The following is a 72,089-nucleotide window of genomic DNA, read 5'->3' as shown; positions in this document are numbered from 1 at the left end:
GGGAAATTGCATGTGGAAAATACGTTTTGGGACCCCCCTTTTTTTTCAGCCCCCACTTGACGAATCACCACAAAACTTTCAAGATAGGAGCGGACCAGAGCTTGCCAAAAGTATGGAAAATTTCGCAAAGATTCGTCAACCGGCGCCAGACTTATTGAGAATAGAATGTTGCAGATTTCCTATGGAAAATAGGTCTTAATTATAACTACCTACTGGCGACCGCCAGTAGGTAATTATATATATATATAACCTACTGGCAGTCGCCAGTAGGTAAATATAGTTAGGACCTATTTTCCATAGGAAATCCGCAACATTCTATTTGGAATAACTTTGGCGCCGACTGACGAATCTTCGTGAAATTTTCTAAACTTTTGGCCAGGTCCGGTCCGCTCCTATCCTGAAAGTTTCACGGTGATTCGTGAAGCGGGGGCCGAGAAAAAAGGGGGGTCCCAAAACACGTTTTCCCCATATGTTTCCCATAGGAGCTTTAGCCGCAGCTACAGCCCGAACTGCTGAACGGAATTACACCAAATTTGGCAAAGAGGTAGTCCTTAGTTCAGAGTCGTGCCTTTTGCTTAAATGGTGTAAATCTGTTCAGTAGTTCCTGAGAAAATGACATTTAAAAGTACATATATATCTATGGCCTCGGAGGATCCGCACACCCTATACGTACCCAGTGCGCACCCTGCCGTGTACAAGCTGTATTCTAATTGTCTGTCAACACTCCAAATCAGGAAGTGTTGGCAGCCATCTTGTGCCTCGGTAGAACCGAGGCACAAGAAACCTAAGAAACAAACGCGCAAAACGTGAAAAGGGACAGGGTAGAAACACCCTGACCCCCTAGGCCTGCTCAGGGGGTCCCACAAGGACCCCCAGGGCCACAAAAAGCATTTTTTTTAAAGAATCGGCGAAATTCGCGCACCCAGCGTGAATTTCGGCCGAAAATAAAAAAAAATGAAGCGCGGGCTCCCACTCTTCTTTGGTAATTAGCCCCCAGGGGGGCCAAATCCTGGGGGCATTTTAAAAAAATAGTGTGGGGGGTCCCAATCCCCCCACACTGCCCCGGGTACCGCCACCCCCTGAGGCTTATTAATATTTGTTGGGGGGGCTCTCAGGCCCCCCCAGCCCCGGGGACCACCACCCCCGGTGCTACAAAAAATTGGGTGTGAGGGGGCTCTGAGGCCAGCCACCCCCGGGCTGCTAAAAGATGTGGGAGGGGGGCCACGCGGCCCCCCTCCTGGAGCCTTGTTGTGGCCCTGGGGACCGCCACCCCCCAGGGCCAGCTCCTGCAGTGTCCTGGGGTGCCCACCCCCGGGACACTGCTGTTTGCAATGGCAGGGTGGGAGCCTTGCGGCTCCCACTCTGCCATTGCAAAATGCTTTGCTTCATTGAAGCGAGAGCAGGGAAACCTGCTCTCGCTTCAGTGAAGCAAAGCAGATTGCTTTTCCATATGGGGAGCAGCATGTTAGCTGTTCCCCATGTGGAAAAGCAATGCCGGCTCCCGCAGGAGGCGGGGAGCCGGCTGGGACCTTAGGGGGATTGGGGACCCCCCCCATGGTCCCCAAAGAGAGGCCAGGCACCGGGGGATGGAGGCCATAAGTTGCCCGGGAGGAGGGCCACGCGGCTTCCCTCCCCCATTAACAAAAAAAATCAATGGACAGCCCCGGGGGATGGAGTCCCCGGGGCCTTAAGTGGCCAGAGGAGGGGGCTACGCAGCCCCCCTCCATAAAAATATTTTAAAAGTTTGCCATGCCCCGGGGATGGGGTCCCGAATTGGCCATGGGAGGGGGGCCACTCGCCCGTACATTTTTTAAATTTTTTTTTTAATTTGGGGGTGAGACCCTGGGGGATGGGGTCCCCAGGGCCACAAAATAGTAAAAGGAAGGGGGGCCACACAGCCCCCCTTTAAAAAAAAAAAAAAGACGCGATCGTCCCTAGGCCCCGCCCCCTCACAAGCACACTCTGCCCTGTGGCGCGTTTTAAATTGGGGAAATAATTCCCCTTCAATACTGGGGGTCCCTGGGGGCCAACTAGCCCACCAGGTACCTCCAGTAAGCGCCATAGGGCTGCGTCGCAGAGAAGTGCTCCAGGCCACGCCAATTTTTGCACCTCTCTGCAACGCAGCCTTTTGGCGCTTAATGGAGGTGCCTGGTGGGCTAGTTGGACCCCAGGGACCCTCAGGATTCAAAGGGACTTAATCCCCCAACTTAAAATGCGCCACGGGGCGCGTTTGCACAGTGGTGAAGGTAGGGGGCGGGGCCTGAGGTGATATGTGTGCAAACACGCCCTGTGACGCGTTTTAAGTTGGGGAATTAATTCCTCTTCAATCCTGAGGTCCCCTGGGGGCCAACTAGCCCACTAGGTACCTCCAGTAAGCGCCACGGAGCTGCGTTGCAGAGTGCTGTAAAAAGGGGCGTGGCCGATGAACACCTCTCTGCAACGCAGCTCCCTGGCGCATCCACTGCTGATGATGTCACATATTACATCATTCCTGACATGATCAGTGACATCACTGATGACATCTCAAATGACATCTCTGATGACATCATCCACGTGACAATCAGATACACCTCATCATACACTAGTATAACCTTTCATCACTCACTGTAAAATACAGAGTGCCAGATTTAAAACCATTGACACACCAATACAAGTTTCTAAACACCCACTCAGTGATTCCTAGATCTATACACACATCTAATCACCTACCTATAGATTCACTCATACATGCTGTCAATGATCAATAGAACACTATCACATATTCTTATACACTTATATCGACATTACACACCAGCACACATCCTAATCACTTATGGTCATCCTACTCACTTATGCAAACAATGGATCATACTTACTTTTACTTAGCTATACACTTATAAAAACACCACTTCATCTATTCATATAGATAATAACTCATACTTAGTGTGTTATAAAATCACTATTACAAGTATACAGTTATCCATACAGTCGCTCATACAGTCACTGAGTCTTATGTATACTTATTTATATACAAAAACTGACACATACACTGGCTTTTATTTTTCTAGTTTTTTGGACATGTACCATTGAGACATATATTTGCTCATCGCCACACCCATAAAGATATTCACTCACCCAAACAACTGTTATAACATGTAGTTTTAACTTCAGATACCTACTGAATCAACTATTCACACATCTTTGGGCAGTCACACACCCCCCACCGAACCACACACACATTCACTCTCCAATACAAATACTCAGTTAACTAATCAATAACTAATATAGACTTTCACATAGCTAGTAACCAACTGGAGAAGCAGTTTACACAACAATTGACAAAGTGATACAGATATTCACACAGTTTAGTCACTATCCAATATATTTAGTGAGACATTATAAATTAGTCAAGTAAACAGTCAATCACACTGCTACTAAATCCTCCATCCAGATATTTATATGTATATATCCACTCATTCTTCAATGCAAATTGCTATATATATAACACATATTTAAATAATGAACCAAACCACATTCCCTGGATGATGTCATCAGTGATGTCATTTGAGATGTCATCAGTGATGTCACTGACCATGTCATGAATGATGTAATATGTGACATCATCAGAAGTGGATTGCAGGCGCGCGAGATGTAGTTAGTACAACTAACTATATCGGAGGAATTTCAATGGTTTTGTTCGAGTGAAATGTCCAGCTAACTATAACACTCCTAAAACCTATGGTTTTTTCAGTGCATTTCTAAGGTTTTTTAAATGCTAATTCCTAACTATATCAGGCCTGAAACCTATGGTTTTTTCAGCCCCACTGGGGCGGGGTTTTGGTGAATATCAGGTGCTCCAGAAACGATGCCACGCTTGTTAGCATTTTTAGCCCATGAAGAAGTGCGGTCAAGCACAAAATGCGTAGGGCTTCTCGAATAACTGGTGAACTGCTTTGACATCTCATCTGTTGCTGTTTTCATTAAAGCGTCGAAAATTCATCCTCCTGTGTGTGACCTTTCTCGAGGGGATAACTCTTTGTGTTTTGGATTTGTAACGCCCGTCCTGCCGTGAGAAAGGCCCTGCTTCAGGGAATGGACCAGTGCTGATGCCGGCGGCATATGGCATGGATTGGACAGGAAGAAGGCAGAATTCAGCAGTAAGGCACAGTGAGTGTGATCAGGACATTGTCACCAACCCCACTTGGGATTTATTATGCATATTTTAAACAGCGCGGTCACAACTCACGTGAGAGAGATGGTTAGCAATACAAGAACCAGCGAACATTGCGACTGCTCACGCCCACTCGGACGGGGTTTTGGTGAATATCAGGTGCTCCAGAAATGATGCCACGCTTGTTAGCGTTTTTAGCCTTTGAAGAAGTGCGGTCAAGCACAAAACGCGTAGCGATTCTCGAATACCTGGTGAACTGCTTTGAGATCTCATCTGTTGCTGTTTTCATTAAAGCGTAGAAATTCATCCTCCTGTGTGTGGCCTTTCTCGAGGGGATAACTCTTTGTGTTTTGGAGATTATATATATATATATATATATATATATATATATATATATCACAGAAAAAACCATAGGTTTCGGGGGTGTTATAGTTAGCTGTCCATTTCACTCATACAAAACCATAGAAATTCCTCCGTTATAGTTAGTTCTGCTAACTATAACTCACGCACCCGCAATGCACTGCTGATGATGTCACATATTGCATCATTCCTGACATGGTCAGTGACATCACTGATGACATCACTGATGACATCTCAAATGACATCGCGGTTGCGGGTCCCGCGTGATATCATATACGTGGTGGGGCGCGCTGGGTGCGCGACTCCCGCAAAAAACATTTATGTTCCAAAATGATATGTATGTGTCTTTAATATACATATTAAGGCAAGAGATTATGTAAGATATTCATCAAAATAATATATTTGTACTTATAATAAATTTATATTATTTTTAAATATACTTTCGCGAAGTCGGGTGTGTACATCGTGAGTGCAGAAAACCAGGTCAGCAGAGCTGGTGTAGAGCCAGAGAACCAGGTCAGCAGAGCTGCTCTAGAGCCTAAGAACTAGGTCAGCAGAGCTGCTCTAGAGCTAGAGAACCAGGTCAGCAGAGCTGCTGTAGAGCCAGAGAAACCAGGTCACAGAGCTGCTTTAGAGGGAGAGAACCAGGTCAGCAGAGCTGCTTTAGAGGGAGAGAACCAGGTCAGCAGAGCTGCTCTAGAGCCAGAGAACCAGGTTAGCAGAGCTGCTTTAGAGCCAGAGAACCAGGTCAGCAGAGCTACTCTAGAGCCAGAGAACCAAATCAGCAGAGCTGCTTTAGAGCCATAGACCCAGGTCAGCAGAGTTGCTTTAGAGCCAGAGAACCAGGTCAGTAGAGCTGCTCTAGAGCCTAAGAACCAGGTCAACAGAGCTGCTCTAGAGCCAGAGAACCAGGTCTGCAGAGCTGCTGCAGAGCCAGAGAAACCAGGTCAGTAGAGCTGCTTTAGAGGGAGAGAACCAGGTCAGCAGAGCTGCTCTAGAGCCAGAGAACCATGTCAGCAGAACTGCTTCAGAGCCATAGAACTGGGTCAGCGGAGCTGCTTTAGAGCCAGAGAACCAGGTCAGCAGAGCTGTTGTAGAGCCAGAGAACTAGATCAGCAGAGCTGCTCTGTAGCATAAGAACTAGGTCAGCAGAGCTGCTCTAGAGCCAGAGAACCAGGTCAGCAGGCCTGCTGTAGAGCCAGAGAAACCAGGTCAGCAGAGCTGCTTTAGAGAGAGAGAACCAGGTCAGCAGAGCTGCTTTAGAGCCAGAGAACCAGGTCAGCAGAGCTGCTCTAGCTGACACTGACTGACTGACACTGACTGACTGACACTGACTGATTGACACTGACTGACACTGACACTGACTGACATTGATTGACTGACACTGACTGACTGACAGTGACTGACAGACTGACACTGACTGACACTGATTGACACTGACTGACACTGATTGACTGACACTGACTGACTGACTGACACTGATTGACTGACACTGACTGACACTGATTGCCTGACACTGACTGACTGACTGACTGACACTGACTGACTGACACTGACTGACTACTCTCTACTACTCTACTACTGACTCTCTACTACTCTCTACTGCTCTCTCTCTACTACTCACTCTCTACTACTCACTCTCTACTACTCTCTACTACTCACTCTCTACTACTCTACTACTCTCTACTTCTCTCTCTCTACTACTCACTCTCTACTACTCACTCTCTACTACTCTCTACTACTCACTCTCTACTACTCACTCTCTACTACTCTACTACTCTCTACTACTCACTCTCTACTACTCACTCTCAACTACTCACTCTCTACTACTCTACTACTCACTCTCTACTACTCACTCGCTACTACTCTCTACTACTCACTCTCTACTACTCACTCTCTACTACTCATGCTCTACTACTCTCTACTACACACTGTCTACTACTACTCTCTCTACTACTCACTCTCTACTACTCTCTACTATTCACTTTCTACTACTCACTCTCTACTACTCACTCTACTACTTTCTACTACTCTCTACCACTCTGCCTCTACTACTCTACTACTCACTCTCTACTACTCTCTACTCCTCACTCGCTACTACTCTCTACTACTCACTCTCTACTACACTCTCTACTACTCTCTCTCTCTACTACTCTCGACTACTCTCTACTATTCACTCTCTACTACTCACCCTCTACTACTCCCTACTACTCTCTGCTTCTCTCTACCACTCTCTCGCTCCTTCTCTACTACTCTCTCTCTACTACTCTCTCTCTACTACTCTCTCTCTACTACTCTCTACTACTCACTCTCTACTACTCACTCTACTACTCTCTACTACTCACTCTCTACTACTCTCTCTCTACTACTCACTCTCTACTATTCACTCTCTACTACTCACTCTCTACTACTCGCTCTCGACTACTCACTCTCCACAACTCACTCTCTACTACTCACCCTCTACTACTCCCTACTACTCTCTGCTGCTCTCTACCACTCTCTCTCTCCTTCTCTACTACTCTCTCTCTACTACTCTCTCTCTACTACTCTCTCTCTACTACTCTCTACTACTCACTCTCTGCTACTCACTCTCTGCTACTCACTCTACTACTCTCTACTACTCACTCTCTACTACTCTCTCTCTACTACTCACTCTCTACTATTCACTCTCTACTACTCACTCTCTACTACTCGCTCTCTACTACTCACTCTCCACTACTCACTCTCTACTACTCGCTCTCTACTACTCTCTACTACTCACTCTCTACTACTCACTCTCTACTACTCTCTACTACTCTCTCTGGTAGCAGACACTTTTTACTACTCACTCTCTACTACTGTACTACTCTCTACTACTCTCTCTACTACTCACTCTACTACTCACTCTCTACTACTCTACTACTCACTCTCTACTACTCGCTCTCTACTACTCACTCTCAACTACTCACTCTACTACTCTCTACTACTCACTCTCTACTACACTCTACTACTCACTCTGTACTACTCACTCTGTACTACTCACTCTCTACTACTCTCTACTGCTCACTCTCCACTACTCATTCTCTACTACTCGCTCTCAACTACTCTCTACTACTCTACAACTCTCTCTACTTCTCACTCTCTACTACTCTCTCTCTACTACTCACTCTCTACTACTCTCTACTACTCACTCTCTACTACACACTCTCTACTACTTGCTCTCTGCTACTCGCTCTCTACTAAACTCTAGTACTCACTCTACTACTCACTCTCTACTACTCTCTACTACTCACTCTCTACTACTCCACTACTCTCTACTACTCACTCTCTACTACTCACTCTCTACTACTCTACTACTCTCTACTACTCTCTCTCTACTACTCACTCTCTACTACTCACTCTCTACTACTCTCTACTACTCACTCTCTACTACTCTCTCTCTACTACTCTCTACTACACACTCTCTACTACTCTCTACTACTCACTCTCTATTACTCTCTCTCTACTACTCTCTACTACTCACTCTGCTACTCACTCTCTACTACTCTCTAATACTCTCTCTCTGCTACTCACTCTCTACTACTCTCTACTACTCACTCTCTACTATTCACTCTCTACTACTCTCTACTACTCACTCTCTACTACTCTCTACTACTCACTCTGCTACTCACTCTCTAATACTCTCTACTACTCACTCTACTACTAACTCTCTACTACTCTCTACTACTCACTCTCTAATACTCACTCTCTACTACTCACTCTCTGCTACTCAATCTACTACTCTCTACTACTCACTCTCTGATACTTTCTCTACTACTCTCTACTACTCACTCTCTACTCTCTATTACTTGCTCTCTACTCTCTACCTCTCTACCTCTCTCTACCTCTCTCTCTACTACTCTCTACCTCTCTACCTCTACCTCTACACCTCTACCTATACACCTCTACCTCTCTACCTCTCTGTATATGCACAAATATGCACATATATATATGCATATATATGCATATGCATTTATATATATGTATGTGTATATATATATATATATACATATATAAACATATAAATATAATCTGCATATCTATATAAATATAAATGCATGCAAACATATACATATACATATATGCATACATATGCATGGTATGTACATGAAAGTTTGAAAAACTCTAATACAAGCAAAGCTAAAAAGCCACCTAATTGCAAACAGAATTGCTTTAACTTAAACGAGGGCGAGACCTATTGCATTTTCAATGCTTGTTTACTTTGATTCCATCAAGATGGCATTCAGATGTGTCACACATTTTCCATAAATTCTGAATGGTAGCACTCTAGTTGCTCATTAGATCACTGTAGTAAAGCTACTGCTCACCAGGGAAGTCTGCTGCTGGTACTCAAAGTGCATGTTTCAGTCTGCATGTCAGAATTTGAAGAGGATTTGAGAAGTCAAAATGTGCCCTAATCTTTCTTTCTGCAGCACTAATCATAATTTCTATGGCAAAATGAACCCCCTCATTGTGTTCCTTTGCAAATTAAATGTTTTAAGTGTCACCACTTTATTCCAATTAAAATGGCATCAGGTGTGCCATACTTTTGTCATAAGTAAGACTGTTAGCGCTCTAGTTGTTCTTTAAAACACTCTGGGACATTCTGTCATTGGGCTATACTCGGGCTACATCTCGGTGATATTTGTGCTACATTTGGGCTCTTTTTTCTCTGGTGGCCATCTTGAGAGACTTATTTGTTTGAAGTTTCCTAATTTCCTCATGTACAACAGTCTCCTTTGTAGGAAATACTTTCAGGTTTTTTACTTTCATTCCATCAAGAAGGCATTCAGATTTATCACACATTTGCCATAAATTCGGAAGGTTAGCACTCTAGTTGCTTATTAGAACACTGTAGTAAAGCTACTGCTCACCAGGGAAGTCTGCTGCTGGTATTGAAAGTGCATGTTTCAGTCTGCATGTCAGAATTTTTTAATGAAATAGAAGAGGATTTGAGAAGTCACTCAAAATGTGCACTAATCATAATTTCTATGGCAAAATGAACCTCCTCATTGTGTTCCTTTTAAATTAAACTACTCACTCTCTACTACTCACTCGCTACTACTTTCTAATACTCACTCTCTACTACTCTCTCTCTACTACTCTCTACTACTCTCTACTACTACTCTCTACTACTCACTCTCTACTACTCCCTACTACTCACTCTACTGCTCTCTACTACTCTCTACCACTCACTCTCTACTACTCTACTACTCACTCTCTACTACTCTCTACTACTCTCTCTCTACTACTCCCTCTCTACTACTCACTCTACTCTACTACTCTCTACTACCCACTCTCTACTACTCACTCTCTACTACTCTACTACTCTCTACTACTCTCTACTACTCACTCTCTACTACTCACTCTCTACTACTTTAATACTCTCTACTACTCACTCTCTACTACTCACTTTCTACTACTCACTCTCAACTACTCACTCTCTACTGCTCTCTACTACTCACTCTACTACTCTCTACTACTCTCTACCACTCACTCTCTACCACTCTACTACTCACTCTCTACTACTCTCTACTACTCTCTCTCTCTACTCACTCTCTACTACTCACTCTTCTACGCCCTACTACTCTCTCCCTACTACTCACTCTCTACTACTCACTCTCTACTACTCTACTACTCACTCTCCACTACTCACTCTCTACTACTCGCTCTCTACTACTCTCTACTACTCACTCTACTTCTCACTCTCTACTACTCTACTACTCTCTACTACTCTCTCTACTACTCACTGTCTACTACTCACTCTCTAGTACTCTCTCTCTACTGCACACTTTTCACTACTTGCTCTCTACTACTCACTCTACTACTCACTCTACTACTCACTCTCTACTACTCCCTACTACTCACTCTACTACTCACTCTCTACTACTCTCTACTACTCACTCTCTACTACTCCACTACTCTCTACTAATCACTCTCTACTACTCACTCTGTACTACTCTCTACTACTCACTCTTTACTACTCTCTATTACTCACTCTCTACTACTTTCTATCCACTACTCACTCTCTACTACTCACTCTCTCCTACTCTCTACTACTCACTCTCTACTACTCTCTCTCTACTACTTTCTACTACTCTCTACTACTCACTCTCTACTACTCTCTACTACTCGCTCTCTACTACTCTCTCTCTACTACTCTCTACTACTCACTCCACTACTCATTCTCTACTACTCATTCTCTACTACTCTCTCTCTGCTACTCAGTCTCCACTACTCACTCTCTAATACTCTCTACTACTCACTCTCTAATATTCACTCTCTACTACTCTCTACTACTCACTCTCTACTACTCTCTACTACTCACTCTACTACTCACTCTTTGCTACTCTCTACTACTCTCTACTTCTCACTCTCTACTACTCTCTACTACTCACTCCCTACTACTCACTCTACTACTCTGTCCTACTCACTCTCTGCTACTCTCTCTACTACTCTCTACAACTCTCTCTCTACTCTCTACTCTCTATTACTCATCCTCTACTCTCTACCTCTCTCTACCTCTGTCTCTACTACTCTCTACCTCTCTACCTCTACCTCTCTATCTCTACGTCTCTACCTCTACACCTCTACCTCTCTACCTCTCTCTACCTCTCTCTACACGCACACATATGCACATATATGCATATGCATTTATAAATATATATGTGTATATATATATACATACATATATAAACATATATATAATCTGCATATCTATATAAATACAAATATAAATGCATGCATACATATACATCTATGCATGTTATGTACATGACATTTTGAAAAACACTAATAAAAGCAAAGCTAAAAAGCCACCTAATTACAAACAGAATTGCTTTAACTTAAACGAGGGCGAGACCTATTGCATTTTCAATGCTTGTTTACTTTGGTTCCATCAAGAAGGCATTCAGATGTGACATTTTTGCCATAAATTCTGAATGGTAGCACTCTAGTTCCTCATTAGATCACTGTAGTAAAGCTACTGCTCACCAGGGAAGTCTGCTGCTGGTACTCAAAGTGCATGTTTCAGTCTGCATGTCAGAACTCTTTAATGAAATAGAAGAAGATTTGAGAAGTCAAAATGTGACCTAATTTTTCTCTCTGCAGCACTAATCATAATTTCTATGGCAAAATGAACCCCCTCATTTTGTTCCTTTGCAAATTAAATGTTTTAAGTGTTACCACTTTGTTCCAATCACGATGGCTTCAGGTGTGCCATACTTTTGTCATAAGTAAGACTGTTAGCGCTCTAGTTGTTCTTTAAAACACTCTGGGATTTCTGTCATTGGGCTATACTTGGGCTACATCTCGGTGATATTTGTGCTACATTTTTGTCTCTGGTGGCCATCTTGGGAGACTTGTTATGAAGTTTCCTCATTTCCTCATTTACTACAGTCTCCACAGTAGGCATACTGTCAGTTTTTTTACTTTGATTCAATGAAGAAGGCATTCAGATGTGTCACACATGTGCCATAAATTCAGAATGTTAGCACTCTAGTTGCTCATTAGATCACTGTAGTAAAGCTACTGCTCACAAGGGAAGTCTGCTGCTGGTATTGAAAGGGCATGTTTCAGTCTGCATGTCAGAATTCTTTAATGAAGTAGAAGAGGATTTGAGAAGTCACTCAAAATGTGCCCTATTTTTTCTTTCTGCAGCACTAATCATACATTCTATGGCAAAATGAACCCCCTCATTTTGTTCCTTTTTAAATTAAATGTTTTAAGAGTTACCACTTTATTCCAATCAAGATGGCTTCAGGTGTGCCATACGTTTATCATAAGTAGGAGTGTTAGCGCTCTAGTTGTTCTTTGGAACACTCTGGGAAACTGCAGTAGAACACAAAGGAATCAACTGACAGTCTCTGTCCTTGTTGGATGTACATGTTTTACTGAGAATGTCAGACTTCATTCTCACATGACTAAGAAAGATAATGTGAATTTACAGAAAAAATGCTCTCAGTTTAACTTATAGATCACCTTCCAAACCTCTGTGGGCAAAGCATGTGAAAATAGTTTTCTCTCAAACATAATTCATGATATCCCAGCAGAAGGCTTTTTCACATGGTAAAATCACCTTAGAACATACCACAGTTCCTAAAATGAGTATGGTACCATCAACAAATGATTTATAATGTAACTAAAGTCTTAAAACCTTCTATTAACTGCAATGCTTTTTAATGAGGTGCTATCATGTATATTGGTCCCAGGATGGCTGCCAACACTTCTTGGATGAAGTGCTGACAGCCAATCAGATCTCACGATGAGATGTGTGGTTAGGCTCTGCCCAGATATATATGTGATTTTACTTTTGATTTTCTCAGGAACTACGGATTTACACAATTTAAGCAAAAGGCACAACTCTGAACCAAGGTCTACCTTTCTGCCAAATTTGGTGTAATTCCGTTCAGCAGTTCGGGCTGTAGCTGTGTCAACAGGTCCTATGGGAAATTGCATGGGAAAAACCTGTTTTGGGACCCCCCTTTTTTCTCAGCCCCCGCTTGATGAATCACCACGAAACTTTCAGGATAGGAGCGGACCGGAGCTGGCCAAAAGTTTGGAAAATTTCGCGAAGATTCATCAACCAGCGCCAGATTTATTGGGAATAGAATGTTGCGGATTTCCTATGGAAAATAGGTCCTAACTATAAATACCTACTGGCGACCGCCAGTAGGTAATATATATATATTCACTTAAAAAACCTTAGGTTTCACACATGTTATAGTTAGGTGGATATTTCACTCGTAAAAAACCAATGAAATCCCCCCGTTATAGTTAGTTCAGATAACTATAACTCGCGCGCCCGCAATCCACTCATGACGTCACACATTACATCACTCATGACATGGTCAGTGGCATCACTCATGACATCACTGATGACATCATCCTTGTGATAGAGTGGCGGTCGCGCGAGTTATAGTTATCTGAACTAACTATAACGGGGGAATTTCATTGGTTTTTTACGAGTGAAATATCCACCTAACTATAACATGTGTGAAACCTATGGTTTTTTAAGTGAATTTGCAAGGTTTTTTAAATGCTAATTCCTAACTATAACGTGTGTGAAACCTATGGTATTTTCAGTGAATTTGTACAGTGTTTTTAAATGCTAATTTATTTATGTATTATTATTTTTTTTATATATTTATTTTACAATAAACTACGTATTAACATTTTTTTTGGGGGGGTTTTCACGGTGCGCGCACGGTGCGCGCACCCCCGCGATTTTTAAAAAATGTTTGGGTTTTTTTCTGCCTTCGGGGTCCTTCAGGGACCCCCTGACAAAGGCTAGGGGGTCAGGAACTCTCTACCCTGCCCCTTTTTCACGTTCGCCACCTTCCTTTTTCACTCTCGCACTGAAAATAAACAAAATGGCGGCCGACACTTCCTGATTTCGACCGATTCGAACGTTGACTAACATGTACCACCAATCAGAATTACGCTCGCGCACGTTAGGGTGCTCGCACGGTGCTCACACGGTGCGCGCACGGTGCGCGCACCCTGCGCGCGTATAGATATTGATATGCTTTTAAATGCTATTTTCTCAGGAAATACTGAACAGATTTACACCAGACCTGCAAAAGGCACTTCCTTGACCTTATGGCTACCTCTCTGCCAAATTTCAAGTAATTCTGTTCAGCCGTTCGGGCTGTAGCTGTGTCTAAAGGTCCTATGGGAAAATGCATGGGGAAAACGTGTTTTGGGACCCCCCTTTTTTTTCGGCCCCTACTTGACGAATCACCCTGAGTCTTTCAGGGTAGGAGCTGAACGGAGCGCCCCATTAGTTTTGAAAATTTCGAGAGGATTCGTCAACCGGCGCAAAAGTTATTCAAAATAGAATTTTCTGATTTCCTATGGAAACACGATCCTAACTATAACTATCAACTGGCGACCGCCAGTAGATAATATATCTATATACACTGAAAAATCAAAAGATTACAGGGACGTCATTGTTGGCTCAGATTTCACTCATACAAAACCATAGAAATACAGCAGTCGTAGTTACCTGAGCTAACTGTAACTTACACCCCTGCAATGCACTAAATTTGACCTCACATATTACATCACCGATGACATCTCAAATGACCACTGATGACACCATCCACAGAACAAGTCACACACCCAGTCACATGTAATAAGGCGGATGGGATATCTGTCAAGATTGTGATGGAGTACTCTTCTGCCAAACTCTAAATCAGGACCTTAGTCAGGATTACAATTCATATTCATATGAGAGACCAATATCTGCTAGCACCCTGGTAATCAATAGGAGATTTTTAATACAGCAAGTCGGCAGTTGGCCTTCATAGCCCAGAAGTTTCAAAAGAGAAAGATTGTTTTTCTGGCTGTAAAGCTAGGGAATAAATGTAAGCCCCTTTCGTACAAGGCTAATGCCTTGTAAGCATACATACAGAAGGTTTCTCCTCATAATAGGGTAACATTTTGAGAATGCATATGTAAAATAGCAGTCTGAAGAAAGACAGGGTTTACATCAGTGATCCTTCTATGTTACTCGGTCATTGTATTCCACCCCCACCAAACAAAAGAAGTAGACTGTCTTTTGAGGTACTCCTTGACTCAAGTTAGCCTGGCTGATGAGGGGTGATGCCCCGAAACTGGTCCCAGGATGCTTGTTTTCGGTCTAGGGAGGACCTGGCTTGACAGTTCGGGCTGGACTGTTCCCAATGAGGAGCAGCGTTAAGACTGATTTGCATATGGCTGGGACCAAACTGGGGTGGTGTGGTGATCAAAAGAACAATGGATTAAACCCAGATCTTTGTTACTGGGGGTGAATGTTTTCATTGTTCAACATTCTGTCCATCATTTGTTCCTTTTGCTTTTGTCGCCCTAAGTGGGAATGGTATGCCCAGATGTGGGTCCTGTGCTCACTTCGTCACTAGATTCAAGCCAGCCTGGCTGATGAGGGGTGATGCACCAAAACTGGTCCCAGGATGCTTATTTCCGGTACAGGGAGGACCTAGCTTGGCGGTCCGGGCAGGACTGTTCCCATGAGGAGCAGGGTCAAGACTGATTTGCATATGACTGGTTCCAAACTGGGGTGACAAGGTGATCAAAAGAACAATGTATTAAACCTAGATCCCTTGTGACTGCAGGTGAATGTTTGCATTGTTCAGCATTCCATCCATCATTTGTTCCTTTTACTTTTAGAAAGTTTACTTTTTTTTACTGCCCTTAGCCCTTTTGTACATGTAGCCTGTCTTGGGTCACATGACTTGGTGTAGCTGACAGTCTTTGTGAATCCATCCCAGACAGTCACACAGGAGAGGGATTAGGTGTGCCTCAATGAGCCATTTGTTGGCAGGATGAGGGGGCAAACCTGAGCAGAGCCCAATTTGCAACTGAATAGGGAGCGCTCTGCCCTCATACAAAGGACCTAACACCTCCACATTGTCTCTGCAGGCAGCTTGGAGCCAGGGCAGGGGAGTCAGGAAATCTCATGCACTTCAAAGTCAGTATCTAGAAGCTTCTCTCACCTTCCAGAAGGAGGGCACCAGCATGCAAAAAGGGCACCTCAGACACCAACTCTTCAGTACACTTCTGGATCTGTGGCCTCTGCCAGGGAGAATGCTTTGCTGCTTGAAGGACTGCTAGTCTGCTGGACTCTTGCCCTACTTGACTGCTGTTTTGTTGAACTGCTGCCCTGCTGTCCTCTTACATGGGAGAGGAGAACTGGACCTGCAACTTCAACTTGACCCAAGGGCAACCTGAGTGACTCCAAGTGCTAGTCTGCTGGCCTCCTGATCTCCTGATCTGAGGCTCAGGGACATAAAAGTCTCCCCAACATCCTGCTCCAGCACCTGGACCCAGCAGAAGTGTGTTCCTGACCCCAAGTGGTGCCCCTCAGGTCATGGACCCTTGGTGTGGCTTTATAGAGCTGTATTGAAGTTCTGGGCTCTTCACCATCACAAATGGGCCTGTTTGTGCCCAAATCTTGCCGCCAGCGCCGCCGTTCAACGCGTAGCTCCAGCAGCAGCTCATTTATGCTACAGCATCGACCTCTCGCAGGGACCGCCAAAGCAAAGCTCCAGCAACGCCCATCCGCAACACGTGGCCTCCTCTTCAGACCACTATGACAGCCTTCTGTGACAGTCTCCCTGCTCCTCGTGGCCCACTACATTGAGAACAATGATATGGCGAGTGTAGTCGACCTGTGCTCCACCGGGGTGGCCTGAACGTGTGACTTTAACCTGGTCCACTGCATCCAGATATCGATAGCTGGTGCTATGTGCTTTTTGGTGCTATTTCCACTAACATCATAAAAAATTCATAACTCCGTTTCTATTGACTAGATTTGTGTCATTTTTGAGTCAAATAATTTATTAAAATGTACTTTCTTTTCTAAACTGGTGTGGGATTTCTCGTGTTGTGTTTTCACTTTATCACTGATTGAGTTCTGCATAAATACTTTACACATTTACTCTAAGATAAGCCAGACAGCTTTTTGTGGCAAGCTACCAAGGGTTAAGCACATTGGCGGCTGATGAAGTTTGAGAGTGGTGGGCTTGGCTTCGCCTTGGGTCGGGGGCACAGCATAGTATTTTATGAGAGGCTAGTTGCCATTTCCTGTGCAAATCGTTTTCTTTTTTAAAAATGGGACAGATTGATGCAGTTTCTCTTTTTAAACATGACCAATTAGAGAACTAAGAGGCAAGACAGTTGTCAGAAAAACCCTGTAACATAGCCCAGTTTATTATAGTGCAATATTATCAATACCTTTGGGTCGAGTTCTCATAGTCCATATATGAAAACTGTAGAAGAGGTAAAAACAAACCCTTAACATAAGGAAAAACAAGTAGATACCCAATTTCTAGCTGATTTGTTCAAAGTTAAAACAAAAAACGTGGATAAATCAGGGCTACCCCACTTAAATTGTGTGACCTTGGGCAAATATTTTACCTCACCGAAACTCTTTTCATTCATTATTGCGTATGAAAGCGCTTTCAAATATTTGCATTCAAAAACCTATTGCGTTTGATTTAATACACTATGACGTTAATATGTCACTTTATAACACTTCGCTTACAAGTAATTATTGAAGTTATAGTTTTTATACATGATTATACATTTGAAAACGCACTTGAGCAAGGAATAGTTCATATAAATCTGCGGGCATACAGTAATTCTAACCGGCATGCAACATTACAATTAGATTAGAGATAAACTAATTTCCAGAAAAAGCTTTTTTCCTTTTCAGATATATATTTTAATTTTTATATTTTTTTGTATTCAATATTAAAAAAGAAAAATATTAGGGTTAAAAAGGTTCTGTGAATATATTTGGCACATGTGCTGAGACATTGCGGCTAGTGGCCACATCGGTTAAGCCAATGCCTGATTTTTCACACAGGGTCCGCATCTCATGGAGTGACTCTGTCTCCACCGGACCTGCCCACCGAATACCTAATCCTAGACCGTGCCACCAGTTGGTTAAGTTCCGTGACATCCCTTGATTCCTTGGCAGCAGCGATCTCCCTGTTCATTGCCAGCGCTACTTGCATAGTGTCTATTTATAGTATTTAAGGGCACCCTTATCATCGCTGTCACCCTTGCAGTGCCGCTCCATTTGGGCATCGGAGCACCGCCCCACTGCTTTCTCGCAGTGCGAGAAGCAGAAAATAAAATGGTATTGAAAATACCATTTTATTTTCTGCTTCTCACGTTGCGAGAAAGCAGACGGCATTGGTAGCAGCCCGGTTGGGGGCGGGCGGGAGTTATGCCTGGTTGTGGGCGGTCAGGTGGGCGGGTCAGGGAAGAGTGGCTTCCACCATTCTGTGTGCCCTGACTGCTTGGTCGGCCCTGGGGCCAACCAAAGCAGTCATGCTCACCGTACATTTTCTCTATGTAGGCTACATGCAGCCTACATAGAGAAAATGGCTTCCCTACTGGTGCCCGGCTGGGCGCCGCCCGGGACTCCTCACCAATCACAACGCTGCCATTGCAGCGTTGTGATTGGCTTACAGGAGGGAGGGAGCTGCATCATGCCTGTTCCTGTTGAGAATGCGGGAGGGACCCTGGCCCAAGAGCAGAGGCGGCGGCGCGGCACGACCTGGTCAGGTAAGAAGTTTTGTTTTTATGTTTTTATTTTACTTTTAATGTTAAACCCAACCCCCCCGCAAACACCCCCCCGCCCGCATTGGTGCCAACGCACAGCCCCCCCACGTGTATTGCCGCCAATGTAAAGCGTTTTGTGTCCGTTCAGCTTCTCTTGTTCTCCCGCCCGCTCCCTCCCCCCCGCAGCAGCCGAACATATCCGTGTTTTAGAAATGATGAACAGGGCTCACCTCACTCCTGTCAATAAGTGCATGTGAGAGAGTCTGGGGCGGCATGTTAAAAGATCTGCCTTAATAATGTATGCATCTATAATTACATCTTAACGTTTGTTCCTGAATTGTGTTTTTTCATAATGGGAAGCTTTTTTTTGTAGGCTCAGTCCCCTCTCTGCCCCTTATCACTCTATTTTCCAATTTATGACCATCCGGTTGGTGGGGGTGAGTGGAGAGTGTTCTGGGGCTGCCCCCGGCTGACACCACCACTGGATAAGGTACTTCTGACATTACGGGTAATGGCGGGGGGGAGGGGAAAGCAGCCACATAAACACTGGATGCCAGACTCAGGCGAGTTATTTTCACCCCTGCTGTGTAGAGTGCGCGCGCCGTGTGATCTGCTGCAGGTGAGATTTCGGGGAGGTAGGTCTGGAGCCTGGGAAGTTACTCAGTGAGGGGGTTTTGTTCCCTCCTTCTGTTTGCGATGTCATTTCGTGTAAGGCGCTGAGCTGCCCACTTTAGAGCGTGTAAACAAGGTTCAGGTTTCAGCGTCTGTTCCACATCCTGTGATTCTGGGCAAATCACTTACCCTCTCCTGCCTCATATACACTTTGAATATATCCCTGTGTAATGTAACTACATACCTGCCAACTTGTATATTCAGTTATTTTAGTGACAATTGCGCACCTCATGAGTGGAAATCACTTTTCACTCAGCTGCAGTAACAGTTGGACACTTCTACTCAGCAACCAATCTAACCTCAACATTTGAAACCGCTGCTTTAAACTGCCTGGATCTCACCCATTCAGAGGTCCGATATTCTGGCTACCTAGTCCCACTGAACTATCAAGATAGCACACTGTTTCCGAATGAACTATGCTTCACACTAGCCAACCAATCTGCAACCACAGCGAATATCTCACTGTTATGCTATACATAAATGGAATTCAAGAAAACATTTTCAAATACACTGTTCTCAGGGGTCTGATTTTATTGATTTAAGGCTTTGTGAATTACTAAGTGAAACATCTATCGATATGTCCCTGTATAGTAAATACAGGTGTGTCATTTGTATGTGGCCCCGCCGTTTAGAAAGCTGTCATGTCTCCGCACAGACCTCTTCATTATGCTTGCACCCCTACAACTGAAACTGCTGTATTCTGAAGCTAGCCACGTGCCATCTTCTATTGCTGCTCAGTTGCGTGAGTGCTGGGGCTTATTTGACATAAATATTTCGTATCACTAATCCGAGTTTTGATTTATAGGTGGAAACACACCTGCTAGGAACAGAAGGCATTAATCCTTCATTGTGCACCCTCAATTCAATATTCATGCCCTCATTAATGGTAGTTAGTGTATGATAGATTGCCGCCCTGACACTCGGAGGCCAAGTTTTGAGTCACTTCTCACTGAACTATGTTGGGGCCAGTGTTCTTAATGGAATGCAGAAATTCATAGACCGATAAACGCACGTGTTCTGGTATTCAGCCCTGTTTGCAATCCATGTCTGCGTATTTATTCTTCCACAAAGCTTAGTCACTCAAGTAAATAATACCTTGCTTGATGATCGAATTGCTTGTTCAGCACCAAAAAGGGGGTCATTTATCTAAGTTGGCAATCCTGCCGATATGTACAAGCAGCAGTTTGTGTCACTCTTCAGATTCCAGAGGTGCCTCGCTGTCCAGGAGGTAGGTACTGGACTGGTAGACATACTCTTACAGTACAGAGCACGCAGGTACTTGACCAGGGGTAGACATGATCTGACAGTACAGAGGATACCAAAAAAATCAACAGGAGAGGAAGGGATCTACACGGCTAGTCCCCTCAGTAGATTATTCAAAATCAACAAAGCCAGTGTACAGTAAATCAGAACAAAGGGCACTGTTAGTCAAAAGAGCACAGGTCCACAGTTTCCATACAAACCGGTATGTTCAGGAAAAGAAAGTAGACCTCTATGAAACAATACCCAATTGGTATTAAAAGCCCTCACTCGCCAACCTGGTTGGTGACATGCTTCATCATCGGGCTTCCACTGGGACGACCGAATGTCATCCCAGTGTGCTGCAACGCCAGGTTACTGCGGAGCGGGGTTCTTGTGTGGGGGTAGTGAATTTAAAATCTCCAATTGAGTCAAAAAATAAAACTTTAATAATTTTGCTAATTGGAAAGGAATAAAAGGGAGTGAGGGTCAAAAAAATAAAAGACCTGGTTCACTCCGCGGCGGTCAACATGTTTCTGCCTCTATGAGTGTTAATCGGGCATTCTTCAGGACCAGAGTGGAGGTGCGGAACCCCGGTGGTGTGAACACTCTAAGGTTCACCCTACCATGGGCTATTTGTGTGAAAATCAAAAACTTAATAGTGAAAACTCCGCCAGAAATTGTTACTTATTAAGGGGAGAGGAACGAGTTTACTCTGACATTACAAATGACAAACAAACAGAAAGACAAAACATAAAAAGAATTATCAGTGTTTGTCGCAAAATCGTGCTCTACAACTCAGGAGTTAAGAACAGTCGTGCTCAGAGGACAAATGAGTGCCACTAGATCTACCTCAGGTGCAAAAAGGTGAAGAAATGTGCACCTAGGTATATTCAAGTATCGGTGTTAGATAACGGCTCGTTATCATATCGAATGTGACTATTAGTCAAATCTCGGAACGCACGTGAAATGTATTGGCGTGCCACTCAAAATACGGAGAAACGGGAGGGCTAGGGACTGATTCAACTGCCCACGATGCTCAGTATGCACGTATTAGGGTAAAATCTTACAGAGAGGCTAATCCGTTAAATGCCTCATGGATCCCGGGAGGGGGGTGGGAGCAAAATGGCACACCCTGCATCAGGGAAAGATAAAGAGAAAGGGGAGTCCGGGTCATTAACTCGAACGGAGGAGAAAGCAAGAACCCGCTTACCTTCTCGGGCGGGGAGCGGTATGTGTTACTTACGCCCTTGCTGCTCAGCACCCGTGGTAAACCTACACAGCCTCTTGCTGCCGGGTCCGGATGGTAGAGATCCGGGACCGGAGGTGCGTATAAAAGACAATCGGAGCATCCCCGGTTGGGCTCACTGAGAGAGCTTCTACCTGATTGGGTAGAATGATCCAGCTCCGTTACTGATTGGATATGGGATATCCAATAGGAGTGACGAAAAGAAAAAAGAGTCGTTCTTCGTGCTGAACGACGTGTAGAAAAAAGAAAGAAGGGAGGCACAAAACTTTAATGGCAGGTTCCTAGAGGGACACAAACCAACACAGACCACACGGGAAGTGTGCAAAGGGGCCTGATGTGAGGGCCCGACCCCAAATAGGTGGAGGTAGAGTGTTATGCATACGCTGAGATTCGTTCTGCTCGAAGTGACCAATCGGCAGACTCGCGTATTCGAAAAGTGCCTAGATATGCATAAGGGGTATGGGGCAGGTGATTAATCCCCAACTGTCTCAAATAAAACATATATAAAAAGGATATGTATCGTAATGGATGGGAAAGTAGATAACGCCAAATGACATAATTAAGTCATAGCAGCTGAGGTCTCTTAGTCACAGGAGTTCCTAATGTATAAAAAGTTAGAAAATACTCATCCTGTGGACTGAGAGTATATTACAGAATATTAGTCCAAGGAACATTATCATTTAACCCATGAAGGTTAGTCCCCAGGCGATAGACCCATCTCTGCTCCCTTTCAAAGAGTACTTTAGGGATGTTTCTGCCTTTTGAAATCTCTTCGATCACAGTCCACTTTAAGTCATTGGTGGTATGGTTGACGGATAGAAAGTGTTCACTCATTTTTGTAGTAGCACGTTTACACCTGATGTTGCTCCGGTGTTCGCATATCCGGAGTTTGACCTTCCTCGTCGTCATCCCCACGTATCGTAGACCGCAGGGGCATGTAATGAGGTAGACCACATTTGAAGTGTTACAGTTCGTATGACCTCTTTGGGTTCAGACCTTGTTAGGTTCAAGGTTAAGGGTTTTAGTGTGTGAGGTCAGATGGCATATGCTACAGTCAGAGCAAGGAAAGTGTCCAGTGATCTTGGGGAGGCCCCATGCTTCAGTTATGGTTCTTTGTGGGGTCTCAGGGAACATCAAAGGGCGTGTATGTACAAGATTATTGCGGAGGCTCTGAGCGCGTTTAAACGAAAAGAGCGGTTTTTCCCAGTTACGATTAATGCTGTTGATTATACCCCAATGTTTGTTGATAGTTTTTTTCAGTTGGTTGGAAAGGGTACTGTAGGTGGTAACACACGTTAGTGGGATTGGAGCAGTGTCTTTTGCATAGTCAGTTAGGAGTACATCCCTTGGTTGGTTTCTCGCACGTTTGTAGCTTCTGGAAAGGAGAGGGGAAGGGTACCCTCTAGCTCTCAATTTGGTTGTTAGATCGTGAGATTGGGCCTTGAAATCGCTCAGGGTGGTGCAATTTCGTCGTAGGCGGAGAAATTGTCCATAGGGTAAATTCTCCCTCAAGGTGCGTGGATGGAAACTAGTGAACTCGAGGAGATTGTTCCTCGAAGTAGGCTTGTAATAGGTCCTGGTTTGGAAGGACCCTTGTGTCTTAGTGATCACTACATCAAGGAATACAACTTCAGACTCGTCATATGTGTGTGTAAAATTCAGGTTCGGATTCAGAGTGTTGATCCAAGTGAGGAAAGACTGGAGGGTGTTGCTGTTACCTTGCCAGATCAATAGCACATCGTCTATATATCGCTTCCATAAGCCTATGGAAGAGCGATATGGGTTTGAAGTAGGGAGGATGAACTCTTGTTCAAAAGCATACACGTACAGTCCAGCTACACTGGGAGCGAAGGTACTCCCCATGGAAGTACCTGTGGATTGGAGATACAGATGTCCCTGGTATTCAAAGAAATTCTTCTTCAAGGCCAAAGAAGCACATTGAATTATGAACTCCTTTGTGGTTCTATACTCCCAGGGAGTGGAGTCAAGTGACTCTTCCAGGACCCTGATGGTTTCGTCCTGGGGAATGCTCGTATAAAGGCTTTCTATGTCTAATGTCACCAGTATGGTGTGTTCTGAGCACGTGGTGTTATTGAGTAGTTTCAGAAGGTCCTTAGTATCCTTAAGGTAAGTGGAGGATTTTTGGACCAAGGGTTTCAGGAAGTGGTCACAGAAACGTGATAGGGGTTCCAAAAGAGAGCCGATCCCCGAGACTATAGGACGTCCTGGGGGAGGGACTCTCTCTTTATGGATTTTAGGAAGTGTGTAGAAATACGGGATATTCCCCGGGCCTTCAGTGAGGAATCGTGCTTCAGCCCTGGTGATGATACCTTGTGTCTGTGCATCTTCAACAATACTCAGGATCTCAACCTTAAGCTCATCAGAGGGATCATTGAGGAGTGGTGTGTAATTCCGACGATTGTTTAACAATCGGAGACACTCTTGGTCGTAGTCGGTAGTATTCAGTAGTACGACTGCGCCCCCCTTATCTGCAGGTTTTATGGTCAGGTTGGGGTCCGCACGGAGAGAGGTGATGGCTCTGTATTCATCTGCCCTCAAGTTCTTAAAAGTAGTGGGGATGACTATATGTTCAATTTCGGCAAACACTGCTCGTTCAAAGGTTGTGATTTCCACAGGGATGGTATGTGGAGGGGGGTTAAAGGTGGATGGTGGGCGAAGGGGGGTGTCCCCTACGTCCATGTCAGCTTCATCTGTGATGCGACCTTCAAAGAAAGCTTTTAGTTTCAACTTCCTGAAGAATGCTGCAAGCTCGCAGTGAAGGCGGAATTTGTCGGGACGGGCTGATGGAACAAAACCCAATCCCTTTTCCAAAATGGATCTCTCTTGGTCTGTCAGTGTTTTGTTCGACAGATTGACGATCAAGCTGTCGAGGTGCTCGGTCCCGAGGCCAACTGTTCCTGAGCTTGTTTGCTCCGGGTGTGGTTGCCCACTGGGTCGTCTTGTACCCAGTGTACTCTTTGGTTGGGCCCTCTCCGCCGGCCTTTTCCCCTTTGGCCCCTCTCTAAAAAAGGGGGCTGTGTAAAGGGATTAGGGGGGTACATTGGGGACGCATATCCAGGGTTCCAACCCAAATGTGGGCCGAACGGGTAATGGAATTGCATGGGGTGTGGGCCCATAGTACCTTGTTGTGGGGGAAAGTTTGCCCATGGTGCTTGATTAGAAGGGGGGCGTGTTCTTCCTCTTTGTCTGCCTCTTCTGGTTTGTCTGAAACTGTTGTTACTAGAACCACTACTGTTAGAGGAGTCATCATCTGTGCCATAGGAGTTGGCTTCAGTTCTACGTATGGCCACAAAGGCAGGGTCAGCATAAGGATAGATTTTATTAAATTCAAATTTTTTCAGATCTTTCTGAAATTGATTCACCTTGCTCTGTGTGAGATTTTCTTTATACTCATTGATGTCTTTATTCAGTTCATCAAGTCGTTTTTTAAAACCCGTGAGTGTGGTTTTAAATTGTGTCTCTGTCTGGGTAATCTCAATCATAATTGCCTCGGACAGTCGGACGGCTGTTTTTATGATTAGGACTAACCAGTCTCGAGTGCAATGCCATGCTATCATTGCCCAGTCTTTTCTGAAGGTGGCATCCTCCAGAAAGATACGTGGAGCGTTGGTTACTAGTAGGCCCCTTGGGGCTGTATTAGTCCGTAGGTACTCCGTTAGGATAGTGCCATGAAGAATCGTGCGAATCCGGTTTTTCTTCAACTCAGAGAGTTGTTCCCATTCGCTTGCATATGTTACTGTTTGCGATATGGAAGGGTCTGCAAATAGTGAGGGGCGTGCTAGGATAGCATCCACCTCAGAATCTGAGAAAGTAAGGCCAAGGGAGGCCATACTGACTGGGGAAAGGGGGATGATGAAATCCCGGGAAGATAGAAAGAACCACCGCCTAAGGTAAGGGGGGGAAACAAATGGTCTCTCACAGCTGTGCGCTGCTGAACTATCAAAAAAATCAACAGGAGAGGAAGGGATCTACACGGCTAGTCCCCTCAGTAGATTATTCAAAATCAACAAAGCCAGTGTACAGTAAATCAGAACAAAGGGCACTGTTAGTCAAAAGAGCACAGGTCCACAGTTTCCATACAAACCGGTATGTTCAGGAAAAGAAAGTAGACCTCTATGAAACAATACCCAGTTGGTATTAAAAGCCCTCACTCGCCAACCTGGTTGGTGACATGCTTCATCATCGGGCTTCCACTGGGACGACCGAATGTCATCCCAGTGTGCTGCAACGCCAGGTTACTGCGGAGCGGGGTTCTTGTGTGGGGGTAGTGAATTTAAAATCTCCAATTGAGTCAAAAAATAAAACTTTAATAATTTTGCTAATTGGAAAGGAATAAAAGGGAGTGAGGGTCAAAAAAATAAAAGACCTGGTTCACTCCGCAGCGGTCAACATGTTTCTGCCTCTATGAGTGTTAATCGGGCATTCTTCAGGACCAGAGTGGAGGTGCGGAACCCCGGTGGTGTGAACACTGTAAGGTTCACCCTACCGTGGGCTACTTGTGTGAAAATCAAAAACTTAATAGTGAAAACTCCGCCAGTCCCTAGCCCTCCCGTTTCTCCGTATTTTGAGTGGCACGCCAATACATTTCACGTGCGTTCCGAGATTTGACTAATAGTCACATTCGATATGATAACGAGCCGTTATCTAACACCGATACTTGAATATACCTAGGTGCACATTTCTTCACCTTTTTGCACCTGAGGTAGATCTAGTGGCACTCATTTGTCCTCTGCGCACGACTGTTCTTAACTCCTGAGTTGTAAAGCACGATTTTGCGACAAACACTGATAATTCTTTTTATGTTTTGTCTTTCTGTTTGTTTGTCATTTGTAATGTCAGAGTAAACTCGTTCCTCTCCCCTTAATAAGTAACAATTTCTGGCGGAGTTTTCACTATTAAGTTTTTGATTTTCACACAAGTAGCCCACGGTAGGGTGAACCTTAGAGTGTTCACACCACCGGGGTTCCGCACCTCCACTCTGGTCCTGAAGAATGCCCGATTAACACTCATAGAGGCAGAAACATGTTGACCGCCGCGGAGTGAACCAGGTCTTTTATTTTTTTGACCCTCACTCCCTTTTATTCCTTTCCAATTAGCAAAATTATTAAAGTTTTATTTTTTGACTCAATTGGAGATTTTAAATTCACTACCCCCACACAAGAACCCCGCTCCGCAGTAACCTGGCGTTGCAGCACACTGGGATGACATTCGGTCGTCCCAGTGGAAGCCCGATGATGAAGCATGTCACCAACCAGGTTGGCGAGTGAGGGCTTTTAATACCAACTGGGTATTGTTTCATAGAGGTCTACTTTCTTTTCCTGAACATACCGGTTTGTATGGAAACTGTGGACCTGTGCTCTTTTGACTAACAGTGCCCTTTGTTCTGATTTACTGTACACTGGCTTTGTTGATTTTGAATAATCTACTGAGGGGACTAGCCGTGTAGATCCCTTCCTCTCCTGTTGATTTTTTTGATAGTTCAGCAGCGCACAGCTGTGAGAGACCATTTGTTTCCCCACCTTACCTTAGGCGGTGGTTCTTTCTATCTTCCCGGGATTTCATCATCCCCCTTTCCCCAGTCAGTATGGCCTCCCTTGGCCTTACTTTCTCAGATTCTGAGGTGGATGCTATCCTAGCACGCCCCTCACTATTTGCAGACCCTTCCATATCGCAAACAGTAACATATGCAAGCGAATGGGAACAACTCTCTGAGTTGAAGAAAAAGCGGATTCGCACGATTCTTCATGGCACTATCCTAACGGAGTACCTACGGACTAATACAGCCCCAAGGGGCCTACTAGTAACCAACGCTCCACGTATCTTTCTGGAGGATGCCACCTTCAGAAAAGACTGGGCAATGATAGCATGGCATTGCACTCGAGACTGGTTAGTCCTAATCATAAAAACAGCCGTCCGACTGTCCGAGGCAATTATGATTGAGATTACCCAGACAGAGACACAATTTAAAACCACACTCACGGGTTTTAAAAAACGACTTGATGAACTGAATAAAGACATCAATGAGTATAAAGAAAATCTCACACAGAGCAAGGTGAATCAATTTCAGAAAGATCTGAAAAAGTTTGAATTTAATAAAATCTATCCTTATGCTGACCCTGCCTTTGTGGCCATACGTAGAACTGAAGCCAACTCCTATGGCACAGATGATGACTCCTCTAACAGTAGTGGTTCTAGTAACAACAGTTTCAGACAAACCAGAAGAGGCAGACAAAGAGGAAGAACACGCCCCCCTTCTAATCAAGCACCATGGGCAAACTTTCCCCCACAACAAGGTACTATGGGCCCACACCCCATGCAATTCCATTACCCGTTCGGCCCACATTTGGGTTGGAACCCTGGATATGCGTCCCCAATGTACCCCCTAATCCCTTTACACAGCCCCCTTTTTTAGAGAGGGGCCAAAGGGGAAAAGGCCGGCGGAGAGGGCCCAACCAAAGAGTACACTGGGTACAAGACGACCCAGTGGGCAACCACACCTGGAGCAAACAAGCTCAGGAACAGTTGGCCTCGGGACCGAGCACCTCGACAGCTTGATCGTCAATCTGTCGAACAAAACACTGACAGACCAAGAGAGATCCATTTTGGAAAAGGGATTGGGTTTTGTTCCATCAGCCCGTCCCGACAAATTCCGCCTTCACTGCGAGCTTGCAGCATTCTTCAGGAAGTTGAAACTAAAAGCTTTCTTTGAAGGTCGCATCACAGATGAAGCTGACATGGACGTAGGGGACACCCCCCTTCGCCCACCATCCACCTTTAACCCCCCTCCACATACCATCCCTGTGGAAATCACAACCTTTGAACGAGCAGTGTTTGCCGAAATTGAACATATAGTCATCCCCACTACTTTTAAGAACTTGAGGGCAGATGAATACAGAGCCATCACCTCTCTCCGTGCGGACCCCAACCTGACCATAAAACCTGCAGATAAGGGGGGCGCAGTCGTACTACTGAATACTACCGACTACGACCAAGAGTGTCTCCGATTGTTAAACGATCGTCGGAATTACACACCACTCCTCAATGATCCCTCTGATGAGCTTAAGGTTGAGATCCTGAGTATTGTTGAAGATGCACAGACACAAGGTATCATCACCAGGGCTGAAGCACGATTCCTCACTGAAGGCCCGGGGAATATCCCGTATTTCTACACACTTCCTAAAATCCATAAAGAGAGAGTCCCTCCCCCAGGACGTCCTATAGTCTCGGGGATCGGCTCTCTTTTGGAACCCCTATCACGTTTCTGTGACCACTTCCTGAAACCCTTGGTCCAAAAATCCTCCACTTACCTTAAGGATACTAAGGACCTTCTGAAACTACTCAATAACACCACGTGCTCAGAACACACCATACTGGTGACATTAGACATAGAAAGCCTTTATACGAGCATTCCCCAGGACGAAACCATCAGGGTCCTGGAAGAGTCACTTGACTCCACTCCCTGGGAGTATAGAACCACAAAGGAGTTCATAATTCAATGTGCTTCTTTGGCCTTGAAGAAGAATTTCTTTGAATACCAGGGACATCTGTATCTCCAATCCACAGGTACTTCCATGGGGAGTACCTTCGCTCCCAGTGTAGCTGGACTGTACGTGTATGCTTTTGAACAAGAGTTCATCCTCCCTACTTCAAACCCATATCGCTCTTCCATAGGCTTATGGAAGCGATATATAGACGATGTGCTATTGATCTGGCAAGGTAACAGCAACACCCTGCAGTCTTTCCTCACTTGGATCAACACTCTGAATCCGAACCTGAATTTTACACACACATATGACGAGTCTGAAGTTGTATTCCTTGATGTAGTGATCACTAAGACACAAGGGTCCTTCCAAACCAGGACCTATTACAAGCCTACTTCGAGGAACAATCTCCTCGAGTTCACTAGTTTCCATCCACGCACCTTGAGGGAGAATTTACCCTATGGACAATTTCTCCGCCTACGACGAAATTGCACCACCCTGAGCGATTTCAAGGCCCAATCTCACGATCTAACAACCAAATTGAGAGCTAGAGGGTACCCTTCCCCTCTCCTTTCCAGAAGCTACAAACGTGCGAGAAACCAACCAAGGGATGTACTCCTAACTGACTATGCAAAAGACACTGCTCCAATCCCACTAACGTGTGTTACCACCTACAGTACCCTTTCCAACCAACTGAAAAAAACTATCAACAAACATTGGGGTATAATCAACAGCATTAATCGTAACTGGGAAAAAACGCTCTTTTCGTTTAAACGCGCTCAGAGCCTCCGCAATAATCTTGTACATACACGCCCTTTGATGTTCCCTGAGACCCCACAAAGAACCATAACTGAAGCATGGGGCCTCCCCAAGATCACTGGACACTTTCCTTGCTCTGACTGTAGCATATGCCATCTGACCTCACACACTAAAACCCTTAACCTTGAACCTAACAAGGTCTGGACCCAAAGAGGTCATACGAACTGTAACACTTCAAATGTGGTCTACCTCATTACATGCCCCTGCGGTCTACGATACGTGGGGTTGACGACGAGGAAGGTCAAACTCCGGATATGCGAACACCGGAGCAACATCAGGTGTAAACGTGCTACTACAAAAATGAGTGAACACTTTCTATCCGTCAACCATACCACCAATGACTTAAAGTGGACTGTGATCGACGAGATTTCAAAAGGCAGAAACATCCCTAAAGTACTCTTTGAAAGGGAGCAGAGATGGGTCTATCGCCTGGGGACTAACCTTCATGGGTTAAATGATAATGTTCCTTGGACTAATATTCTGTAATATACTCTCAGTCCACAGGATGAGTATTTTCTAACTTTTTATACATTAGGAACTCCTGTGACTAAGAGACCTCAGCTGCTATGACTTAATTATGTCATTTGGCGTTATCTACTTTCCCATCCATTACGATACATATCCTTTTTATATATGTTTTATTTGAGACAGTTGGGGATTAATCACCTGCCCCATACCCCTTATGCATATCTAGGCACTTTTCGAATACGCAAGTCTGCCGATTGGTCACTTCGAGCAGAACGAATCTCAGCGTATGCATAACACTCTACCTCCACCTATTTGGGGTCGGGCCCTCACATCAGGCCCCTTTGCACACTTCCCGTGTGGTCTGTGTTGGTTTGTGTCCCTCTAGGAACCTGCCATTAAAGTTTTGTGCCTCCCTTCTTTCTTTTTTCTACACGTCGTTCAGCACGAAGAACGACTCTTTTTTCTTTTCGTCACTCCTATTGGATATCCCATAGCCAATCAGTAACGGAGCTGGATCATTCTACCCAATCAGGTAGAAGCTCTCTCAGTGAGCCCAACCGGGGATGCTCCGATTGTCTTTTATACGCACCTCCGGTCCCGGATCTCTACCATCCGGACCCGGCAGCAAGAGGCTGTGTAGGTTTACCACGGGTGCTGAGCAGCAAGGGCGTAAGTAACACATACCGCTCCCCGCCCGAGAAGGTAAGCGGGTTCTTGCTTTCTCCTCCGTTCGAGTTAATGACCCGGACTCCCCTTTCTCTTTATCTTTCCCTGATGCAGGGTGTGCCATTTTGCTCCCACCCCCCTCCCGGGATCCATGAGGCATTTAACGGATTAGCCTCTCTGTAAGATTTTACCCTAATACGTGCATACTGAGCATCGTGGGCAGTTGAATCAGTCCCTAGCCCTCCCGTTTCTCCGTATTTTGAGTGGCACGCCAATACATTTCACGTGCGTTCCGAGATTTGACTAATAGTCACATTCGATATGATAACGAGCCGTTATCTAACACCGATACTTGAATATACCTAGGTGCACATTTCTTCACCTTTTTGCACCTGAGGTAGATCTAGTGGCACTCATTTGTCCTCTGAGCACGACTGTTCTTAACTCCTGAGTTGTAAAGCACGATTTTGCGACAAACACTGATAATTCTTTTTATGTTTTGTCTTTCTGTTTGTTTGTCATTTGTAATGTCAGAGTAAACTCGTTCCTCTCCCCTTAATAAGTAACAATTTCTGGCGGAGTTTTCACTATTAAGTTTTTGATTTTCACACAAGTAGCCCACGGTAGGGTGAACCTTAGAGTGTTCACACCACCGGGGTTCCGCACCTCCACTCTGGTCCTGAAGAATGCCCGATTAACACTCATAGAGGCAGAAACATGTTGACCGCCGCGGAGTGAACCAGGTCTTTTATTTTTTTGACCCTCACTCCCTTTTATTCCTTTCCAATTAGCAAAATTATTAAAGTTTTATTTTTTGACTCAATTGGAGATTTTAAATTCACTACCCCCACACAAGAACCCCGCTCCGCAGTAACCTGGCGTTGCAGCACACTGGGATGACATTCGGTCGTCCCAGTGGAAGCCCGATGATGAAGCATGTCACCAACCAGGTTGGCGAGTGAGGGCTTTTAATACCAACTGGGTATTGTTTCATAGAGGTCTACTTTCTTTTCCTGAACATACCGGTTTGTATGGAAACTGTGGACCTGTGCTCTTTTGACTAACAGTGCCCTTTGTTCTGATTTACAGTACAGAGGATACACCACACAAGATGCTGCATCTGTGAAAGTAAGGCTGCCCAGTCTAGGTATCGCATTCATGTGGCAGTGAAATGACATGAAACATCACTTGATGGCACGCACACGTGAGATATAATGAATATGTCGGTAGAATAATGTAGATTATTGAACAGGGTCAGTCTGGTGTTTTGAATTTGTGATACCCCCACCCCCTCTCATAGACCAAATGTTGTCTGCTGGAGTAATAATAATATTAAAATGCACCTGTCTTTTTTTTTTAATATTGACTGTGATGGGTTTACAATACTGGACATAGATAGGGTTTTCAGGAGTAAGTCTGCTGGTATAGCTCATGTATGTCTTGCCCTACTGGCAGCTGTGACTGGTCTTTTGGTAGTGGGTAGTGAGTATTAATTACCTGAGGCTGTTGACCAGAGTGCTATGTATCTGATGTGGGAAGGGTGCAAATGTGACTTTCTTTGACAAATGGTGTCTCCCTCATTGAGCAAGGGGTGAGTGGAACGCAGCAAAAGTCAAAATCCCAGTTCTGGGCTGTTCTCGCATCCTCTATTCTGTCAGATTCGTGTCTGGCGCGCATTTTTTATAACACTTTGCTGGTAAAATACGCAAAGATTGTCCTCTATACCTCATAAAAATTGGCAATTTCTTAAATGATAAATATTTAAATCATATTGCTTTATTAACCTTCCTGCTTCCTCAAGTTTGCTTCAAAATGCACCATTTGTCCACTATTTATTTCAAAATGTTCACGGGGGGAGAATCCCCCAAACCCCCCTTAAGTTGTATAGGCTTGCTCGCCATAATGCACTACAGCAATAATTTTACGCCCTACCACTTTCAAATGTCACCAGCCGCCACTGGTGCCAAACATCGGTATTTGGCTGAGTTTCTGATAATAATAGGTCCTCCTAAAGCTTTGGGCCCATCCCTATAATTCTGCCACTGTGTTGTAGCAACATCCACTCTATTCTAGATATCGATGTGACGGCTTCCTGATGAAGGCACTGCTGCCGAAACATGCGTAGTTATTACACCGTCAGTTATTACACCATCAAGCCATTCACATAATGATTTATGTATGTGTTTAATTAAAGGATGATTCTTTATGGCTTTTTGTCTCCAGCTGCACAAAATAATTGCTGATTGAAAACGATGTTCTTTATGTTTCATTTATACTGAATAACTTCATCAAATGCTATATTTATATCACTTTATGTATTAATGAATGTTAAGGACACTCTATAAACAGATGTTTAATATATTCACATAACCTTTTTAACACTAATATTTTTCTTTTTTGATATTGTATGCAAAAAATCTAAAAATGCAAATATATATTCTGAAAAGGAAATTTTCATGGACTATTCCTTGCTCAAGTATGTTTTCAAATGTATAGACGTTTCTCCCATCTCTTGGAAAGTTGTTAGTATGCAGGGGCCCCCTTTTTTCAAAATAAAAGTTCTTAAACGTGAACCATTAGTGAAAATCACTAAGTAAGTGCAACACAGTTGTTATGTAAACCAATATTATTATAGAACAACATTATCAATATGTTCGGGTTGAGTTCTCTCAGTTGCCAGCGGTGTAAAAGGCATGGTGATGGAATCCAGAGTGCTTTGAATACCTGTGCTGGGAGCCAATGTAAACAAGAGAGAAGAGATGATGCAGTCATATGAAGGGAGACTGAAGAGCTGGACTCTCAGTTTATGCCAAGGTGTAACTGGAATTGCGACCTCGTTGAAGTAAAGGTAAGGAAGGGAACCACCCATCAGGCTCATACAGCCACCCGCAGGACAGGTTTCTGTCCTCCACCCCGCACAGCCATGGTCTCGCCTTCACTTGGATACCTGCCTCCAATCCCCTGTGCCACCTGCTCTGCCACAAGTGTCTACTGCAGTTAGTACCGATTAAGTTGACTTGAGGAGTGCGGGGAAGAAAAGTCAACTGGCGGGTTCTACTTTCAGGTGTGCTCTCGCATATGTAACCACCATCTCACCGGCCTCCTGTTCTCTCTCTCACTTTGCGTGAGCTCAGACCTGCTTTCCAGCTGGGCTGACCTGCCTTCCATCTACACAGTCTCTTTGAAGCATAATCGCTGCACTTGAGTGAGAGAGCCAGGGTGGGACACGTTGGAAAAGGGTGGGGTGACCACCCTCTCCACTCCCTGACTGACGTGAAGCCCCAGCCCTACAAGGGCTTCACTGTGATAGAGATTCCACTTGTCAAAATGTATGACAAAAGAAATGATTATGACAACGTTTACGTAAATAATGACAAATGTGTGCTCAGATTTAACAACTTTTTAAAAAACCGAGATGAAAATTTGATTCATACATTGTATCGTAAAAGCATGCAGATTTGAGAATAGTTTATGTTATATTTCATGTTCAACTCCAATAGATGTGATTATTAACAAGTAATAATGATTTTGATCCTATGATTATGAACGTGATATTAATGAAACAAATACATTTTATCCATAATAGATTAATTTACATGTGAAAGAAGAAGACACCATTATGTCATGTTATAACGTGTGCACCGAAAATGACAAAAGAAAAGCAGGTGCTACACAGAGTTTGTTAAAGGTGTATTTGATGAAAATTTCTTCTAACATATATCTTATATGCATTCTTTTTATAACATTCACATAAGGAGATTTATATGTATTTTTCCTAAATGTGTAACACTGACACTTACAAAAAATTTTATGAGTATCTTATACTTACACGAATTATGACTTTATTGAAATGTTTATTAATCACTTCACTTATAAAATTAACAATGGCAGTTCATTATTAATACGAGATTCATAATTCAACATATATATATAATTTATCATGTATTAGCTGTATTTTATGTAGGCCTCATTTCTTGCTCTCTTTTCCTAATGAAAGTCGTGAACTGAATATTACAAAGCCCATGGGAATATTCAGCAAAGTTACCCTTTGTATTCCATCCCGTAAATGTTTCCTTTGACATTCTCTGTGCAGCAAGTATGATTGAAACAATATTTGCAAAATTTAAGAGCAGCTGCTTGAGAAAAGAGCATTGATGAACTTTTACACCTCTCTCCCTCTGAATTATCTCATTGTTCGACACGACCTAAGTTTACATGATCTAAGGAAGCTACGTAATCGATTTACTTAATTTTTCCAGATATTATTCTTTTTCTCTGCTATATTACCCTTATCCCATCAAGACTGACCAATAGGACAGAGCGGTCTGAAATTTCTGGTTATACCAAGGGGAGTCACTCCGGAAATTTATGGAGTATTATTGCTCAGATTTTGAGACTGATGCGGCTGCACCCATTTCTGGATTGGAGACGGCTTGATTTGGAAATCCAAGGATTTTGGCTACTTATGACAAAACACTGCAACTTGCCACCGACCGGTGTGCTGGTGCAGAAACTGAACCTTTCAGCTGAAGGTTTTCATGAAATGCTGTTGTGACTTTGTTGTTGCAGTCTTGATGATCCAGAACTGGTTATTCTGAACTTTTCTGAACTTCCTAAAGGGTCTGTATAAGGCTCATCTGTTTATCTTATTTCCTTATCAACTCATACATTGGGTTGACCCCTGATCAGTCTTGGAATGAGATGGATATTCCCTTGATTAATCTCAGAGGCTTTATGTCATATCATTAAAACAATATTTAACCTGAAATTAGGTGCTGAATTTTATTTTTAAATTTAAATGCTAATGTTGTTAATCCCAAAATTTTTAATAACTAAACTCAAAGATTTAAGTAAATTCTGCTGATTCTGTATTCATCATTTCATTGAGGGTAAATTTATGGGTTTGAGCTAATTATAAGGGAAAATATTTTTGGATTATAAAAAGTGTATTTTGATGATGAAAATTATCCCATTCCTTGTCCACATTAGATAAGGGTCCATCTTCTGAATATTCCAGTCCCTATAGGCACAGAACAAGATCCATCGCAGGACCAAGAGATTGAATTTGGTAGCTAGAGGTTTGAAGTAATCTAACAAAAAAAAACAATGTGATAAAGAATCTCAGCATAACGCTACAACAACTGTAAAACACCCAGGGCTGGTCCCAAGGCTATGTATTTGCCAAGCTGATGACCTTACAGGCATCAGGGCTGTGAGACCCAAGCCCTGCAAATATTGTAGACTTTTCTCACTCAGCGTCATCATCACTGCAAACTGCAGTGTCATCACACAGTGAGTAGAAGGCAGTGTGCAGCAGCGCCAGCCTAGCAAGAAGAAACTCAGGATGTGTGTGTAGAGTGTGTGCATCGTTTAACATAAAAAAATAAACGGGGTGGAGCCTCAACACCCTCTATGAGAAGCCACCGCTAGTGAAGCACAGGTCATTTTAGTGACTTTTTGTGGTTAACCCTGCAAGGGATTGTGGGTGTTGCTTGACCAGGGCTCACACCCCAGTCAACCAACAACCCAATGTCTCACACAGACCTGTCAGACTATGTCCTGGTAAAATTGTGGAGAGCACATTGTTCTGGTACTCAGCAGCACTAGCATTCTGTAATGAATGGTAGTCACCTTCACATAGAAAATTTCATGAAGTGCAGTCACTTTTAGACAATCTACAAGTACCCAAATAAAATTGGGTTGGGGCAGCTGGGCGGGCAGTTAAGGAGGGATTAGGTGAATTGGTTTTAATTAATGTGAAACCCAGCTCAAAAAAGAAACCCCTAAGCGATCTTATTGTGTGCTCTATTTAACTGAGTCCACCAAATCTCCAAAAGACCCTCCTCTTAAGACGAAAATGTCCATCTGGGCAATTTGAACTATAATCTTTCATACCTAGTAAAGAAGAGCCTGACGCTCTGCATCATCTGAGCTAATTTTCTCTACACATGGATAAATCACTCTATTGAGGCTACCATGTTCTTATGCTTTCTAATGTACTGTTCTGCCACTCCCAAACCTATTGGACCCAGTGCTCCTGATGAACCTCTTAATGGTATCATTGAAAAACAACTTTAAGAACTCTTCTGCCCTCCCCCGCCCCCAGCTCCATCTCAGCTACAACACCAAAGGAAACATATTCTAGGACCTTTATTACCCAGTTTGAACTTGGCTACCGACAAATCCCTCACCCCACTTGGAAGGAGACACCTGCCCCTAAACTAAAAACAATTCCATATATAGCAAGTTGGTCACTTAAGACGTCTTCCTGAAAGGGAAGCCCTTAGCTGGGATCAGGATAGGACACATTGGCTTGGAATATTCGCCGAACATATACGTTTTCATTCTGATCCCATGTCTCTGCATTAGAAGTCCTTTCCGAACGGCTACGTTAGTAAAAGCCTTCACGAGAGGTTTTGCCTTCCTCTGCTCAAGGCACAGACACTGCTATTTACAGAAGCTAAGTCCATTATTCTTCAGGAAACTAATGGGCCCAATACAAAGTGGTTGTGGTTGAGCAGCTTTCAGAGTTCCAGGTGCTTGCAGTGTAGGGTAATTCAAGAGTTGGATGATTTCATTACAAACTATTGATAACTTTTATAATAAGGCATTTGAGCAGCATAACCAAAAGACTGGTTCCCACAGGCCTTAATGACACAATGTAGTGCCGAGGAATGAGGAGCCGTAATGATACCATGCAGTGCCAGGGAGCGAAGAGCAGACAACCAGGGCCCTGCAGCACAACAAATGCACAGGGTAAATTGAGAGCCATGCCTTAACGCCACAATGGAGTGTCAAGGAGGGAGGCATAGACAACTAGGGCACTGCAGCACAAAAAATGCACAGGCCACATGGGGAGTCATGCCCTAATTACACAATGCCATGCCAGGGACCTAGGTGCAGAAAACCAGGGCCCTGCAGCTCAACAAAGGCGCAGGGAGCATGGGAGTCATGCCCTAATGATACCATGGAGTGTCAGGAAGTGAGGCACAGAAAACCATAGCTCTGCAGTCCAACAAAGGCACAGGGTGCATGGGAAGCCATGCTGTAATGGTACAATGCAGTGCCAGGGAGTGAGACACAGACAACAAAGGCACAGGCTGTTTGGGGAGCCAACCTATAGACACAATGCAGTGCCGAGGGTTGAGGAGCAGACAACCACAGCTCTGCAGCAAAACAAAGGCACAGGCGGCCTGGGGAGCCATGCCCTAATTACACAATGCAGTGCCAGAGAGCGAGACGCAGACAACCAGGGAGTTGCAGCACAACAAATGTACAGGCTGTGTGGGGAGCCACCCTATTGACACAATGCAGTGCAGAGGGGTGAAGAGCAGACAACACAGCTCTGCAGCAAAACAAAGGCACGGGCTGCATGGGGAGCAATGCCCTAATTACACAATGCAGTGCCAGGGAGTGAGGTGTAGACAACCCCGGCCCTGCAGCATAACAAAGGCGCAGGATGGGGTCCCATGCCTTAACGACACAATGCAGTGCCTGGCAGAGAGTTGTAGACAACCAGGGCACTGAAGCACAGGCTGCATGGGGAGCCTTGCCCTAACGACACAATGCAGTGCCAGGAAGTGAGGCACAGACAACCAGTGCCCTTCAGTACAGCAAAGGCAAAGGGTGCATGGGAAGCCATGCTATAATGACACAATGCAGTGCCAGGGAGTTAGACACAGACAACCAGGGCTCTGCATCACGCCAAAGGCACAGACTCCATGTGGAGCCATGCTCTAATGACGATGCAGTCCCAGGAATTGAGGCACGGACAACCAGTGCCCTGCAGCACATCAAAGGTACAGGTTGCATGGATAGTGTACACGTGCTGTGTACAGGCACCTCACATGCTACCATTATAATGTACACATACGCAGCAGGCTGCAGCCAGCATACAGTGTACAAGCTCAGTAATAACACAATAGAAAAATGTGAAGCGTTCTCTTCATTTTTCAATGAAAAGATCTTAGAAATCGAAAAAGAAATTGCAATCGACAGTCACAGTTCACAAGACAATATTGTCAATGATCACCATCCCATTGATGACCCTACATGCCAGGTGATGGAGCCAATGATGAGCCACCCTTCCAGGACTAAAAATCAAGCTAGCCTGAGTGAGTTCAAAACAATAACAGAGGAAAAGGTCCACAAGGTCTTACTATCGATGAAACCATCTTCACATTTCAATGACCTCATTCCCCCCAACACTAAAGGAACGAAGTCACCTCTTCTCACCTATACTAACCAAGATTGTAAACTCATCGCTAAAACAAGGCAGTATCCCGGAATGCCTGCAGACTGGTCAAGTAACCCCCTCTTGAAAAGTGGGTGCTGACCCTACAATCTTGAGCAGCTTTCAGCCGGTGTCAAATATCCCCTTTCTAGCAAAATTGAACAGGACAGGACACAGCACTGAATCAGCCATTGTGCACATAATGGACGACACACTTAAGATACTAGACAACAACGACTGGTGCCTACTCATCCTCCTAGACATCTCATTGGCATTTGACACGGTCAACCACAAAATCCTACTAAATGTACTAGAAAACAGAATGGGGTTGTCTGGGAAAGTGCTTTCTTGGTTCGCTTCCTCCTACAGATCGCTCACAATGCATCAAACTAGGCAACTCATTCTCTCACTCCTCTCCCATGAGGTGCATAGTCCCCCAAGGGTCAACCATTTCCCCCACACTCTTTAACCTGTATATGGAACCACTAACTGAAATCCTAAATCAATTGAACATTGTACACCACATGTATGCAGACGACACACAACTATACTTAAAGATATCCTCCCTAGACTACGTAATTCAACTAAATAACACTCTAGTCAAAATTCAGTCCTGGCTCTCTCAAAACAATCTCAAGCTCTACTCTTTAAAAACCGAATTCCTTCTTTTCTCCCTGCAAAACAGTTCCACTCCCATCCAATATTGGCTCAAACACCTAGACGCACTCAATTGCAAACCCACCATCATTGACTCCACGAAATCCCTTGGAATAACACTGAAAAGGAGTCTAAACATGGGAGCTCACATCAGTGCTACCACACGCAGTGCGGCATTATAACTCAGATTACTTAAGAATTTGAAACCATTTCTACCACCTTCAGACTTCAAACAAGCAGTACAATCACTTATGGTGTCCAGAATAGAATATGGTGCGGCGATCCTGTCAGGTCTACCCAAAGCTAGTACAGCTCCACTCAAAACTACTCCTAATGCTGCAGTAAGACTGGTATCAGGAACTAGACGCTTTGACCACATCACCCCATCGCTTAGGTATCTAGACTGGCTTCCCCTCGAGGCAAGAACGCAATTGAAAATTGCCTGCCTCACACACAAAGCACTACATTTTAATCAACAAAGTTACCTGGCAGAAAAGAATTGAATCTCCAGTGGCAGCTGCTACCTAAGAGGCTGGAACCTCCTAGATTCAGAAAACAAAAAACGTACACACACTCCTTCTCTGGGGTGGCGCCAAGGATCTGGAACTCCTTACCACCCATGGTGCGTTCAAACCCATCGACCCACTTTTTCAAAAAAGAGGTGAAAAAGATCCTAATGAATAGATTCCTTGCATATACTCTCAGAGAGCCCCACCCCAGGGCGCAAAGGACGTCACAATGGCAGCAATCTCGAGGTTGGTCAGAAGCACGTAGTTTACAGGAGAACCAGCAGAAACACTGCTACCCTGGGTACCTGGATCTGAATAGTTCAGAGCAGCAGCAAATACCCACCATGAAGATGCTAGATCAATGTGGACAAATGGAATATTAATGGTATGAGTGATATCTGTATCTACAGCCTAGTGTGGCTCTTTACTTTGCTGTACATGTGTATACCTATCATTTTGTTCATTCAACCCTATGCACAGCTCTTTGATCCCTTGGGTCATGTGCGCGCTTTATAAAACACTCTAAATACAAATAAATAAATACATTTATACAAGCATTTTGCAGGCTGCAGACAAAGTATGTAGGTTGCCTGGAGTAGTACAGAGACAGGACAAGCAGCACTGTGTACTGACATGTAGAGCATGCAAATACAGCTCACTGGTTCCTCAGGCTACACACGCATATGTACATATTGATGTAGTATCAGGTTAGATCACAGGCTGTAGGTACAGTTCACAGCCACTTTACCAGTGATTATGGAAACGGGAAACTGGTTAGGCCTGGGCGGTGAACTATGCTCCGTTCGCAGAGTTTTTAGTACTCCGCGCTCCGCTGAGCTTGTAGAGTTTTTTTGCTCGCTCTTGCTCACCAGAGGTAAACTGGCGAGCGTGAGTCAGGAAAATCCAACGCTAGACCGCTTCTGTGTAAAATTTCTCAATGCAGGTGGTTGCGGATGGTCGCTACCGCTTGAGTTGTGAAACCTCGGTTTGCGCTGAGGAAGCTGCCGCATGAGTACAACTTCTACTCGAGCAGCAGAAAGAAGCAGGGCCCTCTTGCCCTGCGCGAGATGCCATTTGAACTGATTTCACAGTGAGGGACAAACTCCTGGCGCTAAAAATCAGTGCAAACGGCATGAGCTAACGACCTCCACCGCCCACAGAACTCCGCATAGCTAGGCAGGGTCTCTTTGTCACTTTGCGGAGTTCTGCTACTCCGCGAACCCTGCCCAGGCCTATACTAGTGCTTCAGCTGTTTCAGGCTGAGTGGCTACATTAAATATAGTACAAATGTGAAGTGTTGCAAGTGATACTCAGATGCAGGAACGTTAACCCTTCAATCTATTAAAACCGTTGTCCAGACGGTTACACTGATGTTTATGATAGAAACATGAGCATTAGCCACCTGAGCTATCTTGCACTATAGGTCACTAGAAACACCCATTATTAGATCACACTGCAGATGGCATGAACCACTATAACAAAAACAAATGATTGTTAATATGCTGCTCAATAAAAACGGGTCCATCTTGGAGTCTGCCTGATTCAACAAATTTAAAACAGTCCATGGTGCCCCCTCAAGTAGTTCCTTGACTGCGTGAATTATACTGCAAAGGAAAGCAGCTGTCATGTGCTGCAGATGCAAAAGGATATGCCCTTAAGATATCCTAAGCCCAAAAGATGAAATTGGACAAAAAATGCCCCTGCAAAAACTCAGACCCAACTTTACTTTACTTGTTGGAAAAGTATGTTTGGAACCGAGCACCATTAGGAAGATGGTTTTGTACTAATTGTCTCCGAGGGCAGATCTGCATCCTAGTCCTGCCTGCACTTACAACCAGACCTGACAGTAAAAAGGCCGTATTACCTGACCAGTCATTTATTGAGGTGGGGATGACACCCCCAACACACCCATGAGGTAACGCCACTGGGAAAGTGGAGCAGGGGCAAAGCACATGGGCTAGAAAGAGAGAGAGGAACGTCAAACTGTTGGGGGAGAACACAGGCGAAAAAGCAGCATGGCAGGAGGAGAGCAGGATGAGCACAACATATAGGGTGGGGGGAGAAGCCCACTGGTGGGAGAGAGCACCATGAAGCATGGCAGAAGGGGAGGAAGAGCCGTACATGAGGGAGGCAGCTGGAAAGCACATAAATTCTTGTGGGGTGGTTAACCAAAAAGGAAAAAGTAGTGCTTCAAAAGTGAGCAGTTGGAGGACACGAGTAATGAGTCCATGCTACAAGGAAGAGACAATTGCAAGAAGAGAAAGTGAAGCCCACACAAGTACATGAATAAAAAGCAAGCAAATAAGAGTGACTATAAACCAACCAATAGTAAACAACGGGCAGGCTCCAAGTCCACTGTAAGCTAACAGTAGGTCTTTTAAGCAACAGACAGCTTGCGCAGTCTTATAAGTGTGACCTAAAAATGCAGGAGTTACTAGATGGGAGCCCTGACACTGATATCCTGCTCAGTCTTTCATCTTTGGAGGCTTCTGCAATTGCAGTTTCTATTTATAGAGAAATGTATTCGCTATCATGACCATAATATATGAACATTAGTTCCTTGCTTTGCTCTGGAAAAGCACCAACATTTTTATTGTTAAAAATCCATTAAACCTAATTCAGCATTACGGAATCTGCAATATTCACAAATGTAATTTCACATTTTCATTCGCGAAAGTAACAACTAGGGGCCGTAGTACAGAAGTGCCCTGGGAGGACGCAAAGAACATTTGAACCCTCTCTGTGTGCCCTCTAGGTACTTTGGTATTACAGAAGGGGGCGCAAATGCTTATGCAGCCCCTTCTGTAATGCAAGTAGCTCTGGGGCACATGTAGCACAAGTGTTATTATTAGAGGGCGTTCCTGCATTTGCAGGGGTGTGTGGCCCCATGCAAATGTGGTAATCTCTTTGCCTCTGCGCCCGCGCTGTATTACCGACTTGGGCGCAAAGGCAAATATTTCTTTAGAAGGTGGGCTGAAAATGTGCCACAAAAAGGTGGCACACTTTCAGTATGCCTCCTGAAGGCAGCCCTCTAGGAAGATTAAAGGGGCCCCCATAAATCTCACTGCAGACGGGTGCAAGGGGATCTCTAATCCCTCTTAAAAGTGGAGGAGAGTTGCCGCCTGCACAAAGAAACAGAGCATCTTTTAAACAGCTGCTCCGTATTTCTCTTGAATGCATGGCCTGGGGGGGGGGGGGGTGCATGGTGAGTTTGTGGCTGCCCTGAGGGCAGCACATTCAACTTAATTGGGCATGCTTTCTCTGTGTGCACCCGGCGCATCAGCTTAAATGTGCGCCGTGGCGCAAACAGGATAAGTGCGACCCATCTGTAATAGGGCCCTAGATGTGGAAAAATGTTTGAACCAGAACCGCATTATTTAAGGAAAAAAATGAAAAAGGAAAGGAAAGAACAATTGTGGAACCAACATAATGAGTGCCTGGTTTCCAGACGCTGCTGCAAACACGAGTCTGCTCATTTGCTCAAAACATAATACAGAAACCAACAGTAGCATTGTTAATAAATAAGCAAATTCCTTTGAAACTCAAATTGCATATGCTTGATAAGAAAAGGGTTAGCCAAGGTCTACTTTATTTGTTCGCTTACGCTGAATATTTAATAGAAAAAATTAAAGAGGTGCCTTGACAACTCCACTTTGACTCATTAAGTATGATCAGATGGTAAACATAAATTACATTGTTGCAATAATTATGCTTAGCATTTAAAATAAATGATTTCACAGCCGGTAATTATGCCAATGTGCCAGGTTGTTTTGCATTCCTCGGGGGGAGGCTCTGCAAATTCCAATTCCTCCCAAGTCCCTCTCTTCCGCTGCCTCGCTTTCATACGGCGCGTGGGGTGTTTTGCCGCGCATATGGCATCAGGTTATGTAACTTGCGGCATCAAACTTTCGAGTCCCATGACAGTTCCAATTAAATCATAGTCAAGGATCAATGACCTGCTGTGCAGCATTTTCTTTTTTACTTTACAGCTAACTAGTGACAGCAATGTATCAAGCATGCAGCATTTAATATGTCATTTCTTCTAGAGCAGCCATTTGATAGTGCGATTCTACCTGGGTTCAGTGCCCTCCACAGTCATGCAAATGTCAACACACCTTGGCGATGTAATCACTGCATGGTAGCTGCTTTGCATAATCTGAACCAGCTGAGCTGAGTACATTATGGATGCATTTATCAACACAAATAGACATGTACCAGTCTAGGCATTGCCTGTCAAGTTTTGAGATTGTTATTTAATTTTCTGAGCATGTAACCACATAAAAATGAGCAGGTATAAATATCAGCTGCCAGTGTGATCTACAGTAACAAAATACGTTTACTTATGTGTCATGGAATCCATAAAGAACTTTAATAAAAGGAAAACCAGGAATTTTCCAAAGTGATCAAATTCCCCTCATGTTCTGCCAGTGTTTAGTGTACGCTGGCATATGCAGTAGTCATTTCTGACACATTTAGGTTGCAGCGGCAGTTCCTCCATTAGGGTGCCCCCTACACTGCGAGTGCAGCAAACATGAAACATTAAATGCTAATAAAATGAATTTATTACCATTTTATTTTTCATGCTGGCAGACGAGTTTGAGGCAGGGTCATGGCTGCTGATTGGCATCAGGGAAAGAGTGGTGTGCACTTCAGTTTAAAGTGCACATGCCAGTTTGGCTGGCTGTCTTGCGATGGCCAGCTTGACGTGCACTTTAAACTTCTTTAACCCGAGCTGTGTGAGACGGCCAGGTGTAGAGAAAGAACAGGCACCCAGTGCCGAAAAGAGCGCTGAGTCAGCCTGCTCCAACCAATTCTAGTGCTTCTCTCATGCTGCTTAATATTATCAGCAGCATGAGAGCAGCATCTGGATTGGTAGAGGGGAGTTAGATGATGCTCTGGGAGCTCGTGCTGGAGCCACGGATTGCCGAGGCCGAGAGGAGCACTGAGACATTAGGTAAGTACACTTTTTATTTTTTAAAGAGCGATAACTTTGATTCATTGACTAGCACTGTGAGAAACTCACACTGCCTACAGCCTCAGCTCCAGAGCTCCTATTTGTGACCTGTTTTAAACACTGATTAAAACAGATCATGATTGAGAGCTTTGGCCTTGAGCCTAAGGGTACTGCTGGTGTTTAGCAGTACCTGTCAGTATGTCAAAATATTAACCCACCACTTAAACTTGTCAGCAACCACTACTGTTTGGTTAACACTTCCAATGCACATGTTCTCAGATGGAGTGTATAGGAATCTGAAGTGTGCGTGGGGAAATCGAGAGTAAGCCTGGAAATGATAGGGGTTGGAAGGCTAGGCCGGTTCATGTGAGAAAAAACATTGCTTTCTTCAAAATAAAGGTCTGCATATTGTTTGTGGTATAGCAAGTTTTGGACTGGGCTTTTGGGCCATCTGACAACTCTCCAGTAGGATGTAGGCATTGGGGCTGTCTTTATGGCAGAATGGGCATATGAAGGGGCTGGAGAAACATATGGACAATTACCTGGGCAAAGGAACAGGTCCCGACTGGCAAAAGAACATAGAAAGGAAAAAATGATTAGACAGAGAGAATGGGGGAGAGTGGAGATGGAAAGAATAGTTGAAAAAAAAAACCCTCTCACAGGAAGGGGGCAGACAAAGAGAGAAAAAGCTGTGAAGACAGTGACAACTAGGAGAAAGGAAGGAAAAGAACATGGAGAGTGGTACGAGGAGAGCAGATGGATGACAGGAGAAGAGGAGGCAACTTCAACATGAGGCGGGAAGAGGAAGGACATGGGTGACCCCTGGGTGAGGAGGCCCCCAGGAGGAGAACGAGGACCCAGAAGCTGACTAAACATGAGGAGAAGACGCATGGAGCGAGCAGGAAGATGACGCCTGTGTGGAGGAATAGTTGATGCCACAGACGGTTGCTGAATTGCCTGCCACAACTTAGCAAGGTTGTTCTGAGGAAGACGATGCTGGCTTGTTTGCTGTTTTTTCTCTTCTGTCTCTCTCTCTGCAATACCCTAAAGTTTGAAGCAAAACCCGGATGGCGTAAGGAGAGGTACATGAGGGATGTACATACACTGATGATGGTGAAGGGAGCCAGTCACAGTGGAAAAACAAACATTTGCAACGCAATCGGTCTCGCCTTTGGAACCTTATATGTATTTAGCTATGCAGGACATTAGCCTGGGTGCTGAAACGTCTACTGTTCTTTAACATGGAGGGAAAGTAAGCACCAAACTTCGTGACACGCCAGGTATGGGAACACATGGGAAGAAATATTGCCTTTCAGCGGGAAATGGTATAGTCCAAAGCTATGTTTTTAAAATAAAATCAGGGCCTTCGGTGGTCATATCAATGAAAATACAAGATTTGAAAAACTTCTTATTGTCTATGGGTGCTTGTGGAAGACAAATTCTATGGACTGGAATCTAGAGAATGCTAAAGTGATTCTGGTATTTTATTGACCTCTGCTGGTCCTTTTCTATCAAGACAGTTATATAGAGTCAGTTGAACCGAAAAAAGTCCCTAAGCGGAAGTAGACACGTCCTAGGGCTGATCTCCAGAGCACACAAAGTACATACACATATAAGTATATACTAAAGTATATACAAGAGGTCTTGAATGCTCAACCTAATGATGGTGATGATGAAGATAGGCACTTATGACAACCCCTAAAATTGGTGGTAATACTGAGATAGTTTGTGAGGAACACAGCTGCATAATGGTCAAGGGGCTGTTCTAACTTGGCACAAAGAAACTCTAGGAACCAAAAATATTGGTAACAATAGGGAGAAGCAACCTAAAAAAAGATCATTCTGGGAGAATTTTTTATGAGCTCTGTCAGAACACTTACCTTGGCATTCTTCTTTTTCCCAAGGGGCAGTGATGGCACCATCCAGCTGGACCTGGAAAGGAAGATCACAAAAAACAATATTACAAGAGACATTAATTTACCCATACCCTGACCTACAACCATGAAAGACGATACTCAAGAATTATTTTGTTCCCTTCCCAACACCCCTCTGTAATTTTGGTTTTCATATCTGGTTGGTGTTGCTGTTAAAGCCATCATTCTCAAATCAGACAAGCCTCCTAAACCTTAATATTGACTGTTTCACTACAGGGCTGCCATTGTAATGTATGATGCACTTTCAGATTGATGAGAATGAGTAGTTTACCATGGGTGTTTAGCGTACTGCCCCAGCGGTTTCGTGATAAATTTGAACGAAAGCCTACTACACCACCTAGCGGTGGCGGATATATTCAAACATTTGCGCACCGTTAAGGAAGCAGGGTCTCCCCACACATTAAGGAATGGTGAACCCTGACTAAGAGAGATTCATATTCCGCCACGCCTGCCAGGAGTTGGAGAAATCCCTGGATGCATGCTAAGGGATCACATCTTCCAAGCCCCTGACATGCCACTCAAAGTCATCCTCACCATGGGCCGCTCGAAATAACTTCTGAGGGCCAGAGCATCCCATATGGATGCTGTACTCCAGAAACCCATTCAAGTAGAGGATGTTAACCTGGTGAAGGCCACCAAGTCACGGGCCAAAGGGAAACCCAGACCTCCACTGTAAGACCCCTGCGGGTACTGTGGCAGTCCCGCTCATCACCCGACGCAGTGCTGAACCTGTGGAATGACGTGTGCATCATGCAATAAGCTGAGCCATTTTATAAAGGTATGCCACTCAGGTTGGTGATCCCAGAAAGCACTATAGAAAAGAGTAAACACTATTGCCGCTTCTCCCGGAGATGCAGAACAAGAAAACATGTTGGATGTGGATGATGATTTAAATGTAGTGTTCCACACGGTGCTGGCGGTAGGACTCACACCCACAGTGACCTGACCTCCAACCAAAGGCAAACTCCTGGTAGGGAAGAACCCTTGGTGGCAATTATCGACATAGGGGCCTGCATCAACATGATGGCAAGATGGACCTATGACGGTGTGAACCTGAGCTTGTCACTCAGTTCAGTCAAAGTGTACGCATATGGGCAAACATGCCCGTTATCCCTGAAAGGTCAATTTATGTCCTCCATCTCCCATAATGGTCAAACGATTGATGCCACCATATTTGCGATTCCAGAAGGGACTGGGAGGCTCCTGAACAGCCAGAGCGCTGAACAACTGCGATTTGTGAACTTCACACTAATGGTGCACTCCCATCAGTTGGATGATCTCTTAGCAGAGTTGCAGAACAAATTTGAATGCATAGGATGTCTGAAAAACCAGATGGTGGCTCTCCACATAGATGGGTCAGTCCAACCAGAAGCCTTAAGACACCACTGCATGGCTTTTCATCCGGGGCACAAAGTGGAGGTAGATTTGATAAAATTGAAAAACTCAAACTGAAAAAGGCATTTATCATTCAAAAGGTAGAAGAACCCACAGCGTTGATGTCACCAATAGTTGTTACCAGGAAACCCAAACAGCAGTGTGAGGTAAGGAGATGCATGGACATTTGCCTACCAAATGTAACCATCAAGAGAAAGTGTCACCTCACCCCAACATTTGACTACATATTTAGGGAACTGAGTGGGGTGGTTATCTCAGATGAACTTTCACTACCACAAGGTCCTTCTACACTCAGCCTTGCGATACATCACAACCTTTACAAGCACATGGGCCTTTCCCAGTTAAAGAGACTCAATTTTGGAATCTCCAGTGCTGTGGAACTGTTCCAGAACATGATACAAGAATTCCTGACTGGTCTCCCAGGAGTGATAAATGTCAACAGCAACATCCTTGTATATGCCAAGTCGTTTGAAGACCCCATTGCTTGCCTAAGGAGTGTACTGAAAAGACTTTGAGAAAATGGATGGACACTGCACAAAAAGAAATGTCAATTTTTGAAGAACCACATTAGGTTCTTTGACTACCACTTATCTGCTGAGGGCATAGCCCCTCATCCAGAGAAGGTAGATGTGAATACCGCCCCACCACTTAATGTGTTTCAGAAGTCTGCAGTTTTCTAAGGATTGTAAAAAACTGTAGTTGTTTTATCGAGGACCTGACCACCCTCGCCCATCTGCTCCGGGAGCCTTTGAGAGATCTTACCCCATAGACCTGAGAGACAAAACACCAAGAGGCCTTCCAACGAATCATGTACGCCCTCTCACCTCACACTACCCTGGGCTAATTTGATCCTCACAAAGACACCAAACTGTCAGTGGACTCCAGTTTTAATGTTTGGGTGTGATATTATCACAGAAACAGAGCCTTAAAAAGTTGGCCCCGGTGGCCTTTAAAAATTGAGTGTTGGCAGTCTCTTGGGTCTTAGGACCATAACCTCCAATAAAGACCCGTTTTTACATTTTTAATATCCACTACATCACCACCAATAAAGGGATACCTGGTGGTGCAGTAGGATTTTTATCTTCAAGTCCCCCTGGCCTACATCTCCTAAGAGCTCCACCATGACCTTTAGGACTCATGGTGAACCCGATGATGAAGCATGACACCAATAGGGTGTGTGAGAGTTAAATAACAAAAGGGATTTTTCCTTCTCGCCATTGCGGAATACACAACCTAAGGAGTTGAGAAGGCTTTTGGGCCAAATTTGGGGTCAGAATACTCTGTTGTCGGTGGAGTTTAACCTGGGAGGAGGTATCCTTACTCTCACCTCTCTTAGCCCTTCTTGTGGACAGTGGGGGACTCTCCACTGCCACGTGTGGGTTACAGTACGAAACGATCTTGTCAGTTGAGGGCTGTAGTGTCACCTCTGTCTATGATTATCCGGATGCCATGTGTGGTGGCTATGAGGGTGGTCTTTGTATTATGGCTAGGCCCGAATCTTGGTTGAGTGGTATTGGATAAGCGGTTGTCAGTTAGGTTGGTGGCTTGGCATTTATCATCCTTTCCATGACTTTTGCCAAGTAGGGTAGCAGGGAGAAAGGCCTGTATCATCTTCAGTTCTGGGGAGGGTTTCTCGAGGAAGGTGAGTACTATGGGTTGTTTCTAGGTGTCTGGGTACGTGGCTGTGATGATTGTCTCTTTCAGGATTGAGTTGAGGGCTGTGCTGAAGGGGTTCTGTCCCATTGGTGGCTGGTGACTTTCATAAGTGGTAGGGCACAAAAGTAATTTCATGGTGTGAGTGACAGAAGTAGCAATCCTTACAGTCGCAGGGGGAATTCAAGGGTTCTCAACCCTCCTAAAAATGGAGATAAAAAAGGAAAATAGGGGCAAATAGGTGAATTTTCCTGCTCATTTGATAACGAATTTGTAGATAAAAATTAAAGGTAAAAAGGGAATTCTGCAAAGGAGAAAATGAAGTCATGTGCACTGGCAAAGTTGGGGGAAAAATGCCTACGATAGTGCAAAGGGCTGGTGTAATTTTGCTGCAGTAATTTTGAAAATATTAATTTCAGAGCCTTTTCACCATAAGCACTTTCTCGGCATACAACAGAACCCCCATACACTTGCATAAATTGAGCCAGAAACACAATTTGTCACTCGCACACACCCTGAAACGGTCACACCGATCAGTGCCAGTCATCCTTTTGTTGCTGTACTGAAAACAGCCACTCTATCTCCATAATGCAGAGACGTGCCCTGCTTTAAGGTGTATGGAGGCCCGTTTAATATAATGCATGGGGATTTTGTAAAGTGCACATTCACTCAGAGGGGTTTCATGCCACCCTCTATCAGATCTTTATTGTTACTGAACATGTTTATTTTATTGCCTGTAGAAGGAAGGAGAGCAATTCTGCCGGAATACAATTCTGTAAACATGAGAGTCAATTATAAATCCTTCCACTGGAATAATTAGCCCACTGAGCCACCTCACCCCCTTCATAACAGTGAAAGGGTCTGTGGCTCTAGAGAAAGGGGTGTGATGGGATACAAGGATTGCTCTGGAGTGGCAGTCAACAAACCCCCTTGTGATCATTATAATTTCTACCCTGTGTTCCAAGGCAACAACCTGCCATTACATTTATGAGATGGGGGTTTCATTCCTCAGCACTTAGAACCTGAGCGCCGTCTGTTTATGCAAGAATTTGACTTGTTTCTCACTGACATTAGTCTAAGGATTCTAACAACAATCCCATGTTTCAGGAGTCACTTGCTAGCCAGGAGACCATGAGGGCCCAAAAAGGCATCACCCCAACGGTTCTGGGGGAGTGGTAGGAGGAAACACTCCTCACCTCATCAGGAGGGAATCTCAAGCAGAGGGAAAGACGTTTTTAGGGCACTTACAGTCACTTGAGCGAATCTTTCTTCCGGAGCATAAATGAGCCAAGCTGTACACACGCATTTGCACTGCGTGGCAGTGACTCCTCCCAGCCCCTTGCAATATCCAACCAGTAAATAATGGGAGGACTCCAATACAACCAGGCCCAGTCTTCAAGTGTTGCCCACATACTCCTTGTCGCAGCAGGCATCCTATGCCTCACACTTTTTATAATACGTAGTGTCTGTAAGCTCCACCTTGAGCCACTGCTGTCAGCCTCTCAAAACAGAAAATAACATTGCCACTGAAAAAAACCAAATCCCAATACTGAAATAACAGCCCTGGCTTGTATTTCAGGGGTGAGGGAAGCCCTTGACCAGCACATGCTCTGTTGCATCCCGACCAAAAAACATAACACTATGCAATTTGAGCCAATTTTAAAACAGAGCTAGTCCTTTAATTCTCTGCTTGTGTGTTCCATTATCTCTCCTCCAATTAAATGTGGGGTACACACCTCATGCCCATACATAGGAGCTGTCAATGTCCAGTCCTTTGATGAATATGTGGTGAGGGCATGAGTCTGAGGGTGCTCCGGAGTGTACGGATTGCATGGGTGTTGCAGTTCCGAGTCCCTTGAGTGGTGATGGTGGCCCAGGTGGTCAGAGTGGTCCTCTGTGTGTTGGTAGAGATGGCCAGCAAGGCTACAAGGGATGGAAGGATTCAGTGCGGGCTCAAAGTTTTCGTAGATGCTGGTGAACTTGTTGCTGAAGAATAGGACCAGCTGGTCGCAGTAGTCCTGGGAAGGGGTTATTCATGTGGAGGTTGCTTCTGAAGAGGTGAAGTCTATCACAATGGCAAAGATTTCCTTGGCTGTGTTGGTGCTACTTTCAATGTAGTCAGTGAGCATGGAGTGTTTGGTGGCTCTGATTTGCTGATGTAAGCGTCTGGGTCAGATTTGTTGCTACGTTTGTCAGTGTCATTCTAACTTTATTCCCATCCGCGTTCAAGTTGCTTACAGTGGCTTTTGGTAAGCCTGAGATAATACATCTACCAACTTGCGTACGGTCTGTTTCTTGTGTATTTGTTGGGTTTGAGAAAAGCCAGGGTATATGTGCAGGCGGTGATCCAGGCATTACATTTGGGTATAGATTCGGGGAGACTGTTGCTGTGTCGAGACAGGTGGTTAAGGAGTTCAGAAGACAAAGATACTTCTGAGATCTTGTTCTTGTCCCGTCACGAAGATTTGGTGATGGTGTTTCTGCAGTGGTGTGGAAAGGGTTGTTGAAGTTGATGAGGTTGTGGTTAACCAGGTGAGAGGTGTGGGCTTTTGGGCTGTAATGTTGCTGAAGCTGGTGAAGATGTGGTCCTGCAAGTGCCTGGTGGCATGTGGGGCCTTCCACTTGTTAGATGGGTTCATGGTTGGACAAGTCTTCAAAGAGGTTGGTCGTGTAGGGATTGGAGAGGTCCTCCAGGTGGTAGTTGAGGTCGCCAAGGAGGATGAAGGCACTGGAGTTGAGGATAAGTGGAGGAGATAAAGTCTGCGATAGTTGTTGCTGAAGTTGGTGCGTGATCCCAAAGGATGGTAGACGAAGTTGACACTCAAGGTATAGTTGAAGGTAATGAGGAGTTTGAAGGGCAAGTGTTCCATGTTGCTGGTGGTGCTTTCAGAGGTGGTGGATCATTGGAAGGATTATTTGAATATGATACCGATTCTGCCTCTGGGTCTGTTTGTTTGATCTTGCAATCTTGTATTTGGGGGGATTGTTGTGTGGATGGCAAATGAGGTAGTCAACCACGTTTCATTTAGAAAGAGCAGGTCCAGTAAGCGGTCAGTGATTGAGCAAGATTGAGGAGAATGCAGGACAGGGAGGGGTGTGGTGTAATGGGTGCCAGGTGTATGTGATTGAATGTGTGTTGGGTTTTGGGGTGCCTGGGTAAGAGTGAAGTGGATGTGGCAAGGTGCATGTAAAATGGCAGGTGGCGAAGGAGAACCCACCTTGGTGCTGGGTGTTCCTATGCAGCTGTTCCTGCTTCCTTAACTCTGCTGAAATAAAGCCTTCTTTTAAGCACTTTCTACATGTGATCCTTGTCCCATCTACCTAGTTCCTCTATCCTCTTCTACATTGCAAATTTCTGTTTGGCACCCCCTTTCACTTTATTTCAGTTTCTTCCTATTATTGGCCATCAGCAGCTTTCTATGCCCTCTTTCTGGTCTATCATTTGCTCTCTCACCCCTCCAATGGCACAGTATATTAAAGCTGTATTGCATGCCTTAAGCCAAAGGTCTTCAAACATTTTTGCTTTGAGCCCCCCTAAGCAAGTTGTTTTGAAGTCAGGCCCCCCTCCAAAACATTATGAGAAGGATTGGGGGAGCGGTAGCGACGGGCTGAGCACAGGGGGGCAAGACTTATGAGATAATTTCAGTGGTACTGTAGTTCACAGTCCACACTGAATGTGAGACTTATCAAACAGCAAATACATCGAACAAAACCACTAATTGACCCAAAAATACTGCTCCACATAATTGGGGTGTTGTGAACCCCTCACACTCCTGGGCCCCAATGCAACTGTCCCTGCTGCACAAATGATAACTGAAACCCTGCATAGCAGGCTATCACCTCTGCTGCTTTCACCTCTTCCCCACCTTGCTTAACCATCATGCCAACCTTGCAACAGGCTCTCTGTCCCTTTAAAGTAAAAACAGAAGCTCCCACAGGATAGCCCTCTTTTTTTCTGCAAGGGTGCCCTAATGTTACATATGACAATAAGTCCTCTTGACCCCTTTTTAAAGTGAAAGTGATAACTGTGATGCAGAGTGCCCCTGGACTGCTGAACCTACTGATAGCTTCTGCCATGCAAAGCGGGCTATCGCCTCTGCCATTTGTTAAAAACAGGACCCCCTCCCTGCCATCTCTGAGGCTAATCTAAGGTGTCGCCTCTGCTTCAATTTTCCTCTACCTTGAGCCATTGCTCCAAGGCTGAAATACTGACTTACAAGTGTGCATTGGGCCCTAATGCAAGCCAAGGAGGGTGGTAAAACTGCCATGATAGGGGTTTACTTGACTCCTCTTGCCATGGGGCCTTGGTGCCACTCTACCTGCAGCACCAATCGTACTTTCTGCCCTCGAGTGTGAGGAAAAAAAAGCAGCAAGGGTGACCAGAGCTCTAATACAAGCAAGGACAATGGGCCCCCACAGCCCCTTTTTCCTAGTAAGGAAGACCTAATTGTGGGACAAGGGTCACTTACACCCTTGCCTCAGTACCTATTACACTAATGATTGTGATGGACCTTTTAAAAAAAAAAAGAAATAAAAGCCCCTTTATACCACACCCTTCCTAAGGGGCATCTCTCTGAGGAAGTCGTCTCTGTTCATTTGTAAATGAAAAAATGAGCCCCCACATAGCGCCCCTTTTTCTGTGCCATATCTTTGTCACTACCCATGGATCTTGTTCCTTTTGAGTTTCTCCTCTGTCATTACTAATTAATAATGACTTGCATATTCACAGTGCTTTCTGTCACAGGCTGGGACCTTGTAGCACTATAAATACATAAGTCAGTATTTTACACTGCGCCAACTAGGATACAATTCTGTGCCTGTCTGGTCTCGCCTACACACACGCAAACGCACATCTACAGTGATCACATTAACCAACTGAGATGTCGCATTTGGCACAATGAGATTACTTTTTTTGTGGTAGTTTTATGTAGCGCAAATTTGACCCGAGATGTTGCAGCACTTTACATGAGCACAAATTACATTACACAAGGTCACGTTCGTTTGTAGGCACGGGAGATTAAGTGATTTGCCCAGAAAAACAGGATATTTAACTTACATTTATTTTTTATTTCATTGTGTGTAGGTTACTTTATTGCCTTTGTAACTGCATATAAAATGACAACATCCTTACAGAATCGTTTGTTCTTCCTAGCCACCTCTGTGACCCTGCCACCACACTCAATGACCCTAGCCCCCATAGCACGGGGTTTCTATACTTTACACTTCAAGTCTGTTTGTAAATGAAAACGGCCTGGAAATGCGCCAAATAAAGAAGGTCGCACTTCCAGGCGATCTTCATTTACAATTCTTTGCTGAGGCATTTGCGCCCCCCTGGGAATGCAGTCACGGACTCCCAGGGGGGCGCGCCCCACAGTTTGAAGACATCTGCCTTAAGCTATAACAAGTGCAGCAATTTATGGAGTTACATAAGTCGTTTTCTTTCATCTCTTGCTTGCTCCATCTATAATTATTGAGAATTGCATCACTAAACAGCTGTAGAACCCCAAATCTAATGTATGATTAAAACGAATAGAGGCACATAAATACTTATACTCTTTAGAGCATTTGACAGTATTATAAACTAGTCCCTAAGAAGTGGAGCACAGATGGGCTTGTTCCTGCCTGCTAATAGTGTGCCTTCAGTACGACCACTGTGTGCATCCATTGTGTAGATTTCATGTGGGGTGCAGATAGAGGGGTTAAATCTATATAACATACCATGGGGTCACAAAGAGACGGTCCAGAAAAGTAATGACAGGCTCAATCCATAGTAGGAATTGGAGCTAAAACCAAAAATGCAGTTGGGCTAGGGTGAGTGGAATAAAGTAGGTCCCCCAATATGAGTGGTGAACCCATCAGTTTTGTAGTCAACTCCCATCTCTCACTTTTACTATATGAAAAAGTGAGAAGATTGTTTTTAAACATTTTAATTTCTTTTTAATTTTTTTAAACAGTAAAATACAGGGAGCATTGTCACATTGTTAAAGCATTGCACTTTAATATCACGTTTAGTGTTGCATATCAAAGTAGTGTACAATTTAGAAATTACCATGTATTTATTACTTTGAGTCAGCATTGCAGGCAATATCTGGGCCGCTATGTGCATCTGAAAGCTCAACTTTACCAAAACCCTAAACTTCCCTTCTTCCCAAATGCCTAGGTGTGTCCCTCAGTTGCATACTATACTAGCACAAGGTGCATGCCAGTAGGTAACTGAGATCACTTTGGCAATAGGTAACTGTTAGACCTTTCAGCCTTAGGGTGGTCTTCCAACAAACCTTTTGCCTTCTGCTCACCTGTTTTGCTGATTTTTGTCTTTGCTGGCATAAGGACTGGCAACCTTGGTGTAGTTCTCCCCTAACGTTTTGCCTCCAACCCTCCTGTTTTGCTGACTCTATTTTTGCTAGCTTTAAGACTCTGCTCACTTTACCACTGCTAGCCAGTGCAAAAGAGATTGTGTTCACTTCCTAAAACCTGGTAAAATTGGCTTACATCTCATTGGTGTATTTAATTTTCATATAAGTACCTAGTAACTTGGTTCACCATATACCCAGGGTCGATAAATTAAATGCCTCTGGGGGGCCTGCAGCACTTATTGTGCTACCACATTTAGTAGGCCCTCAGAACATGCCTCAGGCCTGCCATTACAGCTTGCATGCAATTTTAACCTGCCAGTTCCATATGGAAAAATAAACATTTTGCCAAAGCCTAAAATGTCCTTTTTAATACATAGACGTCACACTAAGGGTAGGTCCTAAACAGCCCATAGGGAAGGGGGCATTGTATTTAAAAAGTTGGACATGCCCTTTTATGTTTTACATGTCCTGGTAGTGGAAAACTCAAAAATTCTTATTTTTACAACTGTGATGTCTACCTCTCTCATACAAGAACATCTGCGTTACCTTATTACAGTTAATAAGTAATACCTTTTGTGAGGTATTTTAAGAGTCACAATTCTGAAAATGTCATTTAAAAAAAGTATGTATTAGTGTCGCCGTAAGTGGGAGGTATGCCCAGATGTGGATCTCGTGCACACTGTGTCACTGGAACCAATGGAGCAGGGTCATGGCTGGGACCAAAATGGCTGGGTCCGGACAGAGGTGGCATGGTATGTAAAATAATAATGGATTGGCATGCGGCCTGAGTGATTACCAGTGGCTGCGATTAGCTAAAGCATTCCATCCTTCATTTCTTTGTATACCTTAGTGTGACTCTAAGTTGTACAGGTATGCACAGACCCCTGCACATAGCTTCACCCAACACAAGTTATACCTGGCTGATGAGCCATAACAGGGTTGCTTGTATTCCGCTTCAGTGGGGACCTGGCCTGGCAGTTCGGGCTGGACTGTTACCATTGGAGCAGGGTCAAGGGTGAATGGCATATGGCTGAATCCAAATTGAGGTGGCATGGTGTGCAAAATAAACAATGGATTGGAATGCAGCCCCAAGTAATACCCAGGGGCTATGATTTACTCAAGCATTCAACCCTTCATTTTGTGTATGCTTTTTTGTCGTCCTAAGTGGACAGGTATGCCCAGATGTTGGTACCATGCACACTGTTTCACTGGAATCAATCTATACCTGGCTGATGGGCCCTAACTATGGTGAAACCACTCTGGGTTGCTTGTTTTCCGATTCAGGACGGACCTGGTGTGGCAGTTTGGGTAGGACTGTTCCTAATGGAGCAGAGTCAAAGCTGATTTGCATACGGTTGGGCCTAAACTGAGGTGGCATGGTGTGCAAAATACTGATTGATTGGGATGCTACATGAGTAATTACCAGTCTTTTTTGTGATTAACTTAAGCATTCGATCCATCACTTTTTTGTATAGCGTTAGAAAGTTTGCATTTTCTTGTTCTAACCATTTGGCCTTGCAACCTGTTTTCAGGGTGACATAACTAGGTGTAGCTGGCATTGTCCTTTGTACATTCCTTCGAGACAAGTCACACAATAGGGGACTGAGTGTTGAAAGAATGGGAGAGACTGAGCTGTGCCCAGCCCCTCCTGCACTTCAAAGAGGCTGCCTCAGCCCACACACCAAGAGCTTCACGCTGGACTTTTGTGCCCACAGACGTTCTAGGACCAGGGCAGGGACAGGGAGGAAGCAAATTCCCACACCATCTCTGTGAGAAAAACTCTAGAGGTTTCTTCCACTTGAAAGCTGTCTCCAGGTATAAAATTGGGACCTTCAGACCCACTCTTCAGTTCACGTCTGGGCCTGTGAAGGACTCTCAGAGGACTGCTCTGCTGCCTGTGGCCTGCTGTGTACTTCAGAGGGCTTCCCTGCTGCACCACGAGGACTGCTCTGCTGCCTTGCCTAAAACCTGCCTTGTGCCTTAAGAGGACTGCCCTGCAGCTTGAGACATGCTTTTCTGCTTAAACTCAGGACCACCAGAGTGGATCCAAGGGCTAGCTGGCTGGCCTCCTAGGCTCCAACCATCTTGAACCCATACCTGGACCCAACCACGAGGAAACCAGGACCTACCTGGTCACTGTTCTGACAAAGGTGCATCGACGATCAGCCTGACTTTGCGATAGCTCCCACTACATTCTTTTCTGTTAGCAGCACATCCTATGCAGCTGTTCGTCACAGAAGGGGTAAACAGCCTTGTGGAGCCATCATCAGCTACAGACTAAAACCTTGTTCTATTGGAGACTTTTGACTTCCACGAAAGTCTCTAAGTCCAAATGTAGAAATCTTTATTGCGCCTTCATCCAGTGGCTCACCAAACTCAAAGCCTGCTCCTCAGACACTGCTGACTGCCTAGCCCTGCTGAACTTTACCTTCTTAGAATTTTTTTTACAAAATGTCTTCTACGTTTGGTAAGGTAGGCGAAACTGGGCCCAATCCACTTCATGTATCCGAACCGTACTTCATTGCAGTCAGCTATAACTTACGACTTTGCCCTTGACTCACACGTCTAGATGGCCATGGTTGGGGCTCTGACCTTTCAGGTCCTAATTACCACTTTATGCTTTGAAAATTCAAAACTCTGGTTTTACTGATTGGCTTTTACTTGTTTTGGTGTCAAATAATATATTACATTTTGCCTCGTTTTTTGAAATTAGTGACGGGATTTTGTTTGTGTTGTATTTTCACTTTATCACTGTTTAAGTACTGCATAAATACTTCATACATTGCGTCCAAGTTAAGCCATACTGCTTTTGTGTCAGCTACCAGATTGTTAAGAACAGGTTAAGTTAGAGATGTTTGTGGTTCACCCTGACAAGTATTGTGGCTGTTGCTTGAGTCTGGTTTCACGTCCCCCAACCAACAACCCAATTTCCCACAGTACTGTAAATGCTGAGTGGGTAAGTGAGCAGCCATTTATGGTCAGTTGCCTTAAGTTCAGCTGTTCCCATGGTAGAAGCAGACATGAGGGAGACGAGAAAAACCTGCAGAGGTGGGATACTGCTTGGTGTGTGAAATCCTCTCCTTGGTCTATTAAAGAGGGACATTTGGGTGGAAGTAAAGGTTAAGGTGATCTTTCATTATCCTTCCATTTTTTTAAAAAGCCTGAAAGAGTTCATCCCACTGTGCTGCATGGGTTGTTTCCATAATCCCTACTTTTCTTGCCTATGGAGCCCTTTACTTTCAGCTTCGGACTGGTATTCACTGTCTTTTTGTCACGTGCTAAGAGTGAGGGGCATTGAGGACCATCACATGGTTAATTCTCATTTATCCAGTATAAGTGCCAGAACACTGAATTTCATTGAATCTTTTATTTTGGACTGGGGACTATACCAAAAAGACTTCTAAGTGCACCAATCTTGATCTACTTGTCACTGAGGAGATGCTCTGCAGCATGTCATCCCAGAAGGGGCGAAGTTTATCAGAGGACCACATCATGTGCTGGAAGTCCGATGGCGAGTGGTGGCATCTGGGGCAATTTGCTGGAGCTCCAGGGTAAATCTGGCTGAGTTTATTTGGTGTAATATAGGTCCTGTACTAAACACTGGATGTGCTTAAAGCAGGTGTTTCAGGAGACCCTCAGGGGGTACTCCAGGGCTTTCAGATATATAAATACATTTTCACTGAGGAAAACACGTTAAAGTGAAATTATAGTTAGGTGAAATGTTTACTGACAACGTAACATTTTAAACTACAAAAACCACAGAAATGTTGCAGTGATATTATTAACTGATGTCATAGAAGAATTCTAATTAGCAGTGCATGGCAAAGATGCAAGTTATAGTTACCTTAGGACATGACCTTTGTTTTTTCCAGTGAATTTCTAGTTTATTTTATGTTTTACATGAAGTTACATTTTTTTACCATGTGTAAAGCCAACCCCCGTCATGCATGGTCTTTACCTGCAGTCAGGCCCTGCTTCCAATCCCCCACAGGCAGCCAACCCCCCACCATGAGGTTGGCCGCAGGGCCTGTGGCCAAAGTATACAGAGTCAGCCAACCCTGCGCAGCCTTTGGCTGTGCGCTGTGAATGGTTGGCCACAGGGCATGGCCTGCAGTTAGGCCCTTTGGCCATCCCCCTCCACAGACAGCCAACGGCAAGCTGTACACAGCCTTTGGTGTGCGTCGCGTAAATTTGGTCTTCAGGCATCAGGGACCCCATCCTCCGGTTCCAAAATATATTAAGGGGAAGGGGGCATGCAGCCCCCCTCCCCAAGACTTTATAGGCCCCGGCAAACCCACCCCCAGGGCCAAATGACATTTTAAAAGGAATAGATGCCGGGAATCCCATCCCCAGGGCTAAACCATATATATTTCTGGGGAAGGATGTGCATTCCCCTGTCCCCAAGCCTAAATAGCCCCGGGGAATACCATCTATGGGGCCAAATTCAATTCAAATGGGGAGAGAGGACATGTGGTTCCCCTCCCTGAGTCTCATTACATATCGGAGACCCCAACCCAAGGGGCTAAATTCAATTATAAAAGGGGAGGTGGGACGTCGGCACCCCTCCACAAGCTTCATTAGGCTCAGGAGGCCTCATCCCCTGGGCCCAAATTCAATTTAAAAAAGGGGAGGGAGGGAGTGAGAGGGCCATGGGACCCTCTTCCCTGAGCCTCATTAGGCAGGGGACCACATCCCCGGGGGCCAAATTCAACCAAGAAAGTGAGGGGGTCTGCACAGCCCCCCTCTCTTAGCCTTCAAAGCCCTCAGGGGCTCCATTCCCCAGGGCAGTATCTTATTTAAAAGCAGAGGGTGCATGTGGCCCCACTCCCGAGCCACCTCGGGCCACGGGGACCCAATCTCCCAGGGCCGTATGTTATTAAAACGGAAAGGGAGGCCATGCAGCCCCCCTCTCTGAGCCTTATCAGGTCCCAGGAACCCCCTCCCTCTAGGCCTCTCTTCTGCAGCATTGCGGGGCACCTGTGGAACGGCTATGGTGACAACCAAGTTGTTTCCGATTGCAGTTGTTGGGTTAGTGGAGTTGGAGTATAACTTAGCATAGAAATCCCTGAAAGATTATTTTAGCTCTTCTTGTCTATGAACCTCTACCCCTCCTCGGTTTCTATTGGATATAATGGGCATGTGTGAACGTGGTGGAGGAGCGAGCCATGCCAGAATTTCCAGGTTGGTATTGGTGTAGGTGCCCTTCCCAACTCCAAGCCCATCTCCAGGGTCTTATAGTCTGATAGTGGCCTGCTGCCTACGTACGTTGCATGATATATTCACAGTTGCAGAGATTCGGAGCACACTATAAGATTTCATCTAACAAGCAGCTTGTGAGAGGGTGGGATAGAAGTGCTCCAGTATCCCATTGTTCCTTCATCGCCAGGTGTCAGCCAGTGCAAGGCTTTGCAGTCATACCTCAAGTGCTTTGCCACTGAGTGTCATGGGCGAAATTAGCAACAGCGAGTCTTAACGATCAAAGAAAAGTGAGAAGATAACCTTTAGATAAACAGAAAAGCAAATCACACTAGTAAGCTCTTGGGAAGAGACCAAAATAAATCAAATAATCATAAAAATGGGTCCTTTAATAGAGTGTGATTATACAGTACAGCTGAAACTGCTCAAATGTAAAGGTAAAACCACAATGTAGAGGTTAAGCAGCAGTTATATCTATGAAAGGTCTACTCTGCTCCAGGCACACCTAGAAACTATAGTGGCGTAACAAAGCTTGAGGGGGGCCCTCTGCAAAGTACATTGAGAGGGCCCCCGTGCTCCAGACCCAGTCAGGAGCTCTCAGGCCAGAGGCTCGCCGCCATGGCACAGTGCTGGTGGGGGCCCCATGGAGCTCTGGCCCCGCCATCGTGGGGGCTGCGGGGGATAATGTTACGCCACTGAGAAACGACACAACATTAGCTTTCCATGCAGGTTATCTCTGGCGTGCTTCTGTTGATGGCCCAATGCCACGGGTAGTCTTCTCTCTGCCGTTCCATATTTGAAGCATGTGCCCCTCTCAAGCAAGAAATGAATCATTGCTGTATTGTACATCAGTCCGCTCTGCAGCTGCTCTTCCTAAAAAACAGAGAGCTGAGATGATTTGAATGCAGCTCATCACTTATGAGGTATCCAGCAGTGCTTTAAATGGGCCGGTACTCACCGGTACTGAGTACCGGCACTTCTTTGATTTATCACTCTGAGTACCGGCACTTCTCTACTGCCGTGGAGAGTACCGGTACTCATGAAAAGGTAGGCTCATTGGCCCTGCATGTAAGCAGGAGTGGAATGTGTCTCTGGAAGCCAAGGCACCGCTTCTGCAGCCCCACTCCCCCCCCATCTGAGCCCCAGCTGAGCTATTCAGCAGGGCTCATTTGAATAAAGTCCAGGTGCTCACCATCACGCTGTGCTTGACTGAGCAGAGTGCATTCAGGCCCTGGGCTGTCAATCACAGTCACACTATCCTGTGCATTCCTGCAAGCACAGGAATCATGTCAGTGCCCTGGCAGTGGCAATCAGGCTACGGCCATTCCGGCCCTGGTGGCAATTAAAAAAGCCATGGTAGGTGAAGAGAAAATATGGCTTTCATCTACCTTAGTCTTTTGTTTGTCTGCTATGTTTGTGTGTATGCCTGTTTTTTTGTAAGAAAAAGGTGAAAGAAAGAGAGAGAGAGAATCAAGACACGCAGGAGGTATTTTAGAGAAAATGTGTGGCACTTTGTTTGTACATGTCTGCTCTGCGACAAAGATTCAGAAATAACGTAACAGGAAGGATTGGTGGGTGGGTGGGTGAGTGGATGAGTGAGTGGATGGATGAGTGAGCAAGGGTAGCTGTATAGATGGATGGATGAGTGAAAGCATGCATGGGTGAAAGAGGGTGGATTGGATAAAAGGGCGGATGATGGGTGGGTAAGTGAAAGTTTGGATGGATGAATGAAAGGTAGGGAGAATGGATAAAAGGTTGCTCCCTCGCACACACCGGGAGTTATGCTTGATCTTGAATACCTTGAGAGTCGAAATTTACCTTTTAAAAATATTTGGGATCGTTTTTTTAACAAACTCGTTTTTTACTTTTAAAATTGTATTTTTCCACTGTGTTGCTGCTATTAATGTTTGGAGGGACTTGGGGGCATCTTTAAGCCGTTTTAGGGCTCTGGGGTTGTGCTCGGCTGCCGACTAGCGTGACCGGACGCATCCGCCATCTTTGGTGAGGCGGTTGCTCGGTTGGCGGTCTAGTGCGAGGGCGTTTCCTGCCCCTCGCGCTATAAATTGTTTTGTCTTCTTCGACCTTGCTCTATACACTGGCTGCTCCCTCGCACACACTGGGAGTTATGCTTGATCTTGAATACCTTGAGAGTCGAAATTTACCTTTTAAAAATATTTGGGATCGTTTTTTTAACAAACTCGTTTTTTACTTTTAAAATTGTATTTTTCCACTGTGTTGCTGCTATTAATGTTTGGAGGGACTTGGGGGCATCTTTGAGCCGTTTTAGGGCTCTGGGGTTGTGCTCGGCTGCCGACTAGCGTGACCGGACGCATCCGCCATCTTTGGTGAGGCGGTTGCTCGGTTGGCGGTCTAGTGCGAGGGCGTTTCCTGCCCCTCACGCTTCATAAATGGCGGCGAATCCCCGTCCGCGCAGCGGGCGGGCGCAGCGGGCGCGCCGATGGCGCGCCGGAGGCGCTCCTGAGGCAAGCCCGTCTGGGCCCGTCTGGGCCAGGACGGACCTAGGACCAGGGACCCTGCCGGTTTCTGTAGGTAATCTCACTAAATATTCAAAAGAAGACTTACTCCGGTTGAAGCCTTCTGACTCACGTCACTGCCTACATGGAGCCAGAACTGATGTTCTTTTTACACCCTGTGAGTTCTGCCCCTTTAGGAACCAGGCTAGTGGTAAAAAAATCCTTATTAAGGACCCCTTCAAATTAGGACTACTTAATTGCAGGTGCCTACCGAAGCATTCCATACAAATCTCTGAGCTGATTCAAGATACTAGCTTGGATATTCTATATCTGACCGAAACCTGGACAACAGCCTCCTCAGACTTTGACCTAGTCAATACTCTTCCTCCCGGCTATTTGATTCACTGCCTCCATAGACCGCAAGGAAAAGGAGGTGGTTTAGCCATCATCTACAGGGACAAGTTTTCTTGCAGAGTAGTCAGGGGCCCTATTTTGGACGCTGAAAGTGGTCACTTTCATATACAGCTTTCTCCTAATTACTCTCTAGCTGGACTTTTAGTCTATCGCCCCCCTGGGACGATTAAACAGTTTTCCAGCTCTATTTTGGACCATGTCCCCGTCCTAGCGGCATCTTCCCCTAACTTTGTGTTATTGGGGGATTTTAATCTTCACTTTGACCTGCAGGAAGATAAAAATGCAAATGATCTCAGATCTGAACTCAGAACAGCTAATCTTAATTTACACAATCGGGAACCTACGCATGTGAAGGGCCACTTGTTGGATTGTGTGTTTTCAAACATTGAGCACCTTCAAATAAGGTCCCCCTTTCCCCTGCCCTGGTCGGATCATTTCCTGGTGTCAGGGGAGCTTAATGTCAGTTTGGATCCTTTTCTCTCTTGGCATCAGAAGACACCCCCCCTTTATAAGAGAATTTGGTCCCAACTCTCTACTGACAGCCTCTCACATACCCTTGCTGAGTCTACTCCCTCCCCTGGTTGTGGTCCTGTGGAAGCTGATATTGCTTTCCATGATTGGCTTCGCCAAGCCTTAGATGTAGTTCTGCCTGTCAAAAAGTTCACAAATAAAAGCACCAACCACAAGTCGTCTTGGTATACCCCAGAATTGGGGAGGATGAGAAAGAACTGCAAAAGGCTTGAACGGGACTGGCGGAAGGACTGGGCCGTTAACAGCAAAGACAATTACCGTGAAGCCATGAGATCCTACAAGGCGGCACGTAAATCTACTAAGGCAGCCCATTTTGAGGATAGAATAAATAAGGCAGGTAATTCTTCAAGGGAAACCTATAAGATTCTCAAAGAGCTCCTCACGGTTCCCACTCCCCCGACCTCTCAGGTGGTGAATTCCAACAAATGCAATCAGCTGGCTCAGTTTTTTTATACCAAAATACGGAACATCTTAGCCATCCTTCCCCCTAGCTCAGGAAATATGGGCATAACAGCCCCTGAGGTGGTCTCAGTTGTGAAGGGATTAGACATAACCTCTCCCATTTCAAGGGAGGATTTCTGTGAAGAGCTCTCGGCTCTGAAGAGTGGTTCCCCGTTGGACCCCATGCCCATCCGGATCCTCAAACAATTTGTGGATCTCATTGTCGGTCCTGTTACTGACCTTCTGAATGCCTCCTTCACCCATGGCATAGTTCCACCCAGCTGGAAGCAGGCCATTGTCAAGGCACTTTTGAAAAAGCCTGACCTTGACCCTACTGATCTGGCAAATTACCACCCCATCTCGCTTCTGCCTGGCCTGAATAAGATCGCTGAGAAGTTTGTCAATCGCCAGCTCTCATGCTTCTTGGAAGCTAATAACTTACTAGGTCGGACGCAGACTGGCTTCCGCCCAGGTCAGGGAACCGACTCGGCTTTGATAGCGATGGTTGAGGAAGGCAGATGTATCTTAGATTCGGGAGGATCCGCTGCGATTGTCCTCCTGGATCTAAGCGCTGCTTTCGACATGGTGGACCATAATATTCTGATCCACCGTTTGGAAAAGATTGGAGTAGGAGGGTCGGCCCTCCAGTGGCTTAAGTCATATTTGAGTGGTCGTTCCTATCAGGTCAGCGATGGCGATTTTAGATCTTTGCCTACCCCCCTCCAGTGTGGAGTCCCGCAGGGCTCTTCATTGAGCCCTACGCTTTTTAACGTCTACATGACCCCACTGGAGGAGGTAGTGGCACCCTTTGGGGTGACAATGGCAACCTATGCAGACGACACTCAATTGATTGTTTCTCTGTCCCTGTCGGAAAGCCAGGGGGTGAAGTTTGCTGCTTGCCTTACCAACATCATGGCATGGATGTCGGATTCCCGGCTAAAACTGAATGGGACGAAAACGGAGCTGATGCTCCTTGGCAATCTGTGCACGTCACTGCCCAAATGTATGTGGCCGGCCAGTCTGGGTGTCCCCCCAGCCCCCAAGGGGGCCATAAAAAGTCTTGGGGTATGGCTGGAACCTGAGCTGTCTATGATTACTCAAGCCAAACGAGTGGCGGGGACGTGCTACGGGCTGCTTCGGTCAGCTCGAAAAATCTTGTCGCTTCTCCCTGACAATTCCAGGAGACTATTGGTGCAGGGATTGGTGCTCTCGAGGCTCGACTATAGTAATGCCCTCTTCCTGGCGGCACCTGATTCCACACTGAATGTGCTCCAAAGAGCCCAGAATGCAGCTGCACGTATGCTCACTGGTACTGCCAAAAGCTCTTCGGCCCGGCCTGCCTTGAAGGCCTTGCATTGGCTACCAATTCGAGCGCGCATTAAATTCAAATCTCTCTGTATAGTGTTCAAAGCTTTACAAGGATTGGGTCTCCCCATTCTAAGAGATTTGGTCCGCCTCTATAAACCTACGCGAGCCCTTCGCTCTGAAGATGGGAATCTGGTAGTGATACCCAGAGCAAAAAAGGTGAAAACAGGTGGACGTCGGTTTTCTATTAATGCGGGTCAATCATGGAATGCCTTACCTATGGCCCTGCGTAAAGAACCTAATTTGGCAAAATTCCGTAAATTATTAAAGACTTATCTTTTCCCTCTGTAGGCTCCTCTTGGTGTTCCGGGTAGTGGCTTTGTGTATTGTTTAGCGCTGGGACGCTCAAGGGCAGCCATGCGCTTTAGAAATCTCTTTTTCATTTCATTTCATTTCATTTCATGATGGATGAATGAAAGGAGGGATTGAGTGAAAGGGTGGATGGAATAAAGGAGTAAAAGGGTTGATGGATGGATGAGCGAAAGGATTGATGGATGAGCGAAAGGATGAATGGATAGGTTTGGAGGTGGATTGATGGATGGATAGGTTTAGATATGAAGGATGGATAGATGGAATGGTGAAAAACTGAATGGTCGATGAAAGACTGAAGAGATGATAGAATGTAAAGGTTAAATGGTGGACATAAGCAGATAAATGGTAGTATGAAAGGATGAATGGATAGACTGATGGAAGAGACAAGAGATATCTTCTGGGGAAGGTCATGATGAGTTGCTTCATTTGCTTGGTGCCATAAGAGCTTTGGTGTGACGTGGGGGTATTTTAAGTTTCTTCCTACTCACGTGCTCAAAAATATATAGTATTGTGCCAAACAGCAATTAACAGTATGACATTAAGAAAGTGCAACTATTGCAAAGAAAGGAAATGTTAATATATTATCACATTTCTCTTTAATTTTGTGTAATGAGTTAACCTGCTTTGTTTATATAAACTCATTGCTCATGTGTTTTGGTATGTGCTGCAACTAATATAGAAGTTTTTAAGTATCATCATGTCTTGCCCGTAGCCTCGCCCCTAGCCCTACCCCTTCAATACTCCTCTAGCTCATTTTAATGAGTACCTGCAGTTATTTTGTCCCATTTAAGGCACTGGTATCCAGTAGAAGAAATCTGGTGCTATGAGGCAGCATTAGAAGTACTATTTCCACTTGGTTTATCTGCGTTTCTTTCAAATAACACAACAAAAGGTGAAAAAAAAAAAATAATGACCCTCCTTCACAATCATTATACTGACTTTGGTACACAATCACATTGAAAGCAGCGCGCGTCGCCCGCAGCGCTTGTTAAGGACAAGGCTCTCGGTATCTCCGGGCAGCATTAGGCCTCAGTGCGCCACAAAAGCCGTAGGTTCATCCCGTCTAAGACTTCTTAAAATACTATTCTTGAAAGGCTACCCAAGGCACAAGAGCTCTTTCATTTCCAGGGTCCTGCATACATTAAACTGCCTCTGCCCGTCTCTTCATGTTCAGCCGCAGATGTATACCTTCTGACACTGCTGGGTTTCTGTTTCAGCAGGCATTTAATCCTAAAAAGAATTTTGTGAATTGCCACTTTTCTGCTCTTATTTCTTTAGTTGGTAGCTTTCTCCTTCCCCGGGATCTCAAGTGCCCTGAAGCATTTTGGAGTATGTCTGCACTGAACCAATCAGTGACGCATAGAAACAGCAGAATACCATGGGAGCAATATTAGCTGTTTCAAATGTGCTGCACCACCTGAATCCCAAGGCCTTTTACGTCTGTATCTAACTGAGGGGGGGCATCACATTAGGTACAGCAGCGTTCAAGCATTACATATCAACAACCCCTTCCTATAACCCTTGATAGGATCCCATCAGATGTCATCCAGTTTTAGATTAAACCCGCTGTGTACCGGTCTATTGTCCATGCGCACTGAAATATTCTGTTAATCAATGATGTGATGACACGTGAAAGAAATCTAAGAATCAAACCCAAAAGAAAGCAATCGTTATTAGTGCTTAAGAAAACAGATAGGCCATCTCGCTACCCATATCTACGGTTGTGAAGAGGCCATAGAACGCAGGTCATTATGCATTTACTGCAATTTGTAGAGGTGTGTTTAAATTTAGACCATGTGGAAAACTGATTGCCCATTGGTTTTCCTAAATTGACTCATTTCTTTTCAAGCGGTCTTTAATATAGCCTTATAGCCCGCCGTAGCGGGCTATACCGGCTGTTAAAGGCCTGCTGCAGCGTTAAAGGCCCGAGCTGAAGCCGAGGGACTTTAACAAAGCAGAGGGACTTTAAAAGCCAGTATAGCCCTGCTACGAAGGGCTATAAGGCTATTAGAACATTCTGCCACTAGAGGGCAGAATGTTCTAACAAAACCAAGCTTTCAGGGAGCGTGAGGGGATTGAAATCCCCTCAGGCTCCCTGAAGTCTTTGTTCACAGCCAGAGCTGTGAACAAAGACACATTGGAATGTTAGAGCTCCGGGCTTATACCAGCCATTATAAGCCCGGAGCACTCCATTGTTTTCAATGGAGCTTCCAGCATTACAATGTTCTAATATTGTTAAATGCTACTAGCAAGTCTACCTAGAACAACTTAGGCCATGATTTAGATTTCGGCGGACAGGTTCCAACAGAGTGGTGACGGATATCCAGGGCCGGGCTGGCCATACTGGGTGTTTACCCGGGAGGCTGGAAGGGTGGGGCCTGATTTTGCAGCGCAGTGGGACGTTTTTGTTAGGGGGGGTGAGGGAGGGGTTTGCAGCGATGCTGCTATATCGGCCCTGTTAGAAATGGGATCTCTGGTTGGCTAAGGCTTGCGCCAAAGCCAGGCAGAGTCCACCACTTTAGTCAGGGCAAGGGAGTTACACACCAAAGATAACCCCTGCTCACCCCCTTGGTAGCTTGGCACGAGGCGTCAGGCTTATCCCGGAGGCCATGTGTAAAGCATTTGCGCACGCACACAGCAACAACATCCCAGGCACACTACAAAAGGAACTCCACACAAGGTTATATCAAAAATAGCCTTCGTATTCTCATAACACATTAGAATAGTACTCACATAATATACATGGTGCCACCTAGCACTAGGTCATATTTACAAGGGATTCTTTACACCTGACAGGGCCCACTGGACCACTGTCAGAACCATCACAAAGCGAACCTAGTAAAAGTGATATATCTCATAACCGTACAACCAGTAACCACTGGTAATCACTGTACTTAGCATCAGCCTGTAACATAAACTACATTTTGCACACTATCACATTAGGCGCAAATTACATTCTGCGCCAACCTCACCAGCATAAACACATTATGCAATCATCTCTTAAGTCTAAACACATTAGACCCTAACCTCCTACGCATAACTCACATTAGGGGCATAAACTCACAGTGGAACATCATTTTACTAGCATAAACCATGATATGCAAACAACCTCATAATTGTCAAAACCACATTTAGAGGTATCAGAACAGGGTGCGCAAATTATACTACATGAATCACATTTCCTAGCACCACATAACTCACATTTAGCACATAGTCTCCTACAAAGACCATAGTAGAGGCATTACTCACATTAGGGCCTGGCGCCCTATTTACCTCACAGTCCCCGAGGCCAAGTGGCCATCTCAAAGGGGCTCAAATGCCCTATGTCCAGAATGTCCGGGCTGCTGCCTATGCAGCGAAATCCAAGGTGCGACACTGCGCAAACCTAAACATATTAGCTGCTCACTACTTGCTGCGCAGCTGTGCAAGTATGGGGCAAAGGAGTGCATCTCACTCCTAACTCAATCAGAACTGCCCCCAAGGAATAAATGACCTAAACATTTCAGCTGCCCACTACTTGCTGGGCAGCTGTGAAGATCAAATGCAGGCCTGGGCTCTCAATGTGCCCTTTGAACCATTTGCCAACATTGCAGCTGCCCGTGTTGGTGCGGCGCAGCTGTGAGTCATGGGAGGGGGCCCTCGGGGCCTATAATTTTAATAACATTGACCCTTCGGTGCAGCTGCCCTCTGCAAGCGGGGCAGCTTAAATAACAAGGTGAAGGGGGGGGCCCAGGCACATCTGTGCCCTCGGGCCCCACTGGGGCATCTTAGACCACGGTGCCCCCACGTTGGAGCCACACATAGGCTCTTAAAACAACACATGCCCGCATCGTTGGAGCGGCCCGCAACGGCGAGTCCACTCAGGAAATAAACCTGGACACTCTGCCTTGATCGGCACCAACACTGGCAAAACGGAGAATCCCCCACTCACCCGGTCTGCGGGGGGAACAACTCCTCTGGTGCCCTCCTCTTGAACGGCGGATGGCTGCGGCGCGCTTCGGGAGCACTCCCACTCCTCTTCGGTTCTGCCAGCACGACGCGGGGCTCTCTCCTCAGTCATGGGAGCCCCGCACTGCTATCTGCTGTTCTTCACCCGAGCCCCCTCCTGGGACCCGGGACTTGGAATGCCGCATTTCCTCTCTGGCGCCGGGGCTCCATCTTCACCACGGGAGCCCCGGAGGGGACAAGGGACAGGCGCTGCCTGCACCGGCCGTTTCTGTTCTCCTGACTTCACCCAGGCCCCCTCCTGGGACCCGGCACTTTGCTCTGGAGCCCCGAGGTTCCGGACGGCTTTTTCGGCGGTGGGCGGGACTTCCTGTGCATGTCCCGCCCAATGCCAGGCAACTTCGCCTGACTTCCGGTTTTGCGGCGCGGGCCACGGCGGTCATCTTCTTTGTGGCAATACGGGGTAGGCTCCCGTTAATTAAATATGCAAAAGCGGGGTGGGCA

The sequence above is a fragment of the Triturus cristatus genome, chromosome 12 (genome assembly GCF_964204655.1).
Source record: "Triturus cristatus chromosome 12, aTriCri1.1, whole genome shotgun sequence".
NCBI lineage: Eukaryota > Metazoa > Chordata > Amphibia > Caudata > Salamandridae > Triturus > Triturus cristatus.
Note: the sequence above shows the minus strand (reverse complement) of the source record.